The sequence below is a fragment of the Heterocephalus glaber genome, unplaced genomic scaffold (genome assembly GCF_053883595.1).
Source record: "Heterocephalus glaber isolate CG9 unplaced genomic scaffold, H.glaber_assembly_v1.0 deba00001481, whole genome shotgun sequence".
NCBI classification, from domain to species: domain Eukaryota; kingdom Metazoa; phylum Chordata; class Mammalia; order Rodentia; family Bathyergidae; genus Heterocephalus; species Heterocephalus glaber.
Window position 1 is genome coordinate 20,240,378 of NW_028258317.1, and position 72,089 is coordinate 20,312,466.

Consider the following 72,089-nt stretch of genomic DNA (forward strand, 5'->3'; position numbering starts at 1 on the left):
AAACACTTTACAAAGTGTTTGGCATGCTTGAGTACAACTGTTATTCAAGTTGTTGAGTTGTTATTTACAAGAGTTTTCTGTCAATATTAGCACATCAGTCTACGTTTTAGATTGATTCTATTGAAATGGTTTAAACTGTCTTGAGCTCTATATAAAAGCAACCAAAGTAACTGAGATGCTATCAATATCAGCCTATAGGAGCAGAAAAATGTAGAAAATGTGTCTTTAAAGGCTATTCAATATTAGAGATTGGAAATGAATGTAATTCTTAAAAGTACTGAGAAGATTGAATTAAGAAATATAGATTCAATAGTGCAGGAATGGTTCCTTCTATGTAGCCTAATAACAGCAAATCTGCATTTTCTAGGCTTGTTTCTGCATTTGAGATGATGAGTATTGAAATTCAAATGAAAATGTAACAGCTAAAGCTGCTTAGACAAAATACTTTTTGATACATTTTTGAAAGTATCCTTCAGGTTAAGCAAATGACAAGCACTCTTTCTGTGATTTTTTTTTGAAGGGGCGGCTTGTAGGCATTTAAAAATATCTTTATGGGGAAATAGTTCACTTACCAAAAAATTCCACCATTTGGAATGTAAATAGATGAACTTTAGTAGTTTAACAGACTCATGCAATCATCACTGCTAATTTCAGAACAATTCCATCACCCCAAAAAGAAAGTTCATACTCCTTAGCAGTCACTTCTTTTTCTCCCTCAGCTCATCCCAGGCAATTGTTAATCTTCTTTCTGTCTTGATAGATTTGTCTACTCTAGAGTTTTTATATAAATGCAATCATAGTCTACCTTTTTGCATTGGATTTTAAATGGATGTTTATAGTTTTCAGTATCCATGTTGATTCACACTGTAGCATGTATCATTTCTTGATTCTTGCTTACTGCATAATAATTCATTGGGTGGATACATCACCTTTTGTTTAGTTATTCATTCCTCAGTTGATAGAAATAAGAGTAGCTTTCACTGTTTGGCTGTCATGAATAATGGTGGTAAGGTCATTTGTGTACATTTTTTCATGTATAGACAAATGTTTTTATTTCTCTTGGATACCTAGGAGTCAAATTTATATGCTTTTTTTTTTTGGTATTGGGCATCGAACTCAGGACCCTCCTCTTGTGAGGCAGGCGGCGAAACCTCTGAGCTAAATCCCCGGTCCTTTATATGCTTTTTTAAACATGTTAAGATGATTATTGGACTAGTTTTGTAAGAGAGTGAACACATACAACTTTCTACTACACGAAAAGATCAGCCTAGAAAGAAGAATGTCTTTCATCTAGACTGCTTACACCATGATTAAAAGTAGTTATCTACATTGTTCTCATCACTGTGCTCTGATTAGGGAAGCAAAGATGTGATTAATCCATTTTACAGCTGAAGAAATAGACCATGGTGATAAATCTGGCTTCAATCACATTCAAGTCAAATGTGAGAGTATGAATTACTTTTACTACTGTAATCTTTCCAACATTGCCTGGTTCTCTGCTCAGGGATTATGGTGTAAAAGTTTTTAATAAAGATACCTTAAAAATATCTGGCTAACACATAGTAAATTCATTTTTCTTTTTTACTATGGGTGGATGTAAAATGATTTTAATAGATCTGTCATTCCTTTACTTTCATATGATATGATGTGTGTACGTATATCTGTGTGTATTCCAAGATATCTGATTTTTTTACCTTTTTTTCCCCTACTATAGTCTACACTCTTGATACTTGAGGCCCGGAGTCATTCTTCATAAAATTAGAAAACAGTAAGCCATTTTCAGGTTTCCTACCTTAGTTGGGCCCTCAAAACTATTCATCAAACATGTTTTGCATTCTTTATCCATTTCTACTATGAGGACATCAGTCTGCCAAGAGCAAAGGGTGAGTCACAGGTGATAGATCTGTTGGATCCCAAACCTGTTAGTGGAAGGATTGCTTCATGTTTTTCACCTCAGCAGGTATCTGATTGTGAAGATTATTATGACTTACTGCATTCCTGCTCATGGTTTAAAGGATCTTGATCCAACTCTTAACAGGCTGACATTTTATCAGACAATAGTATAATTTAGAAAAATTCCAGGAAGTGGACAGAATTATCAAAATATTTATGTTTCTTATTGTTTTATGGTTCTCAATGAGGGCTATATATAATTGAAGCCAATTAATATGGTTAATATCTAATAAAGAGAATCTTAGTTCATTAATCCTCAAGTTTTCAAGAATTAGCTATATTCACATCTAACTTAGTACTGGATCTGATCCTCCTGTTTTCCCCACTAAAACCCAAAGGATCTCATGGTTCATTGCCCTTAGAATTACTCAGCAAATAATTTTTGTATTCCTCGTTCATCTCTACCCTGAGGACATCACAGTCTTTCAGGAGTAGTGGCTGTGTCACACCTGATGTCTCAGCTGCATCCCAAACCTTTTAGTGCATGTCTGTTTCATGTTTTCACCTCTAAATTCCACTGGAATGACTTAAAGATTACAGCATTCAGTAGGTATCTGATGAGGAAGATTATTATGTCTTACTACTTAGTTTACTGGTTTTCTTTTAGGTTTTGGTTAGGGATGCTAGATAAACATATCTAATATTGGCCTTGAATTTGACTATGAAAATGATGAACATTTGAGTGGGGATTTGTGCAATACAAGATAAATATGTCAGGGATTCTTGTGGAATATTGTATTGCTGAAAGAGAGAATGGCAGGCAGGCATAATCACGGTCCTGACTTCTGTATCTCTTGAGATCCTTCATAGCTTTATCTGCAAGTTTTTGTTTGTTCAAGGCTAGTTGGATATAAGATGAGACAAACATGAGAGTGAATGTAATTTAAGTACCTTTTCTAGTTGACTTCCTATTTTATTGTGTAGTACCTTGTTTGACTCATGGCCAAACATTTTATCCTTGAAAAAATGGCTAAATAAACATGGATAAGATGAGAAATTTCATTCACCAGTCCCAATGCACCTAGATGTAGCCTTAGTCATATATTTATAAACAATAGCTTATAAAGGATTTATTTTATATGCCAAGTTCTATGAACAAAGGAGCATTAATGTCAAATAGTCTATGGAATAATAAATATGTATAGTAGAGTAAACATACTGCTCTTGAACCAAAATATATATTTCAAAAAGTTCTCCTTAGCAACTATCTTGGCAACCCAAGTGACTTACAGACAAAAATTTACACTGTAGAATGTATTGTACAGAATATACAAGCTTCTTTCCAAGTCATTCAGGGTAGATAGTATGTGTATCTGATAATAAGTGAATTAAATTGTTGGCTTTCTAAGAAGACTTAAGATTTAAAGTCCCATAAACATGGCATACTAAATCCACAGTCCTACAGATAAAAATGGCCATTGCCTAATGACATCACATAATTTAATGGTTGAATGTTGTACTTCTAGGTGTCTTCATGCTCCTGTGGCAATAAGAATCGGAAAATTCAAAACAGCCACGTTTTTTCTATCAAACAAAAGAGAGGCATTTTAATGCTTATTTATGAATGTAAATTATAATTTTGTTAGCAAGAAATAGTCAGCCAATAATGCCTGACTCTGCTGTAAGAATGTTTTAATAGTAGTCAGCTTAATTCATTGCACAAGGGAGACACAATCAGTTTTCCTATACCATCACTTACTTAAAATTCATAAAATGCCAGGCATGGTGGTGCATGCCTGTAATCCCAGAATGATGGGAGACTGGGGCAGAAAGATCACAGATTGAAACCCAGTCCAGGCAATTTAGTGATTTAGCAAGATCCTATCTCAAATCAGAAAATTTTAAAAAAGGGTTGGGGGAGGCTGGGATGTCGCTCAGTGTGAAAGCTCTGAGTTCAATCCCAAATACTAAAAAAATATAATCATTTGCCTGGACCACACTGCTTTTCCTTCACCAGCTAACCTGCATTTCAGAGATCCCCAATTTTGCAAGTTTGTGGCCCTATCATGCTAACCCTGCTAACACAAAAGAGTTCAACCTGAAAGCATGCAGAGAGTTCACTCCTCACAGGACCTGCTAGTGTGACACTGCACAATTTCAAAAGCAGGGTCTTTGAGGGTATCTTTTCTCCTAAAACCTTTCAGGAAAAGAAGACATAGCTGAGTGCTCCTTACATGGCAGACTGCTTATATGCCTGGTGAAGCTTCTGTTTCTGATAGAGGTAGCAGAGTATTTTGTTAGTCAATGACTGGATGAAGAAATGGAGGGGTTTTTTTTTCACAGAGGGAAGGCAGTATAACATGACTACTGTGCCTGTGCTTTGTTAACTCTCTTTTAAGGTGGATGAATTCATGATCCCAACTGGGTTGAAATTTCTGATAATGACTGATCCTAAACTAGCAAGAAAAATCAAAGGAAATGGGATGGGACAAAGGAAGGGAAAGAGAGGAGGAAAATTATGTTTCCAAAAGAGAAAAAAGAATGGCAGGCTGCTTGATGGCATTCCCCAAATCAACTGGTTTTGAGCCCACTCTGCTTGGGCTGCCATAACTAAATATTGTGGACTGTGTGTCTTGGACAACAGATGCCTATTAGGCAGAGTTCAGGATACTGGAAGTCTGAAATCAAGGTACTAGCTCTATCAGTTTCTGGTGATGGCTCTCTTTCTGATTTGCGTATGGCTGCCTTCTCATTATGTCCTCACATGGCCTTTCTTCTCAGTGTGCACTCAAGAGGAGTTCTTTCTTTGCCTTGACTTATAAGGTTAATAAACCAACCAGGGTACTCCACTCTTATGACCTAAGTTAACCCCAGTTTAGTCCCAAAGTCTAATCTCCAACTACCTGCACATTGTGGATTGGGGGTTCAATATATAAATTGGTTGGTAGGGTACAGTTCAGAACATAGCAGCCTAAAAGGCCTCAACTCTTTTCCTGTTTTAAGGGATTACTTGGGCGTACTGGACACAGAGAGGGGTTTCAGAGTCAGAGCTGAGTATGGAGGAGGGTTGAGCTGCCTGGTAAATGAGGAGAGATGAAGAAGGCAGCAACCAGGAACTGAAGCCAAAATCAAGAGTCAATCCCTGAATCCAAAGAATGAAAGCAAAGAGGTCATGCTGAGATGGAGGGAAACTAAAGTCATCAAAGCTGAGGAAGTAGGTGTGTTAGTAGAATTTATGTGGCACAGCGTGGAGGGACCTTCTGAAGAGCTGATAAATACTTTCATGTGTGCTCTGTTGGGTCTGGAAAAGAAAACTTAAGAAAACACAAAATACCTAAGAATATGAGGGAAAATTTTATTAGCAACTTCCAATGAGACAAGATCATAGTCTTTCTATTAAAATTAGTATGCTTTTGATGCATACTAATTAAATTAATTTTGGGGGATTGGTATTTATACCTATTGTATATTGCTCATTATTGATCTTTCCCCTGGTTCCACAGATTCCATTCCCTATTTTCAAATCATTTACTGACCTGTTTCCTACCATCTTCTCCTTTATTTTACTCTTTAAATTATTTATAAATTATTTATATTTTGGGTTTCTCATTTGAAAGAAACCATGTGATATTTATTCATGTCTGCTTTATTTCACTTCACATTATGATCTCAAACTTATCCACTTTTCTACAAGTAATTAAAATTTTTTCTTTATGGTTAAGTAATACTCCACTAAACAGTTATATTTTCTTTATACTTTCATCTGTTGATAGATATGTAAGCCAGTGGCATTTAGCTATTGTGAATTGTGCTCGTATGAACATGGGTATATATGTATCACTGTAATATGTGTTTACATCTCTTGAGGAGATTCCCCAGAGAAGTATAGCTGGATTAAATGAAATTTCTATTTTCAGTTTTTTGAGGAATCTCCATACTGATTTTCTTGGTGGATATACTAGTTTACATTCTCACAAAAATGTAGAAGTGTCCCCCGCTCAATTCTCTCCAGAATTTGTTGTTCTTTGAGTCCTTGATAATAGCCATTCTCACTGGAGAAAGATGTAATCTCAGTGTTGTTTTGATTTGCATTTAGCTAATTACCAAAGATGGTGAACTTTTTTTAATGTACTTATTGGCGTTTTGTTCTTTTGAGAAGTATCTGTTCATTTCAGCTCTTCTTCTGAGAAGTATCTATTCATTTCAGTTGCACATTTTTTTCAGTTGGATATTTTGTTTTTTGGGACTTAATTTTTTGGCATTCTTGGTATATTCTAGATTTTAGTCCTCTGCAAAAGAGTAGCTGGCAAAATATTTTCTCATTCTGTATGTTGTCTCTTTGTTGATTGTTGCTCTTGCTGTGCAGAAGATTTTTAATTTTATATAATCTCATTTATTCATTCTTGGTATTTATTCCTGTGCAAATGGCATTCTTTTCAAGAAGTCCTTGCCTATGCCTATGTCTTCAATAGTTTTACCTTATTTGTCATCCAGAAGACTCAATGCTTCTGTTTTTGTATCTAGGTCTTTGATATACATTGATTTGATTTTAGTACAGGGTAAGAGCTATGAGTCTAGGTTCATTAATCTCCACATGGATAATTAGTCTTCCCAGAAATGTTTATTATTTGTTTTTAGCCCCTTTGTAAAAGATCACATGGGTAAAGTTGCATGGGGCTCTATCTGAGTCTTCTATTTCATTGGTCTACATATCTATTTTTGTACCACTACCATGCTATTTTTAAAAAATTCTTTTATTGGTACATTTTAGGTATACAATATGTTTACATTTATCATTGGGTGCTTGTACCTGTACATGATGTATCTTAGTTCTTATTTTTTTCCCCATTACCTGTGCGTCCTTCACCCCCTCCACCCTTCCCTATTTACATAGATTTTGTTTCCATTTTTTTTCTTTTCTCATAATTTTTCCTTTCCCTTCATCCCTTTCCCTTTCCCCTCCCACCACCATTACACCTTTGGACATTTTCCTACTTCAAATTATCAATTATTCATTTTAATCATTTTAATACTTTACACTTTCAGTTTCTCACACTAGAGAAACTATTCACTATTTACACATGTGTGTCCTATTTATTTCACTTAAGAGTATGGCCTCAATATGCATCTATTTAGGTATAAATGTCTCTAGTTTCATGTTCTTTATAGCTGAGTAGTACTCCATTTTATAAAAAAACTACATCTTCTTTATCCAGTTTCCAGTTGATGGGCACTTGGGCTGTTTCCAAGATTTAGCTATTACAAACTGTGCCGCTATGAACATGGGTGCACATACATCACTGTGGTATGATTCTTTTAATTCTTTGGGGAAGATCCCCAGCAGGGGAATAGCTGAGTCAAGTGGGACCTCTAGTCCTAGTTCTTTGAGGTATCTCCGTACTGATATCCACAGTGGTTACACCAGTCTGCACTCCCACCAACAATGGAGAAGGGCTCCTTTCTCTCCACACCCCTGCCAGCATTTGTTATTGGTTAATTTCTTGATAGCAGCCATTCTTTGTGGGGTGAGGTGGAGTCACAGTGTTGTTATTACTCTAGGATTGTAGTAGCACTTGAAATCTCAGGTTATACTTCCTCCCACTTTGCTTGTTTTGGTCAGAATTATTCTGGTTTATTTTGAATTACTCCTGGTTCTATACAAATTTTAGAATTGTTGGTATTCTGATTGGAATTGCATTAAATCTATATATCATTTTTCTTAATATGGTCATTTTATAATATTGATTCTGCCTATCCAGGATATCTTTCTAATTTCAAATGTTCTCTGGTCTTCCTCTTCAGAGTAGTACAGTTTTCATGGCAGAGCTCTTTAACTTCCTTGATTAGGATAATTTCTAGGGTTTTTTTTTGGGGGGGGCGATCTACCATGAATGGGATTGTTTCCATGATTTCTGTCTTGGAAGGGTTCATTATTGGTGTATGGGAACATATTGATTGTTTTGTGTTGATTTTTCATCTTACCACTTTGCTGAATTTGTCTTCTGATGGAGTTTTTTAGGGTCTTCTATGTAAGGATTCATATCATCTGCAAATAAAGATGGTTTGACTTCTTCTTTTGCTATTCAAATTTCTTTTACTTCTTTCTTTTGCCTTATTGTTCTGCCTGAAGTTTTGAATACAAATTGAAGAGGAGTGGTGAGAGTGGACACCTTTGACATTTTTCTGCTTTTACAGGGAATATTTTCCATGTTTCCTCATTTGTATGGTGCTTTTTGGGTGTTGGCCATAAAAAGCTTCTTTCAGCAGTTTGAAGTAAAGTCTTCTACACCTATTTTCCTCAGTGTTTTAGCAAGAATGACAGCTGCATTCTGTCATTCATTTCTACGTCTACTGAGATGTTCATGAGAATTTTATTTTTACTTCTATTTATGTAGTATATTACATTTATGATTTGCATATATTGTATCAAACTTCCATCTGTGAGATTAATACAACCAGGTCATGATGCATGATCATTTTAATGATTTGTTGCAATTTGCCAGTATCTTTGTTGAGGATTTTTGTACCCATGTTCATTTAGGAGACTGTAGTTGAGTCTTTATCGGGTTTTGGTATCAGGATAATGGCTTCACAGAATGATTTTAGTAGTATTCCTTCTCTTTCAATTTAATGAAAGAGTGTGAAAGTATTGCCATTAGTTCTTTTCTGAAGTTCTGGGAGAATTCAATGGTGAATTCATTGGGTTCTTGGCTTTTCTTAGTTGGTGGTGTTTTTATTACTGTCTCAATTCAGTTGCCTGTTATTGGTATATTCAGGGTTTTTGTATCTTCTTGGTTCAATTTTGGTAAGTCTTATGTGTCAAGGAATTTGTCCTTTTTTTTGTTTCTTATAATTCTCTGGGTTTCTGCCTTGTTCCATGTGATTTTGCCCTTTTCACTTCTAATTGAATTGATCTGATTCTTCTCTTTCTTTCCTATGTTAAGTAATTATAACGCTTATCAACATTTTACTAGAAGTTCTGAGACATTGCAAAATGTCTTCCTGTCTCTTTTAGATGGTCAATGTTTCCTTAGGCACTTTAATCATGTAAGGGACTTACAAAAGAAAATTTGAGAAAAATAAGTTCTTAATTTAAATCAGGTCTCAGCCCAAGGCAGGAAGATCTTTAAAGAATATTTTCTTTTCTAATATCACTAGGCTGTAGGCTACGGCAGCCAGGAATGTAGTGTGCCTCATTCTGGATTAGAGGGCCAAATGGCCAGGCTATCAGAAGGAATGTGCAGAGTGTATAACTTTGAGATGTTATTGTGCTCTGCAGGATCACTTTGGGTCTGAGACCAAATCAATGATTATAAATGCATTATATATTGGAATATTTTTTAATTAACTGATACATGTTACTTTGGGCCTCTCCAATTTTTGCAGGGCCACTAATGTCTAACTACCTGCCTAATGTTTTCCTTTTGTGTACCCACTCTCCCAGTTAGATATATTCTTTTTTGTGAACTCTTTGGTTATGTTGGCTCCTATTTCACTGTGTAGAATTCCCTTTTTCACAATGCTATTGTGGTGATCATGAGTTTCTTCATATTCCCTTTTTTTTGTGAAAAGTTTTTTCTCTGTTAATTTTTCAGATAACTTTTTAGGATATAGTAGTCTACCTTGATAATTTTTTTCCTTTAGGGCTTGAAAAATTTCACTCCATTTTAACTATTTGGTTTTGTATTCTTTGCCTGAAACTTCTTCTACTTCAGTGCTGATGAGATCAGTTTTTGGAGTATTATTAATTTTTTGAGGAATCTTATTGCATTGCTTACCACGATTCTTTTGTGTGTGTGTGTGTGTTGAATGTTGTAGATCAGCTGGTCTACTACTTCCCTTTAAAGTTTGTGTTAAGAAATGTACTGTTACTAGGATAAGATTGTCTTTATTAGTTACTTGACATTTTTTCTTTAATGGCTTTTAGTATTCTCTCTTTGTTATGAATTTCTGGGATTTCTTTACTCTGCTGTGTCATTGAAAGCTTCTTTTCTGGTCACGTCTATTTGAGTTTCTGAGTGGCTCATTTACCTAGGTACTCATTGCTAGCTCCAGATTTGGAAAGTTCTCTGTAATAATTTTTCATCAGGAAATATTTTTATACATTTCATTTTCTTCTCTACCCCTTCCTGCAAATCCTTAATTCTTAGGTGTGTTCTTTTAGACATAGGTGCTCTGGAGTCAACCTTTCATGATTTCTTGTTTTTATTTTTTGTTTTATTGGAAGATAAAAGAAAAGAGGATTTAAAAATAAGTAAAAGAAATTGAGAAAAACAGAAGACTAAAAAGAAGCAGAAGCACTGAAATAGAACAAGTAGTGTTTGATAATTTTTTTTCCTTAAATTCTTTTATTGGTACATTTTAGGTATACAATATGTTTACATTTATCATTGGGTGCTTGTACCTGTACATGATGTATCTTGGTTCTTATTTTTTCCCCATTACCTGTGCACCCTTCACCCCCTCTACCCTTCCCTATTTACATAGACTTCATTTCCATTTTTTTTTCTTTTCTCATAATTTTTCCTTTCCCTTCTTTCCTTTCCCCTTCCCTTCCCACCACCCCTACCCCTTTGGACCTTTTCCTATTTCAAATTATCAATTATTCATTTTAATCCTTTTAATCTTTATTTACACTTTCAGTTTCTCACACTAGAGAAACTATTTGCTATTTACACGTGTGTCCTTTTTATTTCACTTAAGAGTATGGCCTCAATATGCATCCATTTAGCTATAAATGACTCTAGTTTCTCATTCTTTATGGCTGAGTAGTACTCCATTTTATTAAAAAAAACACATCTTCTTTATCCAGTTTCCAGTTGATGGGCACTTGGGCTGTTTCCAAGCTGTGCTGCTATAAACATGGGTGTGCATATATCACTGTGGTATGATTCTTTTAATAAAGAACTGAAAAAATCAGACACCTCCCCCCAAATTCAAAGACCCAATTCAAAAATGGGCATCTGAAATGAGCAGACATTTCTCAGACAAAGAAGTAAAAGCAACAAATAAATATATGAAAAAATGTTCAACATCACTGGTCATTCGAGAGATCCGGAGGAAATCAACACTGAGATTCCACCTCACCCCAGAAAGAATGGCTGTTATCAAGAAATCAACCAATATCAAACATTTAAAGCAGATAAATTATATTTTAACTGATAAATCAGTTATAATGTATATGAGCCTGTTGTTGTCATATAGGTAGGTTTTCAAACTAGGAAGATATTTTCTTTAATAGGTGCTATTCAAATTTTATATTTCCTCCAGAGTTAGTTTCATTAATTTGTCTTCCAAGGTATTCTTAGAAGTTGTTGAATTTACTTCAAAAAAGATTTTTGTAATATACTTTCTATGTCCTTTTAAATTCTGTAAAATCTGTGGTAATGTCTCTTAGATCTTGATATTATAATTTTAAAATTGTATAATTGATATTGTGTAATAGGAAGAAAAGGTGTAAAGGAGCAGGGGAAGTGGGAGGGGTAGGGGAAAATAAAGAAGGGAAAAGGAAAAATGTGAGAAAAGATAAAAATGGAAACTAAGTCTTTGCAAATAGGGAATGGTGGAGGAGGTGAAGGGAGAGCAGGGAAAAGGGAAAAAAATAAGAACCAAAATACGTCATGTGAAGGTACAAGATCCCAATGATGAATGTAACTGTATTTTATACCTAAAATGTACCAATAAACTTAGTGGGGGAAAAAAAAAGAAATCAACAAATAACAAATGCTGGCCTGGGTGTGGGGAGAAAGGAACCCTTCTCCACTGTTGGTGGGAGTGCAGACTGGTGCAACCACTGTGGAAATCAGTATGGAGACACCTCAAAGAACTAGGGGTAGAGGTTCCATTTGACCCAGCTATTCCCCTACTGATGATTTTTTTTAATATCCAAAAAGGAAAGGGATTTTGAGAAACATGTAGGGGAGCAGATGGAAAGTAAAGGGAAGGATTTTTAAGTAGAAAATGGGGCAACATTTATGGAGATCATATCCAGTTTATAAACTAGAAGAAACCCTATGTCAGAAGGCCTTTGGTGAGTAAGAGCCTGACAAGGTAGTAAGGCACCATAGAAACAAAATATGATAGTTAACATTCATAAACACTTTCTGATAAAAATATACCCTCGCATATACTGTAAAATCATTACAAAGGAAAAATTAAAGTTTTGTAATAGTTTTCATATGCAACCAAAGAATGAGGAGAGTGGGAAGATATGAAATTTTGAGAGAGGAAGTGAGAAAAAAAAGATTGGGGAAGAATTTTAAGTGAATAATGAAAGACAAAACAGGGAATTTGAATCCAATTAATGCCATAACAGAAACACTAATTTTCAAAATCCTATGAAAGAACCTTTGGTGGGGGGAACCTAAAATGACATGCTAAGATATTTTCTTATTTAGATTAATCTTAATAGTTTATGTATAAAAGAGAAGAATCAATAAAAAGAGAGGGGAAAACTATTAGTAAATAAAAATTTAAAAATATGTAATGGAAGGAGCTGCCAGAAGAGAATATGTAGGAGAAAATAACAAAGGGAAGGATAAATGAAATTATAGACAGGAGGCAAGAGAAGAGAGAAGGAGATTGTATTCAACTGTTAAAATTGCATTTAAGGACAGTTAGATAGCACCATGAAATAATCTTGGAAGTGGGCATATGTCTCTTAACTACATGAAATGTTTTATAAACAACAGTAGAAAATTTATACAGGTAGCTATAACCATACACATATGCATACAAAAGACTGTGACTTGAAAAATCAAATAAGAAAGACCCCCTCCGCCCACTCCCAGCAACCTGCCAAACACATAGCTAACTAACTAACTAACTAACTAACTAACTAACTAACTAAAGTTTTCCTTGTCTGGGAACCTCTGGTATTTTCTGAAGGTTGGTGGGTCTGACCCTCTGATCAGTAGCACCCTCAGGTTCCTCACTGAGCTTCTGCCACAGACTCTGCTATTTGCCCCACCCAGTTCACCTCTGTGAGCTTCCTCTACTTCCCTCTGCTCTTCCTCTGCTACTCCCTTTTGAGGTATGTGCCAGTTCTGTCCAGTCTTTCACTGGCCAGTAAGTTCAGTGATCCCCACTGTTCAGGTGGGAGGCAGTATCCCCACCCCTGCATGCCATTCTGTCCCCTTCATCCTTGGGTCAAAACAATACTCCTGCTTGTGGAGTTTCAATCTGTCCCAGGTTTTTTTAGTGGTTTCTGAGGGCAGGTAGGAAATTGCCTCCATAGGTGCTGATTTGGATAGTTTTCTACACTCTCAGTGATTCCAGGTAAAATAAAACAATTCAAAGGAACAAGAGAGAAAGAGAATTCAGAGAAAATAAGGGTTGAACAGTTTTGTTCATGAAAACTTATAAGGCCAGCAATTACAGGTGTTGTAGTCAGGGTTTGCAAGGGAATAGATTGATACAGGACACATAATTTATAGGATTATTTTATATTTACCCAAAAAGTCAACTGCAGAGGAGTTCATGAGATCTAACCATACACTAGACACCCAAAGAATCCAGCCGAGGGCCTGGATCCCATGGCAAAGTCCCACAAAAGTCCAGCTTAAGGCCTAAAGTCCAGGGTAATGTCCTCCATGAGTCCAGCCAGTGGCCTAGAGCCAGTGGCCATGTCTCATGCTTGTCCATATCAAGGATCTGTACCCAGATAGCCCAAAAGCCAGTGAAGGAAGCCAGAAAACCTGTGAGTGGGTTGAATGTGGGGTGAATGATCTGTGCCACCAGGCTGGGGGATCTACACTGGAGCCAAGAAGTGATGCTCACAGTGAAGATCAGAGCTCCCTTGACAAGAACAGCAGCCATTCCCTGAGCTCCTCTTCCAACAAAGATGGCCATGTTTGCATCAGGAAAACTAACCATAGCAAGCTTCTCCTAGAAAATAAACAGCCCACGATCTTAGCCTCCAGTTCTCTTTTTATGCCATGGGCAATAATCCTCATGTGGGTCTTCCATGCCCAAACCATGCTAATTCAGTTCAGCTGGACATTCCAAATTGACCATTAGTTAATCCACCACAATAAGGTTTTTTTTTAATCACCATAGTGGAACTCATTTCTGAATTAAGAAGGTTGTGTAAAATTGTAATAATGTTCTTATCCTTCTTCAGGTGAAAGAATTTTGAGCATGACTACTGCTGAAAAATTTTGCCCAAACTCTTTGGAAAATTATATACAAACAATCTATTCACTTATTATAGGACTGGGTTATTCACAATAAATCATTGTACTTACCATAAACTATCTTTAATTGCATACTGATGACTTTACTAAACGTTAAAACCACATCAAATCCTGAAAACATCTCAGGTTGAGTTTCCTTTCTTTGAAATGCTTGAGACAAGAAGTATTTCAGACTAGAGATTCTTTTTGGATTTTGGAATATTTGCATATACATAATGGGATATTTTGGGAATGGGATCCAAGTCTAATGATAAAATTCATTTATGTTTTATGGACACTATACACATGTAGTCTTAATGTAATTTTATGCAACATTTTCAGTGAGCCTACATTTTGTTTGTAAAAGAAGTTGGGTGTGAAATTTCTTACAAATTTTTTTTTGTTATTAGTGCCCATTAGTTGTACAGAACAATGGGTTTCATTTTGACTTATGTGTACATGCATGTGACGTACTTTGATCATTTCTAACACCCTCCATTACTCCCAATTCCTTTCCTGTTCTTTAATAGTCTCCTTTCTACTTTGATGACTTTTTTTCACCCTATATTCAACATATAAAAGAAAACATGCAATATTTGTGTTTCTGAGTCTGGATTATTTTCCTTAACATGATGATCACCGGTCCATTCCTTTTCCTACAAATGACATGATTTAATTTTTCCTTATGGCAGAACAATACATTTTATTAATCTATTCATCTAGTGATAGGCACTTAAGTTCTTTCCATAGTTTAGCTATGTGGAGGAGGTGGCTTGAACACATAGAAAAGCATAGCAGTAAGGATGACAGCTTGATGTTATAGCAAGTTAGCAATAGGTGATACATTCAGGTGACTGAGCCTAAAGCCTATGAGTACAGAATATGAATTAACTCTAGAAAGAAGGGTGGTGGCTTCCATATAAGTATTTTTAACACATGTCCTGTGGCTCTTTGCTTATGACAAATGCTTTTTATGTCCAGAAGAACTGTCATATTTATTTGTGTGTAGACCAGGATCCCTGTGGTTATCTGGGTGTCCTGCACACTCTTAAGGACAATATTCATGTTTCTAGAGACAACCAAATTAACAGGTATTCAGAGAACCCTAGAATCAACAATTGTCTTAGAGAAGATAGAGAGCAGTGCATGCTCCTAAAACAAACTATTGCCCCTGAGTGCCACTGAGTTTCAAAGCCCTGTGGCCAATAATGTTTGGTTATTTGCTATAAACCATTATTATAGTTTTTGTTATTGTTTTTGTTTCATTTTGCTTTGTTTTGAGACAGGGTCTCACTATGCAATCCAGGAAGACCTCGGACTTGCAATTTTTCTGCCTCAATCTCCCAAGTGCTTGGAATACAGGTGTATGCCACCATATGCAGCTTTAAAAATTTTAAATAGATCTACCAAATAATTCAGCAATCCTGCTTCAGTAATGTATCTAAAGAAAATGAAATAAAGATTGCAAAGAGATGTCTGCAATTCCATGTTAACTGTAGCATTACCCAAAATGTAGAATAACCATTGAGTATCCATCAATAGGAGAATGGAAAGAAAGGTAGTGTGTGCTTGTAATGGAATACTATTCAGCCTTAAAAAGAAGGGATTTATTATTTGCTACAGCATGGATGAACCTACAGGACATTACTTTAAGTAAATAAGCCAGTTATGGAAAGAAAAATACTGCATAATATCACCTACATGTGGAAGCTTAAAGTCAATCTCATAGAAGCAGAGAGTAGAATAGTTGTTAGGGGCTGAAGGGCAGGGGTGTAAGAAATAGAGAGATATTGGTCAAAGAGTTCAAATTTTCAATTAGACAGGATGAATAATTTCTGGAGATATATTGTACAGCATGGGGACATAAGTAATAATATATACGTGAAAACTGCTAAGAGAGTAGAATGTTCTCAACTCAAAAAAGTATGAGAGATTATAGATATAACTAGCTTGATTTAGTAATTTCAGAATATTGTATATATCAAAATGTGACATTGTAGGTTGTAAATATATGGTTTTTGTCAATTATTAATAAAGCTAAAAAATCCAAAAGATATCATCCGCTAAACCTGTTAAGATTCGCTTCTTTGAGCTTTCATACTATGCAAACTGTCACTAAATTTACTGTATTCCATATTGCTTTCCAATTATTCATTTATTTGGCTTTACCTGTCACTCTCCATGAATGGAGAATGTCATTATGTAATGGGGAATGTGTGACATAAATGTTTATATTCTAAAACCTAGAGCAATGTCTGGCACATAGTAGGCACAAAGAAGTTTGTTAAAATTATCTGTAAGATTTGTTTTCACATTTGACTGAGTGTATACTGCCTTTCTAATACAAATGGTGTTCCAAAACAGGAGCCAAATGATTCCTGAGACAAATCACCTAATGTAGAAAGCTGCAAATTTAAGGTACCTGTCAGTAAATGCCATAGCACTGTCCTAGTCATTTTTCTTTAAGAAATGGCTTTCTGACATAAAATGATCAACATCTCAGCCTGCAGCTTCTTGCAGTTCAGAAGCAAATGATTCATGCATCTTGTTATTATATTAATGCACAGGGAAAGCAATAAAAATCCAAGAAGCCATAGTATAGTCACAACGTCATAACTTTCTCTCATTACCCAGAAGTCAATGGATCATTACTCTTGATGTGTATTGATCAGGCTGACAGCTTTGGAGTTTATGTTCACTATCACTCATATTCTTTATTTAGGTCAAAAAACTGTCATAATCACCTTAGCACATTCACCTACAGAACTATACTGGACTCCTGCAAACACTGTACATTTGCTCCACAGTGATTGGACACTTGTTTGGTCTGTAGCGCTTAGGATGGAAAGAAATGAGGCTATTATATAAAGCCAACACACTGTGCTAAGCAGTCTGTAATCACTATGTCATTTATTCTTCCCCACAAACCTGTAAAGGTTTGTGTTAGTACCATCATTTTACAGATGCAGAAACTGAGGCTCTGCATGGCTGATTTTGAACACCACTGCTATACAAGGGACACAAATGCAAGTACCTGCATCCAACATTCCCTTGTCTTTCCTGGTCATTTCTCAATTCCTGTGTACAGCCCCCCAGTGCCAATATTGTGCTGCCAAAGATGCAAGACAGAAAGAAGAGCTTTCCTGCTTCTCTGTTTTTGTCTGTGACCTGTCCATGGGGAGCTCACCGCAGCCATCCTCACTGTTTTTGTATGTGTAGGTAGGCTTCCTCTCATCTATTCATTTTTCAATATGTGCCAGGCACTAAAGAGTATCTCCCCATGGAACTTATACTCCAGTAGATCCAGCACTGTTCTTAGTTCACAGCTGATTGTTTCCTGAGTTCACAGAGTTCCATGAGCTCCAGGAGAGAAGCAACACCAGGTGTCCTTACAGCATTGTCTAGAGGTGATTTCTACAGGCCTAGCTGAACACAGTTGTGCAGATAACTCTCTGTATTCTTGTGCCCCTTTGGGTATATGTACATAAGTGAGATTGCTAAATCATTTGGAAGTTCTATTTTTTAAAATTTGAAGCTAGGTGTGGGGTGAATTCATATATTCCCCGCACTTGGGAGGCTAAGGCAGGAGAACTGCAAGTTTGAGGCCAGCCTGGACTAGCTATATAACAAACTTAAGGTCAGCCTGGACTATATAGTGAGACCCTTACTCAAAACAAAAACAAAAGAAAAACAACAGTTTTTTTGAGTAACCTCCATACTGTTTTCCGTAATGGCTGGACTAATTTTCATTCCTACCAACACTTCCTCTACATCTTTGCCAACACTTACTATACTGCTTATCTTTTCAATAAGAGTCATCCCACCAGGTGTGGTTATGATTGGCATTATCATGATAATTAATGACTTGAATCCTTTTATTATACCTGCTGGCCATTTCCATGTCTTTGAAAAGATATCTATTTGGGCCTTTTGTTCATTTTAGAATCAAGTTGTGTTTTACATTTTTGTATTGAGTTGTGAGAGTTACTTATAGATTTTGCTTATTAACCCCTTATCTAATACATAATTTGTAAATATTTTTTTCCTTATCTGTAGGCTATCTTTTGTTTTTCTTTGATTAGTGTGGTACCATTAACTACTTGGTCTTTCCCTACAAGATTAATGTCTCCCAGGCAGAAATAGATTTCAAAACCTAAATATGGCAGAGGCAGAGATGGTAGACTAGTGGTCAGTTGTACCATGGATTCCAAGAGTGTATTACAGAGAAGGATGAAGTCAGGAAGAGGCTGTGGAGTGCAGCTGTGCACAGATAACTCCTGCACATACAGAACTGTTTTTTTTTTTTTTTTAAAGGCAATTCCTGATTCTACTTTGTTAATTCACCTCTGGCATTTTCTGTGCACTGCTTTGTCTATCTTCAGGAAAGAGAAAGTTCCCCTAAAATTGATGTAACTGTCCCTCTTCTCTAAACAAGGTCTTTAATTCTGCCTCTTTGTCTTGATTTGGACTTTCATGTTGAATCATCTATTTTCCCATGCCCTTTCTAATTAATTTGTTAGGCTAAATTAGTGCCAAATAAATAATGAGTTTCCAAATTAGCTGACACCATAATGGAATAGATTCAATTAATTTACTATCAAGGGCCTCTACAGACAATTGTATGTTTATAGTAAAAAATGATGGTATTTATTAATATGGAAAGTTTTCTTTTAACAGGTTGTTTTAATGACCAGACTTTAATAGGCAAAACTCATTTTCATCTATGTACAAAGCAAGATTCAAGTTAGGGAAAACTCCCATTGAGGTTCAGCACATTTATTTTCCTATGAAGGTTTTTTAAAATTTCAATTTTACTGAGAATAATTGATAATTCTCTCAACTAAAGTTGTGTATGTGTTCATGGATAGATTCAGTAATTTTAAAAAATCTGTATATCAGGTGCTTGCTTTGGCAGCACATATACTAAAAATCTATATATGAGCGGCATAAACTCCCACAAAAATCTCTTGTATCTGCCTTTCACAGGATCTTCAGATTGAAAGCTTTCTTCTATAACTGGCTTCGGTATATGTACTACCCTATTCTCTTCTACTATTTCCCTGCATGGATCCTTATAGACTAGTCATTTCTGCACAATTCTACATAGTACTTACTATACAATAACTGGGAACTTCTACTTGGTAAGCATATAATTTGGGCAAATAATATCCACCAAGAACCCTGATTTCATTCTACATAATATATACATATTATATCTATAATTACCTTCTCTATTAAATCCACTGAATTATTTGACAATCAATCAGATTATGTTTATGAAAATCACCAGGTTCCAGAAAAAGAACTTAAAACCCATGTGACCTTGGATAAATTATTAAATCTTCTTGAGTATTCTATACAAGGATTGTGCTAGTAGCATATATATTGGTCTTCAGTGTTTAAAATAATCATGTAAGTATTTATGAAGAGTAGAGTATCTATAAAATATATGCAATTAAGTATATGAAATATATATTATTGGATAATGAGAATAATGATTTCCATTATTATTATTATTAACAAAATCATGAAAGATACCAAATCACTTTTCTTCTATATAAAGTAAAACCTTGCTTTGTGAGCATAATTCGTTCCAGAAACATGCTTGTAATCCAAAGTAGTTGTATATCAAAGAAAATTTTCTCATAAGAAGTAATGGAAACTCTGATGATTCATTCCACAACCCAAAAAATTCATATAAAAATAATTATAATACTATACTATAATGCAAAATAATAAAGAAACATAAACAAATTAAGCTGTACTTATCTTTGAAAACCTTCATGGATGGTTTGAGGAAGACAAGAGAAGAAGATTCTGGTGTAGAAGGATTTCACTATCACTATGGAATCACTGCTATCTATTGGCTCAGTGGAATCTTCTTTTCATGTAACTTTAACAAGGAGCCTACCCAATGACACTTCCTTTTACCTTCTTTTGAAGATTTAATGTGACATTACATTGTCATTAAGCAGATTCATCACTCACATTGCTACAGCATTATTCGGGTGGTACTTTTCTAAAACAATTCACACTGTTTCCCAGATTTTACACATCTGCATATTATCCTTTGAAGTGAAGGACTCCTCTGCCTTTTTCTGCTTCTCCTCTGAAGATAAGATCTCCACAATATCTTGCTTCTGGGATATGCTCACCCACAATCCTGCAGAGAGAGAGAGAGAGAGAGAGAGAGAGACAGACAGAAAAGAGAGGCTCAGTGTGATCATGTGACATGAACACTCACAGAATAAGTTTCTCAGTCCAAGGTTTTACTGTACTTACCATATATTCTGAACTGAAAAACAATAACAGTACATTTCATTAGTACCATCTTAGAAAATCAAAATCTGAAGAAATTAGGTGGGCCTAAAAAAAAAGTCAAAAGGTTAAAATGACTTTGATGTACCCTATGACTTGAAATACTTACCTTTTTTATACCTATTCCAAATTTATTTTTATTGCTATTAGGAAGGTATAATATTTCTGCAAACTCTTAATCTTCTCAGAATTTTTTTTAATTTTTAAAAGGAAGTTTCATCACACAAATGTTTCTCTAAAAACTAGAATATATAGGATAAGAAAGACATTGGATTGTAGACAAGAAAAACAGCTCATGATTGTTCTGTTAACATCAGGATAGATTTATCCTTTGATTTAGATTAATTAAAGATCCTCATGATGAATAAAATAGTTAATAATGCACCAACCCTCTCTGAACAAAGTTGTTAATCTCTGCACAGAATTATGCAAAGTTATGACCTGATGAAACAGTCACAAGAGCTCCGGATGTGGTGGCGCACACCTGTAATTCCAGCACTTGGGAGGCTGAAGTAGGAGGATCACTGAAAGCTCAAGGCAAGCCTGGGCTACATAGTAAGACTCTGTCTCAAAAACAAAACAAAACAAAACAAAACAAAACAAAACAAAACAAAATAGCATTCACAGTAACAACAAATACAAGATAGGTTTTAGCCTGTTAGCAATTTAGGTTTTCAAATATGAAATTTTAAGTACAGAGTGATGGAGTGTCTTAAAAGGTAAAAGCCTTGAGTTTTCAGAAACAATGAGAAAAATATTAAAGAATGGGCCATTCAGTGAACCAGCAAGCATTCATTCAGGAGGAACAGAGACAGCATTAATGCTGGAATAAAGGGATTTATTTTAGAAACCTGAATTTACCCAGTTTTGGGAAAAGACAGAGAAATGTCTGGGTGGGAGAGTGGGAGGTTTAGCTCCTTCATCAGTCAATATAAAAGCCAAATACTCGCAAGGGCAAACTGTGACCATGGGAAGGCACCTGATTCAGGGGTCTGCAGAAGCTGTCTCCTTGGTGGTTCTGCAGCCAAGATTTGGGCTGTGTACCTGGGCTACTAGTAATGCAAGACAGGAAGAAGAGCTGGACACGAGGCAGGTACCTATGTTCCTGTTCCTCACCACACCTGTCTACATAAAAACCTTCAGAGATAATGGCCAAAGCTTTAATATCACCTTCTGAAGCTCAGACAGATTCCTCATGGGCCAATTCTATCAAACTATACAGTGATAAGTCTTCTGAAATGCAGATTTCAGTATTACTAAGTGGACATAGCACAATCCATCACAGCTAACTCAAAATGTAGACAGAGTGAGATCTGGGGAAACATGGATGGGACAATGTATACATTTTAAGACCAATGAGTGAACTGTAAGAGGGGATAGAATGTACTTGGTGTTTTAAGTGAGTGGAACATAAATATGTAGTTCTATAATACATCCTTTAAACTCTTGAAAATATAGGTGGATTGGGTAATGAAGAGAAAGGAGAGAACAAAAGTGAGTACTGTAAATAATTAAATGTAATGGAGAGTTCCAATTAATATTTTGATATTTATAAACAAGCTATGATTTTCTGCTTGCCTTGAAGAAAATTGTTACAACTTAGGCTAAGAAAAGATTATAAAAATCTATACATTTTATGTAGGATTTAAAAATGTTATGACTTAGGCTAAGAGAAGGGTGTAAAAACCTGAATAAATTTAATCTAGAATTTCTCTGTAAATGAAACAGTAAAAAACATTTAACCTGGGATGTAAAACCATTGTCAGTATATCTTTGTGCTTAAGAAAGAAAAAGAGATTTTTGTGGGTCTATGAAATTCAAGCATTACCTGGTGTTCTAAAACTGAAATTTAGCAAAGTGTTAATATGCCTTAGTCAGGAAAAATCTTGTGCCTCTGGGTAGATAAACTCTCCCAAATATTTCTTAAAAGGAATGATTAGCTGCTGATTACAGAAAATATATCTTAATATTATATACAACTGCTTTTTTAGGATCTCTTCTTTCTCCCTCTCTCAATAGATTCCATTATAGAATATCTTGTGTACGTATATGTATGATTATAAAACTTCTTATTGTTTTAATCTTTATTTAAAGCAAAAGTTCTTTAGTAAGCAGTATTTAGAAAGGAACAAATTCAGAGAGGTTAAAGAATAAGGTAATTCAGCTATAAAGTTGCAGACCTAAGATTCAAACAGAGTTGATACTTCCATTTTCCTTTTCCTCTAGATGATACATAGCCTGACATGGCCTCAGGAGACTATATGCTTGTTTACACACATCTTTCACGATCAGGGCTAGTTTTAATGTTGGTGGGTCTTAGGGCACACTTATAGCTGGAAGTCTACATATCATAAATCTAGGTGCTTAAATGCTGTAAATTCTAGAAATCTACCCCTGTAAGTCTGGTTTTGAATTGATAATTTTGACTTCATGGATTTCCATTCCAAGACATGATCCACATCCCATTTCTCTGCTCTCCCCACCCCTCCCTGTATCTCTCTTGTATCTGGAGAGGTCTAATAAAGGAGGAGCAGACCACTGTTACACTGGTACTTTTCAGTAGAGTGGAAAAAATGCTTACATGCTTTTAAAATAACCAATCATCATTTCCTTGTGTAACAAACTTTTGTTCCTAACAGAAAGCAGTAGTCAAAGGGCTTTCTAATCCTCTCTAATCTTCCTCCTACCACTCTTACTCCTTTGTATGTAGTAACCTCAATTTGAGGTAAAGAGAGGGAGCATTTCCAAAATAAGTACCAGTTCAACACAATTGATATATTATAAATGTTTCTATAGTTGCTATTTTTCTTTGTTTTACTGGTATATGTTTTTAATACTTAATGATTACATTCATCTTGGGGAATATATATATATATATATATAATATATATAATATATATATATAATATATATATAATATATATATATATATATGTGCAAAGCTTTTTTTCCCAGCACTGTTATTTTTAATACAGATGTGGTACAGAATGTTTAATTACAGCAGGGCAGTGATTCCAGTTAAATAAAATTTTAAAAATGTATTTCCTCAAATATAAAATTTCTAAATTAATGTCTTAAAAGAAAATATAACATGGTGAAAACTTTAAATTATACACCCATTCACCACAGGATTTATGGTTAACCAATCACATATTCCACTACTTTGACAAAAGGATGAAATTTTTAACAGTTTATAAACCTAAAACAGCAAAGTCTATATACATCTCTATATTGCACTTTTCTTTATGTATAAGAATAAAACAATAAGGTCAAGTTTATTGTATATACTAAGAACAAAACAAATTTGTCACAATTAAACTTAATGTGGAAGCAGATGTATTAAAATGTAGAAATATAATATATAACAGAATGCTGAGACTGTATTAACAAACTGTATGTACATAGTGATATGCTGTACTACTTTTCACTTTTTAGTATAGTTGTGTTTATGAGTACAGGCCTTCGGTTCTAAATTGCTTGACTAGTTTTAAGCTCACATAGTTTCTTAAGCTTTTATATATTTTAAATGCAAGGAACGAGTACAAAGGTACTAAATCTCCTTGTTCACTGGTACAAAAATTACAATGGCCAGTTCTCTTAGAAATACCAAGTTGATTAGCACCTTAATCATTTTTACTTCCTCTTTCCCTCCCCATCCTCTTTTCTCCCCCCATCTCAAAGTCACCTTCCAATCTATGTAAAGTCTACCTTTTGATTCCCTATCACTTATCATTTATTTTGGGCTTTAATTTATTTATATTTTGGGTTTCTCATACAATAGGAACCATATGATATTTAACCTTCTATGTCTGATTTAGAATTGTGGTCTCAAAGTTTTAAAAGAATTCTGGGCTGTGCTGCCTTGTGGCAGATATGAAATCTCCTCAGCAGATGCTTTAAAAATGAGCCAGGAAAAAAGAACAAAACCCATTTTATTGTTGCCAACCTGCCAACATATTCCTTGGAAGTTGAGCCAATAATTCATGCAGAGTGATGCTACTTACCAAATTGTTTCATGCTCTTCCTCTTACATCCATCTTGAGAAATATTTCAAATTCCACGAAACTTCAAAATTAAAAAATGAAGAATGAAGACCATTACCTCATAACATGAAAATTCATCATCTCACACCTTTATTAATGTAATATGCAAGAATGTTTTGTTCTTTAAATCAACATAAACTGGATGCAGGAAAAAATTTAAATTGTTTCTTCATAGTTTTAATGTTGAAAGCATGAATTGTGGGCTCTGCCAGGAGGAGGAATGTGTGGAGCATTGAGATTCTTATAGTTAGTATTCATTGGCAGCCTGAGGAGTTCCCAGTGCCTAATGCATCATGAAGGAAATTGGTCAGAGACTTCTATCTAGTTTCCATGGGGATTAGCATATTTACCTTAAAAATGATATAGAATAAAATTTCAGGATAAATTTCATCTAATGAAATCGTTTTTCCTTCAGGCACATACTATAGATGTTGAAGCTAAAAGGTTGAGGAAAGTCTAATGCCTGTAGTTGAAAAAACAAGCTGCCATAAAACTATTATAATAATAGTTATTTTAGTAATCTATTTTGAGTTAAAAGGAAGTCCTATGATTAAATTGCAAAAAGCAGATGGTACAAATATTGATGTAAGATCCTTTCCTCTTATTCTGAAATACACTGCAAAATTAAATTAATTTAATGAGCAAGCAGCAGTCACTAAAAACTGTGATAAAAACAGAATGAACCCATTCAAATAAACACATATGTAGGGCACAAAACATAAATGCAAGCAAGTCTTTCCTTAATGAATTTACTACTTCAATGCACACTACCAGCCATTGGTGTTTAGTTGCTGTGACAAAATATAATGTTGGATGCCAGATGAGGCCTTAAAGATAGCATACATTGATAGATCCCACACCTGACTGATCATGAAAATCTTCTACAGCAGTGTCTCTCAAATTGTAACGTGCATTTAGATTACCTAGGGACCTTGTTAAAATGCAGCTTCAGTAGATCTGGGGAAGAGCCTGAGGCTCTGAATTTCTAACTTGCTTCCAGGATTATGCTGCTGGTCTATGCATCATAATTTGCATAGCAGAAACCTAGAACCATATGTCAAAACAGATTCTGAACTTTATGTCAAAATAGAGATTCCAGCCAGGGATTTAGCTCAGTGGCGCTGTGCCTGCCTTGTAAGTGCAAGGTCCTGAGTTTAATTCTCAGGACAAAAAAAAAAAAAAAAAAAAGAGAGATTCCAACAGTGCAATAGAACTTGAAAATCTCTTCATTTTACATGGAAGAAACTGAATTTCAAAGAGGCATAGTCCCATCATGGGCAACATCATAGTCAGTGGTCAAGCCAGTAGTAGATCAAAGGCCTTCTAATCCCAGTCAAAGAGTGTTTCAGCAATGCCCCCATTGATAATGTGAGAATTCCCAGATTTTATAGTCAGGATGTGTCACCTGGGCAGTTGCACAGGGCTCCATGCCTGAGGTTTAATGCTCTGTGATTGCTATCTTGAAATCTGTTTGCAATTTTATCTTTGAATATGTGTTGGGTTTTTTATGCTTAAATTCTTTTATTGGTATATTTTAGGTATACAATATATTTACATTTATCAAACTAGGGCTATTGACCCAGCTATTCCCCTGCTGGGTATCTTCCCAAAAGAATTAAAAGAATCATACCACAGAGAATCTCTGGACACACCCACCAGCCACCAGCATAGCAGCATGGGTTGAGCAGTCCCTGGCCGGCTGGAGCCCCACTCCATCAGGCTTACCACACCCTCCTATGACCAGCAAGAAGGTAAGGACCCTTCAGCACTCCTACCAGCCACCAGTATAGCCCCCTGCCCAGCCTCTGGCCTCTTGGATGTCCAGCTACCTGGTTCCACACTACAGAGGCACAGGGGGGCATAAAGGCCATTGACCTGAGCTGCAGAAGTGAACAACAGAGAGAAGGCCTCTCTCAGGCTCCCTGAGGAAAACTGAAGCCCACTGGAAAAGTGAAGAAAATCTCTGCAATAAAGGCACACCACACCACTGTACTTGGTAAGTTGGAGGGATCATCACCTCCCATTGGAACCTGGAATATCTTCAGGGGAAAGACAGCTGGAACCTGCAGTAGAACCTTGCAGAGTTCAACCCTGCAGGAGGACAAGGAGCTCAACTTGGGACTTGCAGCCAGAAATCTCCCTGAAACTCATGGGTCTGAGACTAGCTTGCTGAGACTCATTGACTTAGAACTGCACACTGCTGCCCACATTGTCTATTGTGACAGCAGAGACATACCCTGAAGAAGGCCCTTCATTTGTATCTTTAATTTGTTATTTTCAAAATTATCACTTATTTTTGCTCTTATTTTTAATTTTTTTCTTTTTCTACTCTTTTCAAATTTTTATTTTTCTCTTTTTTCTTTCTTTTCTCTTTTCTGTGTCTCTCTCTCTCCCTTGTTCCCTTGCTGTCACACATTGTTCATCTCCCTTTGTGTTCCTGTTCTGGCCCTAACTAGTATTTCTTCTTTATTTTTCTTTGCTTCTCTTTTTCCTTCTCTTGCCTGTGTCCTCTGGTGTTGGGAGCAATGCTACATAATTTTAGGGAAAAAAATCTTAGTTCTCCTGCCTATAGACTGGCAATGGCATTTTGAGACATAATTCCATTTTGGCCCCTGGTCACAACTGAGACCTCAATGATCCAGTGATGCTGTGATGCTCCAGGACAAGATTACACCAGTGGGAGACATCCTGGGAAGAATAAAATCTTCATCTACTCAGTTCCTCATTGTTCTTGGATTGTTAAACTTTGCTTATCCCAATGTACTGAACTCTCTGCCCTGAGTCATTTGTTACATCTGTTTCTCCTGATGTACTGAATAAAAAGGGTGGTAAGCTGGGGGCTTTCATCTTTGCCACCCAGAGCAGCACTGATCAGACCCAAAACTCAGCTTCTTCTCAAAGTCTCATTTTTCTACCTTTCCTGTTTAATAAGTTAATTCACCTTGTGCTGCCATGGCTCACAGGAGACTAGAACTTACTGCAGAGGTTCTAGTGTCATCCCCTTTCCCTGTTCCCTACATTTGGCACCTGACATGGATGTGAATCAGATCCAGGGGTGAACTTGCCTGTGAGACAAACTTGGAGTAAAAGAGACAGCACACGGATCTCCCAGGATCATTTCTGGACTCGGAGGGACACTGGTGGTAAGTGTGTTCAGCTGGGGGTAATTTTCTATCTTTGCTGAGTTACAAATATGGGTCAATCTCTGCCATCAGAGCAGCATAACTTTGCCAAATTATTTAAGTCGCTGTTAAAGGAAGCTATGTATCAGGTACCGAAGGATCCTGTGATAGATTTGTTAAAAGACATACAAATGTACATCTGGTCTTTTCCCCAGGAAGGGGAAGAGATAGAATGGGAACATGTAGGCACCTTTCTCTGTGAGGCCTGTTGAAGGGGTGATCACCTTTCCCCCCTGAACGCTACCCACTTGGGCCTTAGTCCACTCTGCTCTCAAATTCTCTCAGTAAATTTGTGAGACCTCAGCTATCCCTCCCCCCACCCGCCCTTCTGTCCAGGCTTCCCCTCATTTGGCTTCTTCCCCACTTTACTTTCATCTCACTTAGGGTTCTGCTCCACCACCACAGCATGCTGAGGAAGACCTTAATTCTCTAGCCCCTCAGCCTCCTCAGGTATCTCACAAAGGTCTAGTTGACCCTCTTGTGAAGCCCACTTCTGGGGCCACTCCCTATTGCTGTACCCTGCAAATGGCTCTGACTTTGAGCAAGGTGGTTGGAAACCCTTTGTGCTTTCCTATCTCAATTTTGCCTGATCCTGACAACTCAGAGGTGGACATGTATGTTCATACCTCATTTGATTTTAACATCCTAAATGACCTCAGGCAAAGCATGCTAACTAATGGTGTTCAAAGCCCCTATACAATGGGCTTGTCGGACAGTGTACTCCAGACTTATTCTCTGGTTCCATGTGATGTTTCTCACCTTGTGAAAATGTGCCTGTCCCCCACTCAGTGTCTCCACTTTGAGGTGGAACTGCATTCATTTATCAGAGAAAATGTTCCTAAGAATGCTCAGGGAGATGCTCAGTGGAGAGAAGTTACTATTGATATGTTATCAGGCATGGGTGACTTTTCAGATTTAAGCAGGCAAGCCCATTGCCCAGCGTTACTCTTTCACAGCTAGAAGACCTCCTGTGGAGGGCTTGGGCTTCTGTGCTAGTTGATGGTGCACCAATGCAATCTTTTACTCAAATCATGCAAGAGCCACTGGAAAATTACACAGACTTTGTAGTGAGATTACAACAAACTATTAGGAGACAGATTCCTAATTCCCAGGCAGCAGACATCCTGATTTTACAGCTAGCCTGTGAAAATGCTAATATGGATTGCAAACATGCAATAAATCCTGTTCGCTCCACTAAAGATCTTGGAGCATATATTAAGGCATGTGAAAATATTGGGTCTCCTTTATACAGTTTGGCTCTGATGGCTCAAACCATCTCCCAACATTTACATGGTACACACAGTGATTTAAAATGTTTTAATTGTGGAAAACTGGAGCATCTCAGAAAAAACTGCAGAATGAAAGTGGCTTTACAAGCTGACTCAGAGCCTCTAGATCAGGCATCCAAAGAAATTAAGTTACCGCCTGACCCTTGGCCTCGCTGTCGAAAAGGCATTCACTGTGCTAAAGGCTGCCACTCCAAATATGATAGGGATGGCACATTGCTGCCAGAAAAATGGAAATTGGGCCCAGGAAACTATTGGCGATCAGGGCCAGGGGGATCCAGTCTCCCCGAGTCAGTGGTACCTGGTTCAGACCTGTGCACAAGTACAAAATCAGATGGCATGGGTGTCCGGAGGGACATGTCTTCCCTCATCAGGGGAACACTCGGGAGCTCAGGAATAGATCTTCCTGCTGCTCAGAGAGTTCACCTGCTGGGAGGTGGGACTCCAGTATCTGTCCCCACAGGAATTCATGGACCCCCTCACCCTCTGGAACAATTGGTTGATACTTGGAAAATTCTCTCTAACTTTGAATGGCATTACTGTTACTCCAGCTATTGTTGATTCTGATTGTACCTCTTAATTGTGTGTTCCTGATAGCTCCACAGGACTTTGGGTAATAAAATAAGGAGATTATATTGCACAATTGTTGCTTTTGCCTAAACCAAAATTAAATAATGTTAGCTTTAAAAATTCCCAAGAGGATCCACAGCCAGAAATTCCTCAAGAAGACATTTATTTCACCCAAGAGATTTCCAACCCCTTCCCCCATGTGCAAAATTAAATTGAATGGCAAATTCTTTTCAGGACCAATAGACATGGGCACAGATGTGTCCATGATTGGCACATGTTTTTGGCCATCATCTTGGGTCAAAAAAACAACTAAAACATCTCTGATAGGCCTTGGCACCCCCCAAGTTTTGCAAAGCTCCATTCCCCTGGCTCATGAAGGGCCTGATGGTCAATTGGGACATATTTGTCCTTACATAGCTCCCATACCTGTAAATTTATGGGGCAGAGATTTATTGGAAGAATGGAGTGTCATAGTGACTACTTGGCCCCCTGAAACCTCACTGGGCCAACACATGATGTCTAAAATGGGATATGAACCAGAAAGAGGATTAGGCAAGCAACTTCAGGGTGGAATGCAGCCTATAGCACAACAACAAAAAAATAATCACCTTGGAATTGGATATGATAAAAAATTTTTAGTGGTGGGACTATTGAAGTTTCTCTGGCCAAGGCAGCTTTTCCTTCACAATGGAAATTGAATGACCTCATTTGGGTTGATCAGTCGCTCCTACCACAGGAGAAACTAACCATTTTAGAGCAACCTATATTAGAACAACTTAACAAAGGGCATTTAAAACCATCCATGAGCCTTTGGAACACATCCTTTTTTATTATTCCAAAAAGGTCAGGGAAATGGCATTAGCCTCAAGACTTATGGACAGTTAATGCCAGCCTCATTCCCATAAAGGCATTGGAACCTGGCTTACCAAACCCAGTGTCAATTCCCCAGAAGTGGCCACTTATAGATTTAGAAGACTGCTTTTTCAACATTTCTTTGTGGCTGACTGACCAACCTCAATTTGCCTCTTATTGGATTAGGGCTAAAATAGGGATAGCAACTTTTCAGTTGCTGAAATTATATGAAATATCACAGGGAGATTCTGATCTTAATTCCCCTCGAAGATTAGCTCCACAGGCACAAAAGGAGTTACAGTTAATAGAACAAAGAATACATAACTGGCAGGTTTTTCTTATCAACTCTAACGATCCAGCTCATTTGTTTGTGCTTAGCATCCTTCATTCACCTAAAGGTTTAATAGGACAATGGTGTGAAAAACAGGTCTTTCCGATGGAATGGTGATTTTTGTCTAACCAGTTAGTGAAATCTCTACAATTACATCCAGAGCAAATTGCAAAAATAGTTTTCTTGGGGCATAATCAAACCCGACCATTATTTGGTGCTGATTCTCATTTCATCATTATCACAATTGATAAGACTTAAATGCAGACACTGCTACAAACTGCTTTGTATTGCCAAGTAGCCTTTGCAGATTTCATTGGACAGATAGATAATTACCATCCTAGTGATCCTCCATTTTAGTTTTTTGCACGACATGAATTTATTCTTCCCAAGGTTACTCAATTTCAGCCATTGCAAGGTACCTCAACCTATTTCACCAAGGGCTCTTCTCAGGGCCAAGCAGCAGTTTGGAGCTCTTCCTTTAGCTATGTTTTGCCTACACTTGATCTTTCTGCTCAGAGATCAGAATTGCTAGCCATTTTCTTTGTGATTGAAAACTTCCATTCCCAACCTCTTAATATTTTAAGTGATTCCTCTTAGGCAGTTTGGTTGACTCAAAGACTGGAAGGAGCTATGGTCTGCTCTACCTTAGAACCTAAATTATTAAACTTGTTTTTCAGATTACAAAAGGCCATATGTCAAAAAATTGCATCTACCTTAATAACTTGGGGGAGAGATTTTGCCTGTGTGCTGACAGATAAGGATGAAACCTTGTCATGCTGGTGGAACTGCCAACATCTCAGAGACTGGGATAGCACTCCTGCTGAGAGCGATGAGCCAGCAGCACGTAAACAACCCACCTAACCATCAACAACCAACAAATCCATGGAGGGGGTGTCTAGGACTGAGATGATACCCCTAGAGGAAGAATAATTATAGATTTATGGTAAAAAATAAAAAAAGGGGGGGGACAACTTCAAAATGTTCTTTTTACATTTACAGGTATAAAAGCGCTTGCATTCCTTCTGATTCTAATCTCAAGATTTCTCTGTTAATTGACTACAAAAGTTTTTGACCAGTCTTACATACAATTATAAACCTAAAAATCATAAAAGGGATATTATAATTCAATTTGGCCAAATATATTTGAGTGCACTCTAGCTTTATAAATTGCCTTATATGTCTGTTTGTTCATTTGTACAGTTGAGCTCAAATATTTTTTCCTTTTCACCTTTTGAAAAAAACCTTTTTCTTAAAAGATATTCACCTATTATTAAATTGGCTTTCAGATAAATGTTATTAAATTAAAGGGATGCCCTTCTTTCCCCAGGTTGCTAACTGATCAAAGTGCCATTGAGATTTATTTGTCAAAGTAAATAGAGACCGTGGGTACTCCCTTTGCTGAATAAAGAAGCGGCTGCCCAGAAAATAATTATTCTGGTCTTAATTTACTAAAGGTACCCCCTAGGAATTTTCATAATCTTATGGGAGACACATCACAATAAATATTGCCTCAATATGTTATTATAAATTGATTACATTGGTTATCATTGAAGTTTAAGTTCTAAATATGTTATTATAACATGTTTATATTGGTTAAGTTCTAAAAATGTTATTGTGATACGTCTACATTGGTCATCTTCAAAAGATTAATTTCTGTGGGATAAACAAGAGTGTTATTAGAAAGACACTTTTGGTACCAAACTACATTGAAGAACATAAGGTTTTATGTAACTGTGATATTTATTACTGCTCCTTTTCTGGTGTACAAAATGTATTTATGCCCTCTACTTGTATGGCTCTTCCAACATATTGTTTATGGTAATAACCTTTTGATTCAGATATTTGCCTTTCTCTTATGCTCCAGCCACCTATGATAATAAGCTCACTTGTAGGCTGACTTATTTTCCTTAGATGACATCCTATAAAAAGATAGCTACTTAGGGATTCAACCACAAGAACAACCATAATTGGCAATAATAACAGTCTTTTAACTATATTTTTATTCCAAAATGCTTAATATTAAGGTAAAATTATAATAGTTCACTACTCCTCTTACAATGCTAATGTTATTAATCTTCTCTTCTGGGTGTTCAACAACCAAAGTTTAGAGATCAAAACTTAAAAGGTATCTGGGCTAAGAAGGCAGCCAATATTTTGGCCCTGGCCCTCCAAGGTCAACAACAATAACAACAACAGCAAATCCAGGTCATGAGGGAACCTTCTCCAAGATCCTGCATCTTTGGTGAGTTACCCAACCTCCTGAGCAGAGAGGCTGTTGAACACCAAAATGGTAAGATCCAACAAAAAGTGTGCCAAAGGAATGTCAGCTGGAGGAAAAAAATCTCCCATGCTTTTGCAGGAAGCAACATGGTCAAGCAAGGCCATGACATATGATGATAGCTGGCACTGACAGAGGAGCTAAGAGGCACTATGAATGGTTCCAAGACAGTGCCTGTGGAGACTTAATTGGCTTTGTTAGATAGCAAGAGTTTGATTTTATGTAATATAAGTCTCACCATAACTTGGTCTTTAACACCCAGTAGAAAAGTATAAGAGAAGATAATATTTATTTGAGTTCAATAAAAGTTTTTATTATTTTAGCCAACATTTAAAAGAAATTATTACATTTTAATCCTTTTAAAGCCCCAATTAAGAGAAATTATGTTTATTATAGACAGCTAAGCCAGTCAGACACACTATATGTCCTCACAATATATAAGGACAAGACATTGTTGGATGTGCTCACTTTATCTAAAAACACCCTCACACAAAACTAAAAGAAAGAGAGATATGTCAGGAGCAATGCTACATAATTTTAGGGAAGAATCCTAGTTCTCCTGCTTATAGGTCAGCTATGGCATTTTTTTTTTTTTGGACCAGGGATTGAACTCGGGTCTTTGTGCTTTGCTATGGCATTTTGAGACATAATTCCATTTTGGCCCCTGGTCATAACTGAGACCTCAATGATCTGGTGATATTGTGATGCTCCAGGACAAGATTACACTAGCTGAAGACATCCTGGGAGGAACAAAATCTTCATCTACTCAGTTCCTCATTGTTCCTGAATTGTTACACTTTGTTTATCCCGATGTACTGAACTCTCTGCAAGTCATTTGTTACACCTTGTTTATCCCGATGTACTGAACTCTCTGTCCTGAGTCATTTGTTACATCTGTTTCTCTTGATGTACTGAATAAAAAAAAGATGCAGTAAACTGGGGACTTTCATCTTTGCTGCCCAGAGCAGCACTGATCAGACCCAAAGCTCAGCTTCTTCTCAAAGTCTCATTTTTCTACCTTTCCTGTATAATAAGTTAATTCACCTTGTGCTGCCATGGCTTGCAGGAGACTAGGACTTACTGCAGAGGTTCTAGTAACACCCCCCTTTCCCTGTTCCCTACATTCTGATGTCACTACTAACCTTTCCCTACCCTTCTATCTGTTTATCCCTCCCTCCCCAACGCCTTCTAACTCCCCATCCTGAAGGTAAAGTTGCTATATTGAAGAGTTTATTCACTATAAACATATGTTGAGTTGGTTCTAGATTTTGATTTAGTTCACACAGTTAAAGGTGATAGATTAATAACTACCACAAATTGTCATTTTCTAAGATGTACTTGATCCTATGATGTTGCTGATTGTATCACTTGTGCTAAGGTGTTGTGATTGATCTAATCAGTTGTCCTTCCTGGTATAATGAAAATGAGATAGCCTCAGATCCATTAGAGACTCTAAACCTAAAGACCAGATATATCTGGAAGATACCTCCGAGGAGCAATCATTCCATAAGGGTTCTAAATACAAGCAACAAAGATACTTACAATAAGCAACTTCAAAGTATCAACCCTGGAATTAAACCAAGGACAGTACCAAAAACAAAAATGAGAAGACATTTAACTAAGGCACAAATTCAGACTTCCACCCCACAAAAGGCAAATACTGAGGGAAATGAGTTGGAAAAGTCTGATAATCAACCACTTGGACACCCTGAACAGATAGCACAGGAAGTAACAAAACAGATGAATGAGGCTCTAGAAAAATTCAAAGCAGAAATAATCTCCCAGATAAATACAGAGATGGTGAGCAGAGTGAAAGACATGATTAGAGGCTCTAGAATAGAAACTAGTAAAAAAAATAGATGAGTTCAGAAACATGCAGGAGGCCATGAATGCCCAGCATAAGAAAGAAATGGAAACCATGATTGCCCAACATAAGAAAGAAATGGAATCCATGAGACAGATTCAAACAGATATTCAGGAGATTAGAAACTCCACTGAAAGTATACACAGCAGATTAAGGGAATGTGAAGATAGAATATCAGATATAGAAGACAGGATTACAGTTAATGACCATGAAAGCAGATATTTCTTCAAAATAGTAAGGGACCATGAGAAATCAATCCAGCAACTGCTAGATGATGCAAAGAATAACATAAGACTGATAGAAGTCCATGAAAAGACAGGAGAAAGTACAATTGACTTAAAAACAGTTCACAGATGTAATAGTAGAAAACTTCCCAGACAGAGGTGGAGAATTGGACATATAGATAAGTGAGGCAGGTGGAATTCCAACTAGCCATGATCAAAAAAAAAATCTACACATAGACATATAATAGTCAAGATCCCAGCAACCCAACAGAAGAATAAAATCCTACAAGCAGTTAGAGAAAAGAAACAAATAACCTACAAAGGAAAGTCCATCAGAATCACAGCAGACTTCTCAACACAAACCCTCAAGGCAAGGAGAGCCTGGAGTGAAGTATTTCAAGCCTTAAAAGAAAATAACTTCCTACCTAGACTGTTGTATCCTGCAAAATTATCTTTCAAAATTGGTGGGGAAATCAGATACTTCCCTGACAAAGAACACTTGAGAAGTTTCATGAACACCAAGCCAGCACTCCAAAAATTCTAAACAAAATCCTAGAAAAAGACAATGAAGGTCACAACTCAATGAAGCCCAACAGAGGGAAGTCACCAGGCCAGGTAAGAAACTAAAGGGAAAGGGGGAAATGTAAGAAATAAAAGAGCCAACAACAGTATAACATCATGACAAGGATGACTCAATATCTATCAATTATAAGCATTAATGTTAATGGCCTCAATTCACCAACCAAAAGAAATAGACTGGCAGAATGGACTAAGAAGCAAAATCCAGCAATATGCTGTGTACAAGAAACACACCTAACTCAAAAAGAAATTCATAAACTGAAAGTAAAAGGATGGAAAACAGTTCTCCATGTCACAGGAAACCAGAAAAAAGCAGGGGTAGCAGTCTTATTTGCAGACAAATTAGATTTCAAACCAAAACTAATTATGAGAAACAAAGATAGTCATTACATCCTTGTGAAGGGAGCAATCCAAGAGGAAGACATGACAATCCTAAATATATATGCACCAAATACAAATGCCCCCAACTACACAAAACAAATATTAATGGAAATGAAAAAACCAAATAAGCACTAAGACAATTGTAGTGGGGGACCTCAATACCCCACTATCAGAAATAAACAGATCATCTAGACAAAAAATTAATAAAAAAATTCTAGAGCTGAACCAAGCTATTGAACAAATGAACTTAATAGATGTTCTGAGAGTGTCCCACCCCACAAAATCAGAATACATATTCTTTTCGGCTGCACACAGATCATTCTCCAAAATAGACCACCTGCTAGCTCATAGGACATGTCTAAGTAACTGTAAAAGAACTGAAGTTACCCCCTGTATATTATCAGACCACAGTGCAATAAAATTGGAGATCAATAACATGAAAAAGTACAAAACTCCCACAAACACATGGAAATTGAATAACACCATCCTGAGCAACCTGTACCTCTATAAACAATCACAGAGGAACTTGAAGAAGAAATTAGACAGTTTCTACAAGTAAATGATAATGCCAGTACAACATACAGGAATCTATGCAACACAATGAAAGGAGTTCTACATGGGAAATTTATAGCAGTGAATGCCCAAATTAGGAAAACAGAGAGAACTCAAATAAATAATCTAATGCAGAACGTCAAGCTCCAAGCAAAAGAAGAGCATAACAAACCCAAAGCTCAGACAAGAGAGGAAATTATAAAGATCAGAGCAGAAATTAATGCAATGGAGACTAAGACAATGATACAGAAAATTAATGAATCAAAGAGTTGGTTTTTCAAAAGAATAAATAAAATCAATAAACCTTTAGCCAACCTTATCAAAAAAAAGGAAAGAAAAGACTCAAATCCATGCAATTAAGAATGAAAAAATTGAAGTCACAAAAGAGCCAGCAGAAATCCAGAGGATCATCAATACCTACTTCAAGAACCTGTACTCTAATAAAATGGAAAACACAGAAGAAATGGACAGATTCCTAAGATACACACAAATTGCCAAAGTTAAATGAAGAAGATATAGAAATTCTAAACACCCAAATTACAACGAGTGAAATTGAAAACGTAATAAAAAATTTGCCAACAAAGAAAAGCCCAGGTCCTGACGGCTTTACTGCTGAATTCTACAAGACATTTAAAGAAGAACTATTGCCATTACACTTTAAACTCATCAAGGAAATTGAAAGGGAAGCAAGGCTTCCAAATTCATTCCTGGAAGCAAGTGTTACTTTGATTCCGAAACCAGGGAAAGAACCAACCCAAAAAAAGAACTACAGGCCAATCTCCCTAATGAACATAGATGCAAAAATCCTTAATAAGATACTGGCAAACAGAATACAGAGGGTCCTCAAGAAGACCATACACCCTGACCAAGTCGGATTTATCCCAGGGATGCAAGGATGGTTCAACATCCATAAAACAATAAATGTAATACACTATATTAACAGAGTCAAGGACAAAAAACATATGTTTATCTCAATAGATGCAGAAAAGGCATTTGACAAAATCCAACACCCATTCATGATAAAAATGCTACAGAAAATTGGAATAGAAGGTCTTAATCTCAACCTGGTTAAGGCTATCTATGAAAAACCAACAGTGAACATCATACTAAATAGTCAAAAACTGAAAACTTTCACTCTAAAATCAGGAACAAGACAAGGATGCCCACTATCACCACTCCTGTTCAATATAATTCTGGAAACATTAGCCATAGCAATTAGAAAAGAGAAAGAAATAAAAGGAATAAAGATATGAAAGGGAGAAGTGAAACTGTCATTATTTGCTGATATGATACTTTACAGAGAACACCCAAAAAACTCAGTCAAAAGCCTTCTAGACCTATTTGACAGATTCAGTAAAGTAGCTAGATACAAGGTAAACACTCAAAAAAAAAAATAAGCTTCTTATACACAAATAGCAGACTCACTGAGAGAGAAATTTGGGAAATAATTCCTTTTTACAATAGCATCTAATAAAATGAAATATCTAGGAATCAACCTAACAAAAGAAGCAAAAGACCTCTACAGTTGAAACTATAGCACTCTGAAAAAGGAGATGGAAGAGGATATAAGAAAATGGAAAGATATTCCTTGTTCCTGGGTAGGAAGACCCAATATAGTGAAAATGGCTATACTTCCAAAACTTCTATATAGATTCAATGCAATGCCGATTGAAATTCCAACAATGTACTTCACAGAACTAGAGAAAAGAATCCAAAAATTTATTTGGAACCAAAAAAGACCTAGAAAGCAAAAGCAATTCTAGGCAACAGAGACATGACAGGGGGTATCACAATACTCAACTTGAAACTATACTACAAAGCTACTGTGAGAAAAACAGCATGGTACTGGCAAAAAAACAGACCCAAGAATCAGTGGAACAGATTAGAAGATAGAGAAACAACTCCAGACATACTCAGCCTTCTTTGACAAAGGAGCCAACCACTCTCCTTGGAAGAAAGAGAGCCTATTTAATAAATGGTGTTGGAAAAACTGTATTTCAAACTGCCAAACATTAAAGCAAGACCCATATCTATCACTATGCACTAAACTAAGATCGAAGTGGATTAAAGATCTAAATATTAAGACACAAACACTAAACTTTCTGGAAGATAAGTTAGGTAGAGCTCTTGAAGTCACTGGCATAGGAAAAGACTTTATGAACAAAACCTCAGTAGTACAGGAACTAGCAGAAAGAACCAACTGGGATCTCAACTTATTAAAAAGTGTCTTCACTGCAAAAGAAACTACCAACAGAGCTAAGAGACAATGTACCATGTGGGAAAAAATTTTAGCAGCTGTACCTCAGACAAAGGACTACTATCTAGAATATATAAAGAACTAAAAAAATCAGACCACCCCCAAATTTAAAGACCCAATTCAAATATGGTCATCTGAAATGAACAGACATTTCTCAGACAAAGAAGTAAAAGCAGCAAATGAACATATGAAAAAATTTTCAACATCACTGGTCATTTGAGAGATGCAGATGAAAACAACACTGAGATTCCACCTCACCCCACAAAGAATGGCTGCTATCAAGAAATCAACCAATAACAAATGCTGGCAGGGGTGTGGAGAGAAAGGAACCCTTCTCCACTGTTGGTGGGAGTGCACACTGGTGCAATCACTATGGAAATCAGTATGGAGATACCTCAAAGAACTAGGGCTAGAGGTCCCATTTGACCCAGCTATTCCCCTGCTGAGTATCTTCCCCAAAGAATTAAAAGAATCATACCACAGCGATATATGTGCACCCATGTTTATAGTGGCACAGTTTGTAATAGGTCAAGCTTGGAAACAGCCCATGTGCCCATTCACTGGAAACTGAATAAAGAACATGTTGTTTTATTCATAAAATGGAGTACTACTCAGCCATAAAGAATGAGAAACTAGAGACATTTATAGCTGAATGGATGCATATTGAGGCCATCCTCTTAAGTGAAATAAATAGGACACACGTGTGTAAATGCAGAATAGTTTCTCTAGTGTGAGAAACTGAAAGTGTAAATAGGATTAAAATGATTAAAATGAATAATTGATAATTTGAAATATGAAGAAAAGGTCCAAAAGTGTAGGGAAAGAGGGAGGGGAAGGGGAAAGGAAAGAAGGGAAAGGAAAAATTATGAAAAAAGGAAAAAATGGTAACAAAGTCTTTGTAAATAGGGAGGGGTAGAGGGGGTGAAGAGTGCACAGGTAATGGGGAAAAAATAAGAGCCAAGATACATCATGTACAGGTACAAGCACCCAATGATAAATGTAAATGTGTTCTAAACCTAAAATATACCAATAAAAGAACTTAAGCAAAACAAAAAAAGAATCATACCATAGCTATATTTGTGCACCCATGTTTATAACGGCACAGTTCATAATAGATAGAGCTTAGAAACAGCCCAAGTGCCCATCAACTGGGAACTGGATAACGATGTGTTTGTTTTATAAAATGAATATGTGCTTTTTGATTGAAGGTCACTGTGGCTGTGAAGAGCGAGGGGTTATAGTCATGCGTGGTCTTGCCTCATGCAGCTTCTCTGCCCCCTCAGGAAATTATCAACCACTTGGTCCTTCCCTGGTTCCCCAGGCTCTACTTGGACTTCCTTTTCTCAATTCAGTTCCACTATCAGGTAACACTGGTGAGGGGAGGCTTGCATTCTATCTCCTATAGAGACCTGGTTGTAGTTGTGGGGAGGGTTAGGTTTGAAAGTATCCTGTGGTGCTTCAGGGCAGAGCATTATGCCAGTAACCAGATAATTGCAACTGTGCGATTATCAGGTGACTTGTCATGGGTTTCTCATCTACCCCATCTCTTTGCAGAAAACTGATTCCATTGGGGTTTGCTTATTGGTTGTGGATTGCATAGTGAGCAGTACAAAGAAGACATTGACTATGTCCTGCCCCTCCCTGGTGACCTGCATTTTCATTTTGTATTGGTTTCCACCAACTATGTTGCTTGCTTTTTTTACAACTTTGTATGGTGTGTTAGCGCCCTAATGGGACTTCAGCCAGACGCTTTCCTGCAATGCCTTCAGGGATCTGATATTCTTCATGTTTATGGATCACTCTTGTTACCTTTGCTGCCTGTGTGCACCATGTTGTTTCTCCTCTGCAATGCCTGTTTGCCATCCCAGCCTCGGAGCCAGCTGATTATGGACTGAAACCTCTACAAACTCTGAGACCTCAATGGTCCCTGTGATGCTGAGATACTCAAGGGCAAGGTTATATCAGCTGAAGACATCCTGGTTCCTTGAGAACCAAGTGTATAAATCAGAAATAAATCCTAATTTTGGCTATTTCTAAGGACAATCCTGTATTCTTGTGAATGTGAACAAAATAACTGGATTAAACCCTGAAGGATCACCAAGGATAGACTGTATTATAAAGGATGAAAACACAGCTGCTGTTATCAACTTATCTTAATCATGGAGTCATAAAGTATTTTCCATATTATGGAAAAAGCTGCAGGTGGGGTATCTACAGCCATCAGTTATTGTCCAGGTCTCCTTTGGGTCTAACAGTACCAAGAAAGAAGTAACAGTTGAGTGCAAAATTGAGGGATTAAGGAATCTAAAAAGATGAGGATTCTGACAAATTTTTGGAAAAGATGCATTTAAAATCACAGCAAGTACATAGTACGAATGAGATGTCTCCACAGAATAAATGTCTTGCCTGTCTTCATTTCGTGTCAGTTGGACCTGCCATTTTAGAATTGAGACCGCCTATGAAAAATGTTTTGCTACCTGACACTAGGTAACAGCATGATGTGCTTCCAGATCACAGTGTTCAGTGTCCTCTGATTTCTGCCTGTTGCCTCTGCTGCCCTTTGAATCAGCATAGTTTCTAGATAGGGACAGTGGACACCTGATTTCAACAATGTAGGATGGGGGTTCTTATTCTCTTTTTAAATGTGGTTTAACTGCTAAGTGGCTAACGTGTAATGTGTTATGCAATGTAAATATTTTACAGATTTAATATTTTTATGTCAACACATTTTAGGGGCAAAATGGTACCTGGCCAACATTAAGTGACCTTATGGCTATAAAGAAATGTGTGTGAAGAAGTTCAGAATGAAGAGGGAAAAAAAAGAATGAAAGTGGATCTGAAAGTGTTATCTTAGATTTTTGTAAAATTATTTTTTACATGCTGAATTATTCTGTGAATCATTTTGATTGAGAGCACAAACTTTTTGTTGTAAAACATGTAAAAACAAAAAAGCTGATGGGACTTTAGTGTTGGAACTAAGTCACTTATAGATTAATACATTTAAGACCATAACTGAAACAGCAATTTTAGGTTAGGATGAATAAGCACCTAATTTTTTATGAAATTAAATTCATGAGTCTTAAATTGTGTAAAAGTTTGTGAAATATTTTGTTACTGCTTTCATTTAGCAGGCTGTGGACTCTAATAAAAGATTTATATTGTGAAATAAAGAATTAGAAAGTGTTATGTACATGTACCAAATCTCCACTTTGAGTGTAATCATTATGTACTGTCAGGATGTACTAATTAAAAAAAAATAGTACTTTTAGGTACAATAAAAGCTTTTTGGAGATTAAAAAAAAGGGTATTGGGCCAGGGATTTAGCTCAGTGGTTTCGGTTCCTGCCTCACAACCAAAAGGTCCGAGTTCAATCCCTGGTACCAAAAAAAAAAAAAAAAGAAAAGAGAAAAGTAGGGTATGACCACCAGGCTGTTTAACAGGATATGTCCACAGAATTGAGGCTATCCTCCCCACTCCTCGCCCAACAAAAAGTACATGGTGTCCATATTTCTGCTTAAGCAAAAATTCATTTTCAACTAATTTCTGAATACAAACAGCTAATGCTCAATCCCTTCAGAATACCTAGAACAAAAAGTAGCAAAATGAAGAAAACAGAAATCAGTAGAGCTGGCCCGAGCCCTAAGACAGGAGACAGGAAACAAGGAAAAACAACTGGAATAAATATTGATTAGAAAGGAATATTTACATGTTTGGAGGTGAGGAAATTCCCCTTGGAAATATTATTAGTAAGATCTCAATATTTAAAGCAAACTTATAGTAATGACAGATTATCAAGACAGAGAAAATGTCATACTATGTAAAGGGACCTGACACTATAGACATTTGAAACATTTTTAATTATGCTTGCTAACTACATAAACTGTATGTGGTTCACATTTCAAATCATTTAACATGTTAACATTTCTCCTCAGGGTATAGTGAAAATCACGAACTGGAAATGTTACTTGGGACTACTGTGGGCAGAGAGGTGAGCAGATACCTCCTGCAATGTTGCTTTTGCCAGACTTGCTGCTGTGATGCTGTGTTAAGCACTACACAATGGCATCCAGCCAGCAGGTCCTTCAATTTTTTTCACCTTATTGTCAAAAGGGAACCAGGGTTGGTCCATAAAAGCACAATTACAGAACTGAGTTACTGGAAACCTTAGTTCTAGATAAGTTGGTCCCTGAAGGTACAAAAGAAATAGCTATGGGGGAAAATAGACATTTCCATGACTACTGTCACCCCTGAAAAATAATCAACTGTAAGTAATTATGCATCATCATTTTTCACATCTTGCTCTAAATCCCATGTATGTAAAAGTAGATCTGATTCCAAAACTGTGGTTAGAAAATGTTATCTTTTCTAGAGATCAGATAAAGACACATTTATAGTCTCATTTCTACTGTTAATGGTAACCCTTCATAGTTAACTGAAGCTACCAAGGAAAAGAACGTAGTGAAACTCTGGAAGTACCTGTGAAGCAATCTAAAATGCTGAACATAATTTTAGTGTTTTACCATTCGTGGTGTAAATGATTTACATTGCATTTAAGTAACTTACAGGACTCTTTTACTTACAGTTTTTATAAAAAATGTCTACTAATTTGATAAAATGATAACATTTATGAATATAATCAAGCTTTTACTTACTTTATATACTTATTTGATTTATTTGATTTTTATGAATTAGCTTTGTATTTCTCAAATAATTCTGTATATTTTTCTTTTGATGTAACATTAGATTTACTTTCTAATATTTTAATTGGCATTTTGTATCTTTTAAAAAGTAACTACTTTTCTGGGCCTGGGATTTAGCTCAGTGGCACTGTGCCTGCCTCACCAGCGCAAGGTCCTGAGTTTGATTCCCGGTACTGGAAAGACAAAAACAAAAAAAGTAACTACTTTTCACTTCTCTTTTCTTTTTAAGTCAGGTTGTGGCATTAAAACTATGCTGGCTTCATGATGACAGTAAGGGTCTTTTATTTGCTTGGTCCAGGAATAATTTAAATATAAAATCATTTGTTTTGTATTCCTGAATTAATTTGGTATTGATGGATTTTAAGGGATAAATTTTAAAACCTCGTTTCTCAAAGTTTAATACATCTATTGACGTTTTCCATTTCTTTACATAGGTCAGTTATTATAAATAATATTTTACATTTAAAAATTTGTTGTAATCTTGTATGTGGTATTTATTATCTTTTTCACATCTATAGTTTGCTTTCCTTTCTTATTTGTAATCTTGTATATTTTGACCTCTTTGTTTCTTAATCAGTTTCAAAATAATTTTCCTGTCTTATTCTTTTCGAAGAGTTTTAAACTTTATTATTTCTACCATTTTTGTTTTTTTCCACTAATTTTATGTTTACCACTATCTATTCTTTCCAGGTTTCTTTTGGTTTATTTTAGTGTGCTTTTATTCATTTCTTAAAGTGAGTATGAATTCATACTTTTTCAGTGTTTAAAGCTATACATTTCCTCTGAGTATAGCTTTTACACTATAAGTGACTCTTTGAGGTGTGGTTATTGAAGGATGTTAATGTATTTATTCTGTACTTTTTATGTGAGTTTATAATTATAAGCAAATATGACCTATAACAGCTCTATTATTTAAATGTTTATCTTTCTTTTCAAATATATGATATTCCTTCATGAATTAATGTAAAAATGGATAACATGCATATGTGTGTAGATATCTATCTATCTCTCTATCTGTCTACACACACACACTGGGTTTTATTTGTTTGTATTTACTTTCTCAGTTTTCTAATTTGATTTCAATCTTCAAGGCTCAAATACATTTGATTTTTATCAATTTGTTCTTAAATTTCTAATACATTTTCCATATATATAAATATTTTGTTACTAGGTGTGTACTGTATTTTGCTTGTTATATCAACATGAATGGTGCCTTTTATAATTTTAAAATATTACTCTTTCCACCCCTTACTGCTTTTAATCTTATAACTAGCCTTTCTTGAAGTATTCACATTCCTGCCTTCCATAATGTTTGGACTTGCCTTGTGACTCTTGGTTTATCCTTGTATTTTCAATCATTCTTTTTCACTAGGTCTGAAGCAAGTTTCCTGTGAATAGTTCATTACTCAGTTGTTTTTTTTTTTTTAACTTAATTTGACAGCTTTTGTCTTTGTATGGAAGAATTCAGTTAGAGGATTCGGTTTTCAAAATGAACCAGAGCACAGAAGGGAGATTGCTTATGCATATTTAAGTAAATTGTGTTCCAAAGATAAAAAAAATTGTGGCGGCAGGAGAACTAACTAGCTTCTTATATATAGAAAGTTATTTCCATGGGGAATGCTACGTGAATTCTAATTCATTGTTTCACAGATTAAGGGAGACACTACAGTTTGCTTGTACGATTTCTCCTCAAAGAGTGTAGTATTGGGAAGAAATAAAAACTTATGCAGGCCATAAAGCGGGGACAAAAAGTCAGAAGATAAAAGAAAATGAGCAACAAGATAATGTATCACTGTGCCAATTGAGGAGTGGGAGATACAGCAGGATAATCCAGACAAAACTGATCAGCATCAAGTGTAGACAAGTAGTAGGAGAATTTGCACAGCTCATATATCTCCAGGTGTAAACTGAGTATCACAAGGACAGACATCTTCCTCCCATTCCCATACCAGTTAACATGGCAGGAACGTGGCAGCCTGAGCAATTGACAACCAATATCAAAAGCAGAGGTGGGTCCCGGGTTTTGGAAGTCTGAAGCTTGAGCTTTTGGGGGTGGAGGCTTCTTCAGCAAAGGGATACAAAATTAGGTACCAATCTGAACATTAATTGAGATAAGAAAAGCAGTCACAATAAATAATTAGATCCTTAGAGATTCAGGTCTTTCTTCTTACATCTCTTTGGATATGCTACCAGAAATGCTTACACAGAAATGCTGCCTGACTATAACCAAGTGTTCTCTCTCCATATAAAATACTTGACAACTTTCATTTCTAGCAGGAACCATGTGAGAGACTATGAAGCTGAAGATCAATCAGGCTAAAGTTAAATCTATCTTTGATCAAAATATTGGCTACAATAGGAATAATGGTAAGGAATACATTTATTTAACAGGATTAACACAGGCTGCCAGGCCCAGGAATAAAACAAAGGGTTACTACGAGGATACAGCCAAAAACCAGCAACCTCAGTTTCACCCATCCACAAGAAATTACTTGAGATCTCAGGTATCCATGCATAATTTTTGAATCTTTATAGTTGTTTAAGGTATATACTGTTGAATACAGAGAAACAGTGAAAGAAGGCTAACTCCTGGGGAAAATAAATCAGGAAGAAAGATTTTTAGATTTATGAATGTTATATATTTGGCAACATCACTTGCTTTTCTGAAAATGTGAGAGGGGAGGTAAATTAAAGGTCAACTTGGCCGATTTACTCTGGAGCAATCCTAAACTTAAGTAGCCATATTTTTTTTGTAGTTAAGTCATTGTAAATTAATTATCAAACTTCTGAAGGAGTCAGTGTGCAGTATTAGGACTGATCCGGGAAGAATGGACAAGTTATTACATCCTCCTAGTCAGCAAAGCTAGTGTAAGGCACATGATTCCTATGAGGAATCAGACTAAGTTCTCCCAAATTCATTGTTTCAACATAAGAAATGTCATTTAAAGAAGTTTATTTATTGAAATCTCTTAATTCAAAAGAGGGTTAGGATTAGGCTAGGTTAGATGAGGGTGACCTAAACTTCTGATGGATTACCCTAGATTAAAGGCCATTGAACAAAACTGAATTTTCTAATGAGGCAACTTCCTAAAAATTCAGATTTTGTCAGGCTTTCCTTCAGCTACCCATCAGTCTTCTACTGATCAGCTGGAGACACTAGAGATCTTCACTGTAGGTGTGGCCTGAATTAGCTGAGGAATTGGATTGGATGATGGATTACTCCTAATTACTCTAATGCAGCTAATTACTCCTAATTACTCTAATGCAGCTGGGGTAGAGGTAGAATTAATGTCAACTGAATTAGCAACATGTAGTATTAGGCTCACTGATCTAATGATCTAAGTCCTATATATCAGACATGAGTCCTTAGGGAGTTTATGTATATGCATATTCTCTGCCATGCATGTTCAGTTTATAGAAATAAGGGCTTTCCTTCCATCTCTTATTTAGATCTAACTACCTGGAAATTAGAACTTAGGCAAGATCTTGACAAACCATTGAACCTGCCATAATCTCTTTTGGGAGAATGGATTCCATCTCTCAGCTTTATCTATGTCTGGGTTCATACTTAATAGATCCCATTTCCCCCAAAGAGATTCGTAGGCCTATATTTCTTGAAGGAAGTTTCTGAAACTTGCAAATACCTGTTGATCCTTGTGTTTGTTCCAGCTCTATTTCCTCTCTCTGGAAGCCCCAAATAAAAAATTTCTCATAACCTAAGGTCACATGGTTTATGGCTACCTGTACATGACTCTGAATTCTATAACATTTTATAAAGGAAGCATAAGATGTAGATTAACTTAGTCAAAAGAAATCCTGCTGTGTTTCAGGTTTAATACTATACTCACAGATGAAATTCTCAACATAGCATTTTTTTGTTTGGTATGGAAATGAGGAGGGCAGTGAAAATCTCAGAGAATCTAATGTAATAGAGACAGTGATGCCCTGGTATTATTGTATCCCAGATTCAGTCTGACCTTGATCTGAGGGATTTGGTCTCCACTGATCTCACTGCTTGTGACACATATAAAACCTAAGTCTGAGAAGTATGAATCACTCTGCTTCTATGTTTGGATTTTGTGGGGATAAAGCATCTAATAAATCTTTGAATTAGGTTTTATGCCCATAGACATTTATCATGAGGTTTCCTGTGTAAGAATCCCACATTGACAAAAAGGTACCTTTAACATTTGCTTAATGGAGAACATGAAAGAAAAATACTAAGGCAAATCTGTGTTTAAAAACACTATTCATCTTGCACATTCCCTTGAAAAAATGGTCTAGTTTCACAGAATAGTTTTAGTATGTTCAGTTGGTGATTTTATGTAATTTTTGTTTTTTACTTGTAAGACCTGACTAACATTATAATTGTAGAGAATATTTGAATTTTATAAAGCATTCACTATATTTGTAAAAGTGGAGGAAGCATTTGTTGGGGTGAAAGATATGACTCCAGACTTTTATAAATTAGTATTAAGGGTTTAATCTAAATATAGAAAAGTTGAGAAAATGCCAAAAATATTCAATAGTGTGGCATAAAATCATATTTAAATTTAACTGTAAATATTACTCTAACTGATAATTATATTATCAATAATATAGTAAATAAAATTTATTGAATATTTATTATGTTTCAGTCATCATGCTAAGCCTTTTGCATGAACTAACTCATTAAAATGTAATAACCCAGTAAGGTAATTACTATCATTAGTTGTATTTTTCAACTACAAATATCTTGAAATATAAAATTGATAGACACATTACAAAGCCAATTTAGCTTTGATTCTGTCTTTAATCACAATGGGAGACATTTGTTTTAGAGAGTATGCCTGTAGCTATTATATAGGGTAAAATAAATTATCAACTACAGCTGATTACTTTTAATTATAACTGCTAACATATAAAACCTCTACAGAGGTGACATACAGAATTTCTTTTTTGTGGTACAGGGGATAGAACTCAATACCTTGCTCTTGCGAGGCAGGCATGGGGTCACTGTGCTAAATCCCCGGCAGACATACAGAATTTGTTAAATTTCTCTGTAGTCATTTTTGATACAGTTACTGTCTTATTTACTTTCTCATTGCTGGGACAGAATACCCAACACCCACAAATTAGAGGAAAGGTTTATTTTAGCTAACAGTTTGTAGAGGTTTCAACTCACAGTCAGCTTGCTCCAAGGCAGGGCAGCAAGCCACATGGGCACAGCAGAGGAGGCTTGCTCATGGCATGGCAGGAAGCAGCACAGCTTCTTTCTTCCCAGTTTTTATAGCTACAAGCCTATTGGTTGGTGCCACCTACACCCAGAATGGGTCTTCCTTCTTCAGTGAATCCATTATCTACATCCAGAATGATGCTAAACCAATCAGCTGGGCATTTTTTACTCAAGTTGGCACAATAGTTGGCTATCACAGTTACCATAAACTATAAAAATTAGACAAAATGTACAATTGCAAAATAAAATAAATAGCTCTTTGCCATAATATCATATGATATTTGTGCCTAGAAATTTATTTTAACAATATTAAGAAATTCTGAATGTGATGTATATACATGGGAAGAATCAAAATTCATAAATTTGACATCTCTGATGTCATACACATATTGTTCTAGAATAAAGTGTCCAGAGTTTATTATTCACTTATACTCAATACATATATAAGAAGAAAAATATATACAAGTCAAATTTGAACACCAATATTTATGCATTACAGAAGGCTATATCCAAGCAGTGATTGTAAAAACATTTTTGAAAGAACATTTTCTCCTCCATTAATGATGTCAATTGCTTCCCCAGCAATTTACATTCATGAACCTTGGTTTCCAAGGTATTTTAAAATGACATCATAAATGAATGCACAGAGCCTTTTCAGCATTCCCTTTATGGGAAAATGGTTAAGGGCACCTTTTATGTGTTCCCATTGTTCTATCACTGAGTACTTCCTCTGTGAAAAATTGCATTACCTTTGTGTACTCCTGGATATCCTTGAAAATAAAAACCAAGGTTTTTATCCAAGAGGTAAATGTTGTGTAAACCTAACAGTCATCATTGTACTTGCTAATTCCCCTGCTGAAGTCCATGACCTCCACTGTCATCAGTCTTGGAGAATAGCTTTCAAACAGTCTCATTTTGGTGACTGGAAGTGAAATGTTTTGTTCAAACCATCACAAACAAGTTACAGAACTCTATTTACATGTTAATGGACTAACAGAATAGGGATATTTAAGTCAACCAGAAGTTACCATCAGGATCTCTCATAGAGTTTGCATTACTGTGGGTGTTATTTGTAGATACACCTTAAAAGAACCAAGTGCATAAAGAATGCCCCATCTTTCTACCTTATATAATCCACATAATGTGGTCACTGAAGTATGACTCCTCAGTCCTTCTCTCTTTTTATCTCACCTTTGGTCGTGGGCCAGTATCCTCTCACAGGGCATTCCTCTCATGGAATAAGGTAGAAGATGATGAATGTGATATGAATTACCACTCTTAGAGCATAAATTACCTGCCAAGGCTTTTATCCAGAAAAAGTCCAATGGGTCAAGTTGAGTACAAGGGTAACTTTCAAATAGAAAGGATATGCAAATTTCAGCAATCTGCTCTGTAACCATAATTCATTCCTTTCATGGATTCATTCTCACATACTTTATCAGTTAAAACAGAACCACTTCCCCACAGGACTATATTACCTCAAATAATGTATCGGATGTGGGGATTTATCTTTCATTGACTTATTCACTTCCCAAACCTCCTCAGAGAACTGGGGTAGGGCTGTTTCATCGTTATTGTTTTATCTGCATAACCTAACTTGAAAAGATGAATTTTAATACTGAAGATCAAAGCATTTTGTTAGCCTATATCAGCTCTGTTATCTTTAAATTATTTTAAAAAGCAATACTTTGGGCCGGGGATTTAGCTCAGTGGTTTCACCACCTGCGGTGCAAGCGCAAGGACCTGAGTTCAATCTCCAGTACCAAAAAAAAAAAGCAATACTTTAAACTTCCAGTTAAACATAGCATATTGAAAAATTTTGCTTACCTCCTCTCTCTCTCCCCAAAACATAAGTGATCCTACATGAATAAAAAAGAGGCGTTAAATTCATATAGACAAAAATAGAAGGAAACAAATTGCAGCACAAAAAACATTTTTGGAGCAAGAGGCTGGATGGGGTGAGGTAACTGATTTATCAGGGCACACAACCTGAGGTGCCTCCAGACAGAAATACTAATGACAAGTAAGAAAATTCACCCCTGGGCATGTGCCTAGGACTTGGAGGCATAAATTACTCCTGAGGTGGGCTAGGATCCAATAGGGAATTGGTTGAGAACAATATAAAAAGCAAGTAGAAACCCTGATCTTCTTTCTTATTTGAAAAGCCAGAAGTCACAGAATCAATTTTTTATTCTGTCAAGAAAGTGACACAGAGAAGTTCTTGAAAAATTACACCAAAAAGGTAGAGAAAGAGGCCAAAGCCTGAACACAGAAATATCTGAAAAATGGCAGGATCACATTTCATAGCCCATGGCAGAATTTTAGAGGCCTGTGGCAGGCTAGGATGTCTTCACACTGAAAGGTGGTACCTTTAGCTCCTCTTAACCACCCAGCTTGAAGAAGACAAGCATATTTTTGTACCACCCCACATCTAGGCCTGAAAAGAAGATTGAGTTAAAAGATTTTTGCATATTTACATTTGAGATTACCTCAAAGAATCAGCCAACTTTCTTCTTGGTCACTCTCATGAAAATTTTTCCTCCCACATAAAACTTCCAATCAGTAAATTTTAGTAAATGAAAGTAGATAACCGGAAACCACTCAGCATTTGAGGAAAATCTCCAAAATGAGAGGAATCCAAACAAATAAAACATTGGATATCCCATCTGAAAACCTCACTTATAACCTTGTAATTGAAATCTTTAGAGACAAAGCTAGATTATATACAGAAGGGCAAGTGAATGTCATGACAAAGGAACAATCAGAGAAGACTAAATAACTTTGAAAATGGAAATATAAGAGCCAAACTAATATTAAACAGTAGAGTTCTGCTTTAGGAAAGCTGGAACAAGCACACATCCTCTTCTCTCTCACACAAAATGCAAATAAAAATCTAGACCTAATGCAGAAGGGCATAGTCTGAGGACTTACAACAGTAAATTATAGCTAGCGGATTTGGTAAGACTGTGGAAGGAATCCAAACACTGCCATTTTAGGCTGAACAGAGACCACTTTAAATGTCTTGCCCCTGCTATGCTTGTGCACCTGCTAAAGATGTATACTCATGTGGTAATAAGACCCAGTAAACACAGCTACACCCCTAATTCCTATCATTATTCAGCCCTGTTCTTGATAAGCAGCCACTACTCCCTGTTCATTCTCCAATCTTGTCCTTGGTGGGCAGCCACAACTCCTTTTCACCAAACTCTCCCCCTTGAAAGTCCCATTTTGCCTTTTTCCTTTCACAGCCGCCCCCCCTTTATGCTCCTGACCCTATAAAGACCTTATAGTCTGTATGAAAGTAGCCACTCTAGTCTAAATGCCAGGATGGTAGCAGGTTTGTTCTGAAATAAACCTGTCCCATTGAGTTTATATCTTTGTTTCTTTCTCTCCTTTTTTCCCAAACAACTCTGTGTTTTCCTTTTTCTCCCATATTACAGTAAATTCCCCAATTTATGAACATTCGAGTTGTAAACTTTCACAGGTATACTGTATAAGATTCACATGTGTACTTTATTTGACCCACTTTGTCAGATTATAAACAAATCTGACTTATGAATGTTCTCCCAGAATAAAACTTGTTCATAAGTCAGGGACTTACAGTATCTCAGTCTTCACTCAAATACATTCAAATCCTAGAACTATGCACTAAGTATGGATGAGAAGCTTGCAGGAGAGCCTTTTTCTCTTTCATTTAAGAAATAGAAATGGAAACCCTTCATGTAACAGAGACATTATGGAAATCCTCATTTTTGTGTGTGTGTTTATTTCTCATTACAGCTCCAGTTGTGTTGTAATTTCAAAGATACATGAGAGCTGGGTAGTCATGGGTGACCAAAAGAGGAGATACTTAAAATTTTGAGGGAGAGAAATCATTCTCTTTGGCCATAAGGACCATGATTTGAGGCAGGGGTGGGAGGTGGATCCCTCTTGGCTTTTAAAATTGAGGTATAATTCCATATTCCTTAAATTAATTCTTTGGAAATGAGTTTCTTTTTATATTACATTTTAATGAAAAATATTAACAAAGTGCATTTAGTAGCCCATTAAAAAGTCATTCAGGGCTGGGGATTTAGCTCAGTGGTTACGCCACCTGTCTCGAAAGCGTAAGGACCCGAGTTCGATCTCCGGTACCAAAAAAAAAAAGAGTCATTCAACATGGTCAAGTGGGACTTACCCAGGGATGCAAGGATAACATACACAATCAATAAATGCAATGTACCACATTGACAGAACAAATGATAAAAATGAGACGTAATCATCTCAACATCCAGAAAGTTACATGGAAAAATTTCAACAAACTTTCATGATAAAACTCTCAACAGATTAAGTATATAATGAGTGTATCTCAAATACAATAAAGACCTTTTCAGACTCATTGGTAAAAAGTTGAAAGCTTTTTCTCTCAGATAAAGAATAAGAAAGTTGCTCACTTTGGCTGGAAGTCCTAGCCAGAGAAATCAGGCAACAGAAAGAAATAAAAAGGATCCTGTTAGAAAAGGAAGCAGAGAAACTGTATCTTTTTGTGGAAGGTATGATCTTACATAGAGAAAACCTTAACAACTCTGTTGAAAAATGATTGGAACTGACAAACTTAGTAAAGTTTCAGGACCAGAAACCAAACATATAGAAAACCTAGTAGCATTTGTAGATAATAATAATTAACCATCTGAAAAAGAAATTAATAATGTAATCCCTTTTACAACAACCACAAATACAAAAGAAATTGGTGTAAATTTAATCAAGGAGGAAAAAGATCAGTACACTAAAATATTTGAAATGCTGATGAAAGAAATAGAAGAAAACAAATGGAAAGACAACTTGTATTCATGGATTTTGAGAATTAATATTACCAAAATGTCCATACTATTGAACAAAATTTAAAGATTCATTGCAAAATCTATCAAAATTCCAAAGGGAAAAATATTCCTAAAATATTTATGGCAGCAAAAAAAGATCCTAATTATACTTCCTAATTTCTAAATATACTGCAAAGCTTTAGCAAACAAGACAATATGATACTGGTTTAAAAACCATAAAAAAACACAATGGAACAGAATAAAGAACACAGAGATAAACTCACTTTGTGGCCAATTTGTTTTTTAAAATGTGGCCAGCAACATATAATGGAGAAATAACATTTCTCAAAAAATGGTGCTGGGAAAGGAAAGAAGGGAAAGGAAAAATTATTAGAAAAGAAAAAAATGGAAACAAAGTCTATGTAAATAGGGAAGGGTGGAGGGGGTGAAGGGTGCACAGGTAATGGGGAAAAAATAAGAACCAAGATACATCATGTACAGGTACAAGCACCCAATGATAAATGTAAATGTATTGTATACCTAAAATGTACCAATAAAAGAATTTAAGCCAAAAAAAAAAATGATGCTGGGAAAACTGGGCATGTGCATGCAGAAGAATGAAACTAAAGCTTATCTCACATTATATGCAAACATCAATATAAGATAAAGACATAAATATAAGACCTAAAACTGTAAAATGACTAGAAAAAAGTACAGAAGAAATGGTTTTCAACACTGGTTTAGACAATGATTTTTAAAAATATTATCCTGAAATCATAGGCCCCAATACAACAGTACAAGAATGAGATTTTGGCAAACTAAGTATTCCAGGTAGCAAAGGAAACAATCAGTAGAGTGAAGACAATGGGAGAGAATATTTATAAATCATACATCCGAGAACATTTTTTAGCTTTGAAAAGAAGGAAATTTTATCATTTACTTTGAGTTAGTATTGAACGTATATAAAGCTATCAGCAACGTAATAGCAAAGAGATAAATAACACAACTGAAAAACAGGCAAGGGACCTGAATAAACATTTCTTAGAAGATGATGTATAAATTGTCCAACATAATCAGGAAAAGGCAAATCAAATCCCCAAATGGATATCAGCTCATTTTAATTAGAATGACTATTATAAAAAGTAAAAAAATAAATAACTATAGCTTAGTATCATTGATCAACCTCTCTCCAGAACCTTTCCTCCTACTCTTCCACCTTTTATAGTACTCTTTCCCAGGCTCTGGTAAGCACCATTCTACTCTTGACTTCTTTTTTTTCTTAAATTCTTTTATTGGTACATTTTAGGTATACAATACATTTACATTTATCTTTGGGTGCTTGTATCTGTACATGATGTATCTTGGTTCTCATTTTTTTCCCATTACCTGTGCGCCCTTCACCCCAAACCCTTCCCTATTTACATAATTCGTTTCCATTTTTTCCTCATAATTTTTCCTTTCCATACTTTCCTTTCCCCTTCCCCTCCCACCACCCCTAACCCTTTAGAACTTTTCCTATTTCAAAGTATCAATTATTAGTTATTAATCTCTTTAGTTCTTATTTACACTCTCAGTTTCTCACACTAGAGAAACTACTCGGTATTTACACATGTCTTATTTAATTCACTTAAGAGTATGGCCTCCATATGCATCCATTTAGCTATACATGACCCTAGTTTCTCTTTCTTTATGGCTGAGTGGTACTCCATTTTATAAAAACAACACATCTTCTTTATCCAGTTTCCGGTTAATGGGTACTTGGACTGTTTCCAAGCTTTAGTTATTGCAAACTGTGCCACAATAAACATGGATAAACATATATCTCTGTGGTATGATTCTTTTAATTCTTTTGGGAAAATACCCAGCAGGGAAATAGCTGGGTCAAATGGGACCTCCAGCCCTAGTTCTTTGAGGTATCTCCACACTGATTTCCATAGTGGTTGCACCAGTCTGGACTCCCACCAGCAATGGAGAAGGGTTCCCTTCTCTCCACACCCCCACCAGCATTTGTTGTTGGGTGATTTCTTGATAGCAGCGTTTCTTTCTGAGGTGAGGTGGAATCTCAGTGTTGTTTTCATCTGCATCTCTCCAATGACCAGTGATGTTGAACATTTTTTCATATATTTATTTGGTGCTTTTCCTTCTTTGTCTGAGAAATGTCTGTTCATTTCAGATGCCCATTTTTGAATTTGGGTCTTTGAATTTGGGGAGTCTGATTTTTTTCAGTTCTTTACATATTCTAGATAGTAGCCCTTTGTCTGAGTTGCAGTTGCTAAAAATTTTTTCCCACATTGTAGGTTGTCTGTTAACTCTGTTGATGGTTTCTCTTGCAGTGCAAAAGCTTTTCAATAAGATGAAATCCCAGTTGTTGATTCTTTCTGATAGTTCCCATGCTACTGAGGTTTTGTTCATAAAGTCTTTTCCTATGCCAATATCTTCAAGAGTTCTACCTAACTTATCTTCCAGCAAGTTTAGTGTTTCTGTCTTAATATTTAGATCTTTAATCCACTTTGATCTTAATTTAGTGCATGGTGATAGATATGGGTCTAGTTTTAATCTCTGACAGGTTGAAATACAATTTTTCCAACACCATTTATTAAATAGGCTATCTTTCCTCCAACGAGGGTGGTTGGCTCCTTTGTCAAAGATGAGGTGGCTAAGTATGTCTGAAGTTGTTTCTGCATCTTTTAATCTATTCCACTGATCCTCGGGTCTGTTTCTTTGCCAGTACCATGCTGTTTTTATCACAGTAGTTTTGTAGTATAGCTTCAAGTTGGGTATTGTGATACCTCCAGCCATGTCTCTGTTGCCCAGAATTGCTTTTGCTATTCTAAGTCTCTTCTGGTTCCAAATGAATTTTTGATTTGTTTTCTCTACCTCTGTGAAGTATATTGTTGGAATTTCAATTGGCATTGCATTAAATCTATATAGCAGTTTTGGAAGTATGGCCATTTTCACTATATTGATTCTTCCTACCCAGGAACAAGGGATGTCTTTCCATTGTCTTATATCCTCCTAGATCTCCTTTTCAGGGTGCTGTAGTTTTCAGCTTAGAGGTCTTTTGCTTCCTTTGTTAGACTGATTCCTAGATATTTCATTTTTTTGGATGCTATTGTAAAAGGAATTGTTTCCCAAATTTCTCTCTCAATGAGTCTGCTATTTGTGTATAAGAAGGCTATTGTTTTATGAGTGTTGACCTTATATCCAGCTACTCTACTGAATCTGTCAATTAAGTCCAGAAGTCTTTTGGCAGAGTTTTTTGGGCCTTCTATGTAAAGTATCATGTCATCAGCAAATAATGACAGTTTCACTTCTTCCTTTCCTATCTTTATTCCTTTTATTTCTTTCTCATTTCTAATTGCTGTGGCTAATATTTCCAGAACTATATTGAACAGGAGTGGTGATAGTGGGCATCCTTGTCTTGTTCCTGAGTTTAGTGTGAAAGTTTTCAGTTTTTAACCATTTAGTATGATGTTGACTGTTGGTTTTTCATAGATAGCCTTAACCAGGTTGAGATAAAGATCTTCTATTCCAATTTTCTGTAGGGTTTTTATCATGAATGGGTGTTGGATTTTGTCGAATGCTTTTTCTGCATCTATTGAGATGATCATGTTGTTATTGTCCTTGACTCTGTTAATATAGTGTATTACATTTACTGATTTATGTATGTTGAACCACCCTTGCAACCTTGGGGTAAATCCGACTTGGTCAGGGTGTATGATCTTCTTGATGACCCTCTGTATTCTGTTTGCCAGTATCTTGTTGAGGATTTTTGCATCTATGTTCATTAGGGAGATTGGCCTGTAGTTCTCTTTTTGGGTTGGGTCTTTCCCTGGTTTTGGAATCAAAGTAACACTTGCTTCCAGGAATGAATTTGAAAGTATTGCTTCCCTTTCAATTTCCTTGATGAGTTTAAAGAGTAATGGTGGTAGTTCTTCTTTAAATGTCTTGTAGAATTCAGCAGTGAAGCCATCAGGACCTGGGCTTTTCTTTGTTGGTAAGATTTTTATTACATTTTCAATTTCACTGATTGTTATTGAGGTGTTTAGAATTTCTATATCTTCTTCATTTAACTTTGGCAATTCATATGTATCCAGGAATCTGTCCATTTCTTCTGTGTCTTCCATTTTATTAGAGTACAGGTTCTTGAAGTAGGTATTGATGATCCTCTGGATTTCTGTTGGTTCTGTTGTGACTTCCCCCTTTTCGTTCTTAATTGCATGGATTTGAGTATTTTCTTTCCTTTTTTTGATGTTTGGCTGATGGTTTATTGATTTTATTTATTCTTTTGAAAAACCAACCCTTTGATTCATTAATTTTCTGTATCATTGTCTTAGTCTCCATTGCATTAATATCTGCTCTGATCTTTATAATTTTCTCTCTTGTGCAGGCTTTGGGTTTGTTATGCTCTTCTTTTTATAGGATTTTGAGGTTCTGCATTAGATTATTTATCTGAATTCTCTCTGTTTTCCTAATATGGGCATTTACTGCTATGAATTTCCTGTGTAGCACTGCTTTCATTGTGTCCCATAGATTCCTAAATGTTGTACTGGCATCATCATTTACTTGTAGAAACTGTCTAATTTGCTCTTTAATTTCCTCTGTGACCATTGATTGTTCAGGAGGGTGTTATTCAATTTCCATGTGTTTGTGGGAGTTTTGCACTTTTTCATGTTATTGATCTCCAATTTTATTGCACTGTGGTCTGATAATATATGGGAATTAATTTCAATTCTTTTACATTGACTTAGACATGTCCTGTGAGCTAGCATGTGGTCTATTTTGGAGAATGACCCGTGTGCAGCTGAAAAGCATGTGTATTCTGATTTTGTGGGGTGGAACAGTCTGTAAATATCTATTAAGTCCATTTGTTCAAAAGCTTGGTTCAATTCTAGAGTTCTGTTGTTAATTTTTGTCTAGATGATCTGTCTATTTGTGATGGTGGGGTATTGAGGTCCCCCACTACAACTGTATTAGTGCTTATTTGGTTTTTCATGTCCGTTAATATTTGTTTTGTACAGTTGGGGGCATTTGTATTTGATGCATGTATATTTAGGATTGTCATCTCTTCCTCTTGGATTGCTCCCTTCACAAGGATGTAATGACCATCTTTGTCTCTCATAATTAGTTTTGGTTTGAAATCTACTTTGTCTGCAAATAAGACTGCTACCCCTGCTTTTTTCTTGGTTCCTGTCACGTGGAGAGCCATTTTCCAACCTTTTACTGTCAGTCTATGAATTTATTTTTGAGTTAGGTGTGTTTCTTGTATACAGCATATTGCTGGATTTTGCTTCTTAATCCATTCTGTCAGTCTACTTCTGAATTGAGGCCATTAACATTGATAGTTATAACTGAGAGATATTGACTCATGCTTGTCATGATGTTTTACTATTGTTGGCTCTTATTTCTTTTTCCCCCTTTCCCTTTAGTTTCTTACCTTGTCTGATGGCTTACCTCTGTTGAACCTCATGGAGTTGTGACCTTCATTGCCTTTTTCTAGGATATTGCTTAGAATTATTTGGAGTGCTGGTTTGGTGTTCATGAAATTTCTCAAGTGTTCTTTGTCATGGAAGTATCTAATTTCCCCTTCGATTTTGAAAGATAATTTTGCAGGATACAATACTTTAGGTTGGAAGTTATTTTCTTTTAGGGCTTGAAATACTTTACTCTAGGCTCTCCTTGATTTGAGGGTTTGTGTTGAGAAGTCCGCCGTGATTCTGATGGGCTTTCCTTTATAGGTGATTTGTTTCTTTTCTCTAACTGCCTGTAGGGTTTTGTTCTTCTGTTGGGTTTCTGGGATCTTGACTATTATATGTCTAGGTGTAGATTTTTTTTGATCATGGCTAGGTGGAGTTCTATATGCCTCGCTTATCTGTATGTCCAATTCTTCTCCTCTGTCTGGGAAGTTTTCTACTATTACTTCTGTGAACAGCTTTTTTTATGTCAGTTGTACTTTCTCCTGTTTTTTCATGGACTCCTATCAGTCTTGTTATTCTTCTTTGCATCATCTAGCAGGTGTTGAATTGATTCCTCATGGTCCCTTACTATTTTGAAGAAATCTGTGTTTTCATGGTCCTTCACAGCAATCCTGTCTTCTATATCTGATATTCTATCTTCAGATTCTCTTAATCTGCTCTGCATGCTTTCAGTGGAGTTTTTAATCTCCTGAATATCTGTTTGAATCTGTTTCATGGATTCCATTTCTTTCTTATGTTGGGCGATCATGGTTTCTATTTCTTTCTTATGCTGGGCATTCCTGGCTTCCAGCATGTTTCTGAGCTCATCTATTTTTTTTATCTGTTTCTGTTCTAGAGCCTCTAATTATGTCTTTCACTCTGCTCACTATCTCTGTAGTTATCTGGGAGATTATTTCTGCTTTGAATTTTTCTAGAGCCTCATTCATCTGTTTTGTTACTTCCTGTGCTATCTGTTCAGGGTGTCCAAGTGGTTGATTAATAGAATTTTGCACCTCATTTCCCCCAGAAATTGCCTTTTGTTGGGTGGAAGTCTGGGTTTGTGACTTGCTTAAATGCCTTCTCATTTTTGTTTTTGGTACCGTCCCTGCTTTAGCTCCTGGTTTAATATTATGAAGTTGTTTATTGTAAGTATCTTTGTTGGTCTATTTAAAACCCTTATGGAATGATTGCTTCTCAGAGGTGTCTCCCAGATATAGCTGGTCTTTAGGTTTTTAGTTTCTAATGACTCTGAGGCTATCTCATTTTCATTACACCAGAAAGGAAAACTGTTTAGATCAATTACGACATCTTAGCCCAAGTCATCCAATCAGCAACACCATAGCATCAAATATCTCTTAAAGAATGACAATTTGTGATAGTTATTAATCTATCACCTTTAAAAAATAAAGGGCCTCCTTCAAGGTGTGTCTCTGCTGTCACAATAGACAATGTGGGCAGCAGTATGCAGTTATGGGTGAATGAGTCTCAGTAAGCTAGCCCCAGACTTGTGAGATTCAGGCAAATTTCTGGCTACAAGTCCCAAGTTGAGCTTCCTGTCCTCCTACAGGGTTGCACTTTGCAAGTTTCTACTGCAGGTTTCAGCTGCTTTTCCCATGAAGAAAGTCCAGTTCCGATGGGAGCTAATAATCCCTACAACTTACCAATCACGGTGGTCTGGTGTGCCTTCACTGAAGAGATTCCCTTCACTTTTCCAGTGGGCTTGTTTTCATCAGGGAGCCTGAGACAGGCACTCTCTCTGTTGTTCACTTCTGGATCTCAGGACAATGGCTTTTGTCCCCCTGTGCCTCTGCCATGTGTAACCAAGTAGCTGCACAGCCAAAAGGCCAGAGGCTGGGGGCGGGGGAGTATTGTTGGAGGCACCTGAGTGGCCCAGACATCAGGTGGTAGGCCTGCCTGGTGGTGGTGGGGATCCAACTCACCCTGTCCTGGTGTCTGGTGGAAAGCCTGTCCTGGTGGCCCTTCATTCTTGACTTCTATGAAGTTAACTTTTTTAGATTCCACATATGAGGAGGATCATGCAGTATTTGTCTTTCTGTACCTCACATATTTCACTTAAAATAGTAATTACTAGTTCCATCCATGTTGTTGCAAATTCTTTATGGAATTTTGTGGATATTTCTCTTTATTGTATCTTCTTCTGAGTAGACTATTTTATGCATGATGTAACACACATAACAAAACAATGGGAAGATACTAAAACACTTCTGTGGTGGTCAGTTTTCTATATTCCATTTGAATTGGAACCATATTAATTTTAAATGGACATAGAAATGAATAGATTGTAATGCTTTAGAAAATCATTAAAATACATTGAAATGTAGTAAAAAAAATCTAAGAGAAAATGAAAGGAGTACTTTTTAAAAGGAATCTTCAAATAGCCCAGAAAAACTCAAAAAAAGAAATAGATTTTAAAGCAGAGAAAAAAGGTAGACAGCAAATAATAAAATGGTAGATCTGTTAAAACATCTCAATAGGCCCGCTGCAGACAGGCAGGTCTGTGCACACCCTACCGAGGTCCTGAGTGACGCAGAAGACACTGAATCACCCCACTGCAGACAGGCAGCCATCTGATTCCACACTGCCAAGGCGCAGAGGACAGCAGACCACCAGACCAAGGTACTGAGTCCCACTGTTCCCGCCCCAGAGGTAGAGGCTTCTGAGCCATTGTCCCACTGCTTCTGGTCCAGAGGAAGGGGCTTCCCAGCCTCCATCCCTCTGGATGCTCCCAGCCCACAGGAAAGGGCTTTTGGGTCACCATCCCTACCGCTGCTCCTGGCCCCTGTCCCACCTCACCCAGCTCAGAGGAGGTAATCCGTGCAGGCACTAACAGCCCCCCGCCCCAGTCGAAATGAGAAAACACATAAATAAGTCTCAAAACCAGACTTCCAGATCACCTACAGCAACCCCAAAGGGAAATGAGATGGAACACTCTGATACTCACACACCTGGACCCACTGAACTGGCAACAAAAGGGGATCTGGAAAAAATGAAATCAGAAATAATTTCTCAGATAACAGGAGAAATTGTGTCCCTAGTGCAAGACATGATTAATAAATCTAGAGAGGAGCTCAGGAACATGATGGAATCCCAACATAAGAAACAAATGGAAGCCATAAAAGAGATGCAAATAGATTTCCAGGACATGGAAAACTCCATTAAAAGTCTACACAGCAGAATGAGCCAATGTGAGGACAGAATTTCAGATATAGAAGATAAGATTGCAATTAGTGACCAGGAAAAGAAAACTTGCTTCAAAATTATAAGGGAACATGAGAAATCAATCTAGCAGCTGCTAGATGATGCAAAGAAGAATAACATAAGACTGACTGGAGTCAATGAAGAAACAGAAGAGAGTACAGATGACATAAAAAAACGCTTCACAGAAATAATGGCAGAAAACTTCCCAAGCAGGGGAAAAGAGCTTGACATACAGATAAGTGAGGCATATAGGACTCCAAATAGCCTTGATCAAAAAAAAATCTACACATAGGCATATAATTGTTAAGATTCCAGAAACTCAACAGAAGAACAAAGTTCTCCAAGCAGTTAGAGAAAAGAAACAAATCACATACAAAGGAAAGCCAATCAGAATCACAGCAGACTTCTCAACACAAACCATCAAGGCAAGAAGAGCTTGGAGTGACATATTCCAAGCCCTAAAAGAAAACAGCCTCCAACCCAGACTGAGGTACCCTGCAAAACTATCTTTCAAAATGGATGGAGAAATAAGATACTTTCATGACAAAGAGCACCTCAGGAACTTCGTGAATACCAAACCAGCACTCCAAAGAATTTGACACAATATCCTAGGAACAGACATTGAGGATCACAACGCCAGGAAGCAAAGCAGAATGAGCCCATCTGGCATGACAAGAAATTAAATGGAAAGGGGGAGAACCCAACAAAAAGAAAAAGTCATGGCAATGACAAGTCAATACGTTTCAGTCATAACCATCAATGTGAATGGTCTCAATTCACCAATCAAAAGAAATAGACTGGCAGAATGGGTCAAGAAGCAAAATCCAACAATATGCTGCATACAAGAAACACACTTAATTCAAAAGGAAACTCATAGACTGAAAGTTAAAGGGTGGAAAACAATACTCCATGTGACAGGAACCCCCAAAAAAGAAGGAGTAGCTATCCTCTTTGCAGACCAAGTAGATGTCAAACCAACACTGATGAAGAGAGACAAAGAAGGACACTACATCCTTGTAAAGGGAAGAATCCAAGAGGAAGAGATGACAACCATAAATATCTATGCACCAAACACTAGTGCACCCAACTATATAAAAACAAATACTAACGGACATGAAAAGCCATGTATGCACTAATACAATTGTAGTGGGGGACCTCAATACCCCACTGTCACAAATAGATAGATCAACTAGACTAAAAATAAGTAATGAAATACTAGAACTCAATCGAACTCTTGAACAAATGGACTTAACAGATGTTTACAGAGTCTTCCACCCCACAAAATCAGAATACACATTCTTCTCAGCTGCACATGGGTCATTCTCCAAAATAGACCACATACTCACACATAGAACATGTTTAAGTAAGTGCAAAGGAATTGAAGTTATCCCCTGTATATTATCAGACCATAGTGGGATGAAATAGGAGATCCATAGCAAAAGAAATTCAAACTATTTTATAAGCATGTGGAAATTGAACAACACCCTTCTGAATAACCCATGGGTCACAGAGGAAATGAAAGAAGAAATCAGACAGTTCCTTCAATTAAATGACAATGATAATACAACATATCGGAATCTATGGGACACAATGAAAGCAGTCTTACCAGGGAAATTCATAGCAGTGAATATGCATATTAGGAAAACAGAACGAGCCCAATTAAACAACTTGATGCTGAACCACAAGCTTCTAGAAAAAGAAGAGCAAGACAACTCCAAAGCTCATACAAGGGAAGAAATTATAAAGATCAGAGGAGAAATCAATGCAATGGAGACTAAGAGAACGATACAAAAAATCAATGAAGCCAAGAGTTGGTTCTTTGAAAGAATCAACAAAATTGATAAACCTTTAGCCAACCTTGTCAGAAAAAGGAAAGAAAAGGCCCAAATCCATGCAATTAGGAATGAAAAGGGTGAAGTTACAACAGACCCAGCAGAAATCCAGAGGATCATCAATACCTACTTCCAGAACCTATACGCCAATAAGATGAACAACACAGAAGAAATGGACAGATTCCTAGATACATATGAATTACCAAAGTTGAACGAAGAAGACCTAAAAATTCTAAACAACCCAATATCAAGCAATGAAATTGAAAACATGATTAAAAACTTATCAACTAAGAAAAGCCCTGGCCCTGATGGCTTCACTGCTGAATTCTACAAGACATTTAGAGAGGAACTGCTGCCACTACTGTTGAAACTCTTCAATGAAATGGAAAGGGAAGCAATACTCCCAAATTCATTCCTGGAAGCAAGCATCACCTTGATCCCCAAAGCAGAGAAAGACCCAACCGAAAAGGAGAACTATAGGCCAATCTCACTAATGAACATAGCTGCAAAAATCCTTAATAAGATAATGGCAAACAGAATGCAGAAGATCATCAAGAAGATCATACACCCTGATCAAGTGGGATTCATCCCAGGGATGCAGGGATGGTTCAATATATGCAAATCAATCAATGTAATACACTATATCAATACAGCCAAGGACAAAAACCATATGATTATCTCCATAGATGCAGAAAAAGCATTTGACAAAATCCAACATGCATTTATGATAAAAACCCTACAAAAAATTGGAATAGATGGTCTCTACCTCAAACTGATAGAAGCCATCTACGAAAAACCAACAGCCAATATCATACTAAATGGTCAAAAACTGAAATCCTTCACACTCAAATCAGGAACAAGACAAGGATGTCCACTATCACCACTCTTGTTCAATATAGTTCTGGAAACATTAGCCACAGCAAATAGACAAGAGAAAGAAATAAAAGGAATAAAGATAAGTAATGAAGAAGTCAAATTGTCATTATTTGCAGATGACATGATACTCTGTACAGAAGACCCCAAGAACTCCACCAGAAATCTTCTAGACTTAATGACCAAATTCAGTAAAGTAGGTGGTTACAAGGTCAACACACAAAAGTCAATAGCTTTCCTCTACAACAATGACAGACTCACTGAGAGAGAAATAGGGAAAATAATTCCTTTCACAATAGCATCCAAAAAACTGAAATACCTAGGAATCAACCTAACAAAAGAAACCAAAGACCTCTTCTCTGAAAACTATGGCACTCTGAAAAGAGAGATTGAAGATGATATCAGAAAATGGACATTGATCCCCTGCTCCTGGGTAGGAAGGATTAATATAGTGAAAATGGCCATACTTCCAAAACTGCTCTATAGATTTTATGCAATTCCAATTGACATCCCAGCAGCATACTTCATGGACCTTGAGAAAACAATCCAAAAATTCATTTGGAACAAGAAGAGACCCAGAATAGCAAAAGCAATTCTAGGTAACAGAGACATGGCAGGGGGTATCACAATCCCCAACCTGCAACATTACTACAAAGCTACTGTGATAAAAACAGCAGGGTACTGGCAAAGAAACAGACCAGAGGACAAGTGGAACAGATTAGAAGATGCAGAAACAACTCCAGACCCACTCAGCCATCTCATCTTTGATAAAGGAGCCAAACACCCTCACTGGAGGAAAGATAGCCTCTTTAATAAATGGTGCTGGAAAAATTGGGCTTCAATTTGCCAAAGATTAAAACTAGACCTGTATCTCTCACCATGCACTAAACTAAACTCAAAATGGATTAAAGATCTAAATATTAAAATAGAAACTCTGAACCAGTTGGAACAGAGGTTAGGTAGAAGTCTTGAAGACATCAGTGTAGGAAAAGATTTTATGAACAAAACCTCAGTTGCCCGTGAACTAGCACAAACAATCAACAAATGGGACCTCTTCTTATTGAAAAGCTTCTGCACAGCAAGAGAAACCACCAGCAGTGTGAAGAGACAATCCACAATGTGGGAAAAAATCTTCACCTGCTCTTCCTCAGACAAAGGTCTACTATCTCGAATCTATAAAGAACTTAAAAAGATCAGATCTCCCAAATTTAAAGACCCAATCCAAAAATGGGCATCTGTAATGAACAGACGTTTCTCAGACAAAAAAGTAGAAATAGCAAATAAATACATGAAAAAATGTTCAACATCACTGGTCATTGGAGAGATGCAAATGAAAACAATGCTGAAATTCCACTTCACTCCAGAAAGAATGGCTGCTATCATGAAATCAACCAATAACAAATGCTGGCGGGGTTGTGGGGAAAGAGGAACCCTGCTCCACTGTTGGTGGGAGTGTAGACTGGTGCAAGCACTGTGGAAATCAGTATGGAGATACCTCAAAGAACTAGGACTGGATATCCCATTTGACCCCGCTATTCCACTGCTGGGGATCTTCCCCAAAGAATTAAAAGAATCATACCACAGTGATATATGTGCACCCATGTTCATAGCAGCACAGTTTGTAATAGCTAAAACTTGGAAACAGCCCAAATGCCCATCAACTGGAGACTGGATAAAGAAAATGTGGTTTTTTAATAAAATGGAGTACTACTCAGCCATACAAAATGAGAAATTAGAGACATTTATAGCTAAGTGGATGCACATTGAGGCGATACTCTTAAGTGAAATAAATATGACACACATGAATAAATTCTGAATAGTTTCTCTGGTGTGAGAAACTGAAAGTGTAAATAAGGACTAAATATATAATAGGTCATGTGAAATAGGAAGAAAAGGGGCAAAGGGGAAGGAAGTGTGAGCGCTAGAGGAAAGGCTAGAAGGGAATGGGATTAATATGAGAAAATGGAAAAATAGGAACAAAATCTTAGTAAATAGGGAGGAATGGAGGGGTTGAGGGGAGGGCTGGGCAAGGGTGAAAAATAAGAACCAAGAGAGATTACGTAAAGTTGCAAATTTCCAATGATGAATGTCATTATATTGTATACCTAAAATTCACCAATGATTAGAATGAATAATCGAAAATGTCAAATAGGAAGAAAAGGTCCAAAGGGCTAGGGTTAGTGGGAGGGGCAGGGGAAAGGAAAGAAGGGAAAGGAAAAATGATGAGAAATGGACAAAATGGAAATAAAGTCTTTGAAAATAGGGAAGGGTGGAGGGGGTGAAGGGAGGGCTAGTAATGGGGAAAAATAAGAACCAAGATGCATTATGTAAAGGTACAATTCCCAATGAGAAATGTAACTGTGTTGTATACCTACAATGTACCAATAAAAGAATTTAATAAAAAAATAACAGATAATGGATTAATTAATAAAATATAGACAATAGGAAAAAATATAGATCAGTTACAAATGGGAAGGAGACCAAGAGATGTGTGTGGGAGGATATAAAAAGAAATAATAATGTGTCATGTATGTCTACCAACTACCCACAATGAATGTATTCATTATGTACCATAGACATGTACTAATAAAAAATAAATTATCTATGAGCTTTAAAAAAGAAAAAACTGATTTAATTTAAGACAATGATGGATATAAATGATGACTTTAAGAAGGAATTAAAGGATATGAAGAGAAATCAAGTAGAAATCCTGAACATGGAGACAAAATTGAAAATCATGCTAAGCAGACATGACCAATAAGATGAGAAGATATCAGTATACAAGTACAAGAATAGTGTAGATTTCTCACTTTATGATACTCTGAAAGACAACAGAAAATTATGAAAGTTTAATTCAAGATCTCCTAGACTCCCAAAGAACAAACCCAGAATTATGGGTATGAAGCAAGGGCAGGAAAAGGACAGTAAAGGTGCAAAAACTGTAGTCACCAAAATCGTTGCAGAAAACTTTCCAAATACAGAGATTAAAATGGATAACCAGGAATATTTAAAACAGCAAATAGACATACATGACCAGAGAATAACCTGTCCATGATAGGTTATTCATCATAGTCAAAATCCCAGAAATTCAAAACAAAGAAAGAATTCCAAAAATTATTAGAGAAAAATATCAAGTAACTAATAAAAGAAAGCCTATCTGAAAAACAGCAGATTCTTTTTTCATTAAGTTTATTGGTACATTTTAGGTACATAATACAGTTACCTTCATCACTGGGAACTTGTATCTTTACGTGATGTTTCTTGGTTCTTATTTTTTCTTCATTCCCCTGCCCTTCCTTCAACCCCTCCACTCCCCAGTATTTACAAAGACTTTGTTTCCATTTTTCCTTTTCTCATATTTTTTCCTTTGACTCGGCTATTTCCTCTGCTGGGTATCTTCCCAAAAGAATTAAAAGAATCATACCACAGCAATATATGCACACCCCTGTTTATAGCAGGACAGTTTGTAATAACTTAAGCTTGGAAACAGCCCAATTGCACATCAACTAGAGACTGGATAAAGAAGACATGTTTGTTTTTTGTTTTTATAAAATGGAGCACTGCTCAGCCATAAAAATGAGAAACTAGAGACCTTTATAGCTAAATGGACGCATGTTGAGGCCATACTCTTAAGTGAAATAAATAGGACACACATGTGTAAATACCGAATAGTTTCTCTGGTGTGAGAAAATGAAAGTGTAAATAAGGATCAAAATGTATAATTGATAACATGAAATAGGAAGAAAAGGTCTAAAAGGGTAGGGGAATTGGGAGGAATAGGGGAAAGGAAACAGCAGATATTTTAAACAGAAACCTTAAAGGCCAGGACAACTTGGAGTGAAGCTTTAACAAAATTTGCCAAGCCAAATTACTATATCTCTCAAAATTACACTTCAAAATTGAAAAACAAATAAAAACATTTCATGACAAAGAGAATCTAAAGAAACTAATACCATGAAAACAACATTGCGGAAAAGACCAGAGGAAATTATAAACAGAGCCAGCAAGACCAGCATCACCATGAACCTCAAGGAAAACATATATCATATTATTTCAAAATATACTAGGAGAATACTTAAACAAAAGGAAAATGGAAAGGAATCAGCCCTGAAAAAATAATATAATGACAGGAATCAGTAAATACTTTTCGATAATAACATTCAATATAAATGTTCTTAAATCCCTGATCAAAAAATATAGACTGGCAGGTTGAATTTTCAAAAAAAGCCCAAACTCTTTGAAGCCTGCAAAAATACACCTCATCCACAAAGAAATACAAGGACTGAAAATGAAAACATGGAAAATGATATTCCCTGTAACCAGAACACAAAAGCAAGCTAGAGTAGCTATCCTAATTTCTGAAAAAGTGGACCTCAAGCCGAAACTGATTAGAAGAGATCAAGATGGTCAGTATATATTGGTAAGGGGAATAATTCAAAAGGAAGTGATAATTGTAAATATATATGCTGAATATTGACACACTCAATTGCATAAACCAAAAATCCTTTACACAGAAGAACAGAGATACCAAAATAATCACACTGGGGAACTTCGATACCCCACTCTCACAAGTAGACAGCCAGCCAAACCAAAATCCAACAAAGAAATATCAAAGTTGAACTAACTACTGTAAAAATGGACTTCTCAGCTATCTACAGGGTGTTTGATTCAACAACAGTAGAGAATACATTCTTCTCCGCAGTCCATGGAACTGTCTTCAAAATAGGTCATATCTGATACCATAAGGCATGTTTTTATATATACAAAAATTGAAATAATCTCCTCCATCCTATCATATCACTATGAAATGAAACTAGCAAAAGAAGCCACAGGAATATGCAAAGACATGTAGATTACATAATATATTTTTAATAATCAATGGATGCAGGAAAAAAACAGTGCAGAATTTTAAATTTCCTAGACTCAATGAGAATGGCAGTACAAAATATCCAAAATCTGTGGACCACAATGAAAGTAATTTTAGGAGAAAAGTTTATAGCTGTGAATGATTACATTCACAAACAGTATTTTCAAATAAATAACCCCATGAAACATCTCAATGTCCTAGATAAATCCAAAACTTGTAGAAAGAATAGAATTATAAAAATTAGGGTGGATATCAGTGAAATTGAGACCAAGAAAGAAAAAAATCAATACAAAGGATCAACAAATCAGAGTTAGTTCTTTAGAAGGATAATTAAGATTGATAAACCCTTAGCCAAACTTGCCAAAAGAAAGAAAACAACCCATACCAATGCAATTAGAAATGAAAAAGGCAAAATAAAATGAAAATCCCTGAAATCTAGAGGATTATAAGAAACTATTTCAAAAATGTATATTCCAACAATTGTAGAATCTAGAATACATGAATAAATTGCGCCACATATAATGTACCAATATTGAACCAAGAAGATATAAAAACCTTAATTAGATCAATAACAGGCAGTAAAAAAAACTCTACCAAGTAAAAAAAGCCTAGGACCAATGAACCCATTGCTTAATTTTACCAGAACTTCACAAAAGAACTGTTAATTTATCACTAAATTTTCCATGAAATTTAAAGGGAAGAAACATTGCCAAACTCATTCCTCCAAGCCAGCATTATTTGATAGCAAAGCCTGACAAGAACTCAACAGTAAAATAAAAGTATAGAACAATATCCTTAATGAACATACATTCAAAAATCATAAACAAGATACTTACAGACAAAATGAACAAATCATTACAAAGATCATACATGTTGACTAAGTTAGCTTAATCCCAAGGTTACAGGGTGATTCAGCATCTATAAATCTATAAATGTAATATATCACATACATAGATATAAGGATAAAAATCACATGATCATCTCAATAGATGCAAAAAAGGCCCTTGACAAAACCTAAATCCATTTATGATAAAAATTCCAATGAATATAGGTATAGAAGGAATTTACCTCAAATTGCCAAAAGCCCTTTATGGAAAACCCATAGTCAACATCATATTAAATAGTTGAAAACTGAAATCTTTCTCTCTAAAATCAGAAACAAGACAAGGGTGTCCACTTTCCCCATTCCTGTTCAACATAGTACCGAAAACTTTCTCCATAGCAATCAGGGAGGAGAAAGAAATAAAAGTGATATGAGGAAATGAAGAAGTCAAACTATCATTTTGTGGGTGATATGATCTTTTACATATAAATTCCAAAAAATTCCAGCAGAAGACTCTTAGTACTAATAAACAAGTTCAGCAAAGTGACAAGATAGAATACGAACACATAAAAATCATAACTTTCCTGTAAACCCTATAATGAACCTACTGAAAAAGAAATCAGGAAAATAATCCCATTGATGTGCTTGACAAAAAAAACCAAATACTTAGGAATAAGCCTAACCAAAGAGATGAAATACCTCTATAACAAAAACTATAGTTCTCTGAGAAAACAGATTGAAGAGAACATTGAGAAATAGAAAAGCATCCCCTTTGCCTAGGTAGGCAGAATCAATATTGTCAAAATGGCCATATTACCAAAAATGATATATAAATTTAATACAATTCAATAAAAATAACAATAGCATTCTTCACAAAACTAGAAAAAAAATCCCAAAATTAATATAGAACCAGAAGAGACCCAGAATAGGCCTAAGTAATCCTGAGGAAAAAGAGCAAAGCTAGAGGCATTAAAATCCTGAATTTCAAGTTATAATAAAAGTTACAGTGATAAAAATAGCATGACACTGTCACAAAAATAGACATGTAAACCAGTGCAACAGAATAGAAGACACAGAAATAGACCTATGCATCTTCAGCTATCTGACATTTGGAACAGAGCTCAAAACAGTGCTGGAGAAAAGGTATTCTCTTTAACAAATGGTGCTGAAAAAAATTGGTTATCTATATATAGAAGAATGTATCTAGACAGATTGATCACATTGCAATCAAATCACATCAAAATGGACCAAAGATCTACATTTACAAACAGATGCACTGAATCAGCTAGAAACAACATGGGTAAAATTCTTGAAGACAAGCATAGGAAAGGACATCCTAAATAGAACAAAGGAAGTTAAATGGCCAATAAGTGCATAAAAATGTCTAGTATCTTTGGCAATTAGGGAAATGCAAATCAAAACAACATCTTACTTCAGTAAAAATGGCTACATCAAGGACTCAAAACAACAAATGCTGGAGACAATTTGGGAAGAAAGAAACCCTTGTACATTATTGGTGAGA